Source organism: Calidris pugnax, unplaced genomic scaffold, assembly GCF_001431845.1.
Source record: "Calidris pugnax isolate Ruff unplaced genomic scaffold, ASM143184v1 scaffold54, whole genome shotgun sequence".
NCBI lineage: Eukaryota > Metazoa > Chordata > Aves > Charadriiformes > Scolopacidae > Calidris > Calidris pugnax.
In genome coordinates this window covers 14,334,108-14,406,196 of record NW_015090864.1, presented here as the reverse complement: position 1 = coordinate 14,406,196, position 72,089 = coordinate 14,334,108, and the positions used below count along the sequence as shown (strand labels likewise).

Here is a 72,089-nt window from a genome sequence, read left to right as displayed (position 1 = left end):
AACATGGGCCCCGATGTCCACTCTCCTGTATTTAGCAGCTCACAGTAGCATTATTTCATACGTGAATGATAAAGAAAACTTTCCTATGAGAGCCTTGCAGCTCTGGGGAAGTGGATGATGGTGCCCAGGTGCATACTATAGTTACTTGATTGGAAAACAAAATGTTAAAAAACAGTGAAGTACCTCCTGTCTATTTGCCACACAGGATATCTAGGACTAATGCCAGAACACTTGTGTGCAGAATGATGACTTCTGTGTGGTTAGAAGAAGTACTGGGATGGGAGAATCAGCAGCAAGGCTTTAGTGTCTACTGTTAGTCAACACATTACACAAACTGATGCAATTAGAGACACAGCAATTTTTGTTTAGACATGAGGAAATAATGATGCTGAAGCTTTGCACAAAAATATTAGGTAGCTTCACCAACATTTGTATCTCTTCATATTTGTTGTAAAGTACTAAAGTGAACTATGAACCAAAGTAGTTCATATTGCTTGGAAGTTCTGTATAAATGGCAATACTCTTATGCAAAAACTACTGCACAAGCACTATGAACTCACAACTGAGTTGAACTCAATTATTTTACGCAAGATAGAGCTGAGCTCCCACAATGCTCTTCTTGGCTGCTTTTTATAAAGCTTTAGCATAGACCTTTATTTCAGGTAGACTTAAGACATTTGTCAGACAGGATAGTTATAAATGTTCCTGTCACAATGAAAAAAAGCAGCTTAGCTGGGTTTACTTGCTTTTAGTCTCATTTACTTTTCTGAGCCAAAAGTCCTTCTCCTCACTGTTAACACGTTTTTCTCATTACTTACTGGATATCATTTGATCAATCACTAGTTAACCTACTCACACTTCACTGCATTGCCTCATTTATCAAACAACACAGCAAATAGACTTGGGAGACTATTGAGCCAACAGAAAATCAAATGGACTTTATTACTGCAGTATTAATAGCTTAACATCTTGAAAAGAAATGAAGAAAGGAATGAACATGTAAGTTTTGTAGCAAGAATTCTCCTGGAGTTAAATAAAAAATGGAAGAAAAATCAGATGCTTTAAAAAGTCTGTGAGTAAAGGGTTTGCTTTCTGGAAATCTTAAGAATATTCTTTTTTTATGGGCCTTAAAAGCCATAGTAAAACTGTTAATGCTTCTTTGGAAGTATTAGAAAAGATTAAATATTCTAAAAAAATTATAATTTTCGGTATAGTTTACGATTGGGGCTCTATTGGCTTGTGAATCTGCCTGTAAACTAATTTGTTCCTTCTTCGTAACACTTCAGATAATAATGCGCGACAGTTCATTAACATCTTTATGCTACATACCTGCCTTAGAAGATTTTAGGTAGAGTCCTTTGTATAAGTATAATGTTAGATACTAGCAATACATAAATTATATACTTAGGTAATTAATGAAAGATTAATTATGTTTAAACTAAAAATAATTCATGAATTTTTATACAGTATGCTAATTGTTTGCAATCTCCATACCTTAAGTCAACACGTTTTCAGCTCAAGTTCTTTGCAGCAACAAGTTCAGCCAATAATTAGGAAAATCTAGGACCTGCAGATCAAATTGGCACAAATCTACATCCACTTACGCCTATTTTCTCATTGATAGACTTACTTTTTTGTTGTATTTAGATGTAAAATTCCCAATAATATTTTTTATCTAATGATACAATTTAAAAGAAAAGAAAAAATGAGAAATAAAATTTGTCAGTCCCTTTCCAGTCATCCAGACATGAAGGACCTCATTATTTTCAGATAAACTTGTCAAGAAAATATAAGTCACTTAGTAGTTTTAATGCAGTGTATAAATGTGTTGAAGTATCATTACTAAATGGCTACAAGTAAATGCAAGATTTTTCTTTTCTAAGCTTTTTTGTATGTCTGTGCTTACACCGACCTTCTGTTTTGAAGCTGCTTGATATTTGGACAGCATCTGACATATACATCAAACCATCGATTCATCATTGTACAAGTTACTTGCTAAATGAGCAACAGTATTTGATACTTCAGAATTTCAGAAATGTGTTATTTCAGAAAAACTTCCTTCCCATTCAGACTAATGCCACTTTCAGATATCCCTTGGAGTTAATAGTTTCTTTAAATACTTCTGTGGCCTTTTTCCTTACTCAGCTAATATTGTCTTTTTTTGCTTTACATCAGCTCATCTCCATTATAGTAGGGTGCAGAATTCCTTTCCTTAAAGTTCTCACAGGGCTCTGTAGCGGGTTTCATGGAGAAATGAAGTTTGTACAGTCATGTAATGCTGTCTGTCCCTTGGAATTTTTGAACTTGCTGACCAGTTTCAAGCATATTTGACAGAGGATGAAACTGTGTTTATGTCAGTCTGCTTTTGTACGCATAATTCAAATGTCTAACTACAATTAGAGTTTTGTGAGCTCCTAGAGTGATATGAATGTATATAAATATATTCAACCCCTAGTAATTCAATTAAAACAGAGACACCATATTAATGGCCCCACTGAAGAAAATATTTTAAAAAATAAATGCACAAAGAAGTTATATAGTGGAGATTTCGTTTCTGTCATTCCAATACTTTCAGAATTTTAAGTTTTTATTACTTACATTGTTTTTTTTAGCAAAGTGCTATCAGTTTGGGGGATTATCTTTTTCTGAGCTCCATCACCACATTAACAGTTCATTTGTATGTTTAGGACCACATCCTGAGCTACCAAAGGGTTTGCATAAAATGGGTTCTTCCTCATATGCTCTTCACTCCTCTGTGGAATTGAAGAAATCAGTGAGAAGCCTAGTGGTATTACTTTAAGAAGTAAAATGTATTTTCTGACAAAGCTATTACAACTATTTCAACTAATTAGAATTTTGAATAACATAGAATAATAAATTATAATTTAAACACATATTGGAGAACAAAGTGCCTCCATAAATGGGTAGTTCTGGGTGGTTGGAAAAAGAGTTTTCATCGTACCAGTGAAATATTTTCTTTGGTATGAAAACATAGCAAATATACAATTAGCGGAAAGTGAAAAAAGCCCAGGAATCTAGGCCACATGCAGATCAGTGAATGCTTTCACTTGTTTATCTGGCATAGGCTTGCTGTGCTAATATCGCTTAGTAATGTAAGAAAGTGAGAACAGGCAGAGTGAAATGAAATGTCAGGCTGCTGCTGGTAACGACAGCAGATACCTCGGGAGGATCACAGGAAACGGGTCCAGTCTGGAGTGATCCCTGCATTGGTACACGTGCTGAGGTGTGAGTTAGGGATTTCTTGGGTTTGCACCTGGTTCACAGTGCTCATTAGCTACCAATGACCCACACTGCATGAGGCAGATACCTCGGGAGGATCACAGGAAACGGGTCCAGTCTGGAGTGATCCCTGCATTGGTACACGTGCTGAGGTGTGAGTTAGGGATTTCTTGGGTTTGCACCTGGTTCACAGTCCTCATTAGCTACCAATGACCCACACTTGTGCTGTATTATTAGAAGCCATTAATACTTTTAGTTTCTGTAACATAAATTATTTGCAGTTTGACTTAATTTATAAATGGCTGATTGATTTTCTAACACAGTGCCCTGTTTCTTGCATTTTAGAAATGACAAATAATAATTTCCAACTCACATTCTCCAATCACTCCTAATTCTATACATTTATTGTATATGTTGGATAAGAAGAATTCTGTTGTATTTTGGGGAAAACAACAAGGAAGTTCTTGACTTGAAGTGAAAGTTCAATGCCTGTTATCTTTGACACCTTTCTTTGCATCTTTTCTACTTTTTTATTCTTACTGAGGTAGGACTGACAGAGGTAGATGTAGTAGTCAAGGTGTGGGCATACCATCCACGCATACAGCTGGACAATGATGTTTTCTGCTGAATTTTAGTTTTCTTCGCTTATTATCCTCTCCTTATTTTTTTATTTGCATATTCCAATAGTTTTTAACATTCTTTTCTTAGTACTAACTAAAAATTAGTTCTCTTTGGAGAACTAACCACAATAACCTCAACTTTTGGGGGCAGAGGAGGGAGAAATCAATAGCAACTTAGAATCCATTTATATATGTATATATATGTAATTGCATTTTATTTTCCCAATGTGCATTATTTTATACTTACAGAAATGATGGTGACTCCTCCATAGGTATACCATATTTATCCATCTGTCCTTCAGTATTATAATAGTTTTTATCAGTTTTCCCAATATGGAGGTCAGTCTTAGTGGTTTAGCATTCCCAGGATCCTCTTAGGAGCCCTTATGAAAAGATCTTGTTTCTCACATTTATTTTCCCTGAGATTTTAGAGCTACCAGGTCTAGCATTGCCACATTTTGGAGCAGGGACTTGGAATTTGGCAGCAGATTTTCTCTGATATTAGTGATGTGAATTTGCTATTTTTATGACTGCCATCAAATTTTTGCCAAAAAAGCCCCAGAAAAACAATTTCCATCTGTTCAGTAAATACTAATGGATTTCTCTTACCTATAAACTATCCGGTTTCATTTGGTTTACATCTACATGCAAATCTTGTATGGTTTATATTTTTTAGAAAGATTGTATCTATATGTAGACTTCTCTATTGCCATATAGCTCCTATATGTTAATTAAACTCTTAACTCTGCTGCATCTTGTAGGTAGTGCAGTCATAGTTGTTGCTACAGCTCTGCCTCCCTGCTGGCTGACCAAGAGGCAGCCAAGTCTGAAGACTCCAGAGCTCAGCAGAAGATCTTCCATTTCTGTTATAGTACTGAAAGTTACTGTGGTGCTAAAATGAAGACTGTGGGCAATCTTTGAGATTTTCCTTGTTCAATCACTAATGAGTGGAGAGCTTGCAGATGCAGGCTGACTGGAATACAAGTCTGCTGGGCAGCTGCACATTAAAGAAGACAAAGAGAACTTGATCAGGAGGAGAAAACAAAAATACAATTGCTAAACTCCTCTGATAGCCTGGAATTAGTCCATAATGTGTGCATCTGCCATCATCAAATAGCACTGAAAACAACACAGAGGTACATGACCTCTCTTCTGATTTCCCTATGTAGAAGGCAGCAACAAGTTACCAGAGTTACTGGTCAGTTGTCCTTCTGCCAATCTGAATTGTTGTATCTGAACAGTGTTGTTAGATTCACAGTGATGACCTGCATTGTAAAGAAAAAGGAAAAAGCCATAAGGAAATAATAACTCATTTCCAAAGCACAATTTGAAAGTTGCATAATGTATACAGATATTTTGAAAAGAATGACATTATTAATAACTAGCAGTTTAGGGATTCCCACCTTGTAAAATGAAGACATTTCAGGTAGTAACGTATTAGTTTTTCCATGAGACCTAGAGATGTATGAAGCACAGAGAGACAGCAATTAAAGTTATATGTGCAAACGTGGTTTTGGAATTTCTTAACCTGCAAGTGCTTGACCACGCAATGATAAATATGTAAATACAGTTTATATGGAATTTCAATATTTACAGTCTAATCTAGTAATCTGCTCAGGATTATGCTTCTTATTGTATTAATTATGAAATATGAATACATAGTTCATGTGTTTTTACAAGCTGTTAACAACTACCTTTTTTAAAGTGACTCATCACATTCGTCTACTTTTCTAGTTGCATTTCTGTCTTAGAAAGATAATGAAGAGGGATATAATAAACATGCAGTTACAGAGTTTACTTATTTTTGTATTTTAAAATCATTAGCTACTCTTATTTGCTCTTTTTTCTCCCAATTTATTGTGTAAATGTTACTCTGTTTTATTGTGGACATTATGACAGGGATGGAGTTTCTGTTTGTTTATTCAGGGACGATTTCTCTCTTAGGGGCTGGGCGTTCTGAATGAAAATGACATGTGCGTGTCAAGGAGTGCTATTTAAATTTTCAGTTAATAAATTTATTGTACTATATTTTTGTGTCTTAAGCTTCGCCTTGAATTTATATTTAAGTAGGTTGCTTGTAATTGGAGAATTTTCTATTAAAATAAAGTTATGTTGTGCACTTTTTCTCCTCCACATTTTAAATCAGAAATCTCTTCGGGGCATTACATATTTATTAAGTCCAAGTGTTAAAGAAACACCCCTTTTCTCACAGGGTGAGAAGGAGATTTCCCTTTCCCCTGTCCGAGAGGACCGCTTCTGGTTCTTGGCTGTATGCAACGTTAACACACCACCTGTTGCCTGTGCGAAAACCGATAGTACTGACATTAGAAGCAACATACAGTTGCACTTTGATCATGGATTATTTTAATTAAAGCTTGAAGCTCCAGTAACAATATGGACTTTAAATTATTAACTTTTTGACATCCTATGTTTTTCATTTCTTAACTGCGTGACCCCAGCTGGGGTTGTCTGAAGCACCCACAGCCCTGCTGCCGAGTGGCTGTTTGCACACACACATGGTGCTAACGAGGACCACACCGCAATGCCTGGGTGTCCTGCAGATTCTGACACTACACATCAACAGGCAGTTCAACACACACTGTCAGTATGTGCCCTTGTGGCCAAGAAAGCCAATGATCTGCTGGGGAGCATTAAAAAGAGAGTGGCCAGCAGGCCCTCTACTCTGCCCTGCTGAGGCCACATCTGGAGTGCTGTGTCCCCAATCCAAGGACAGGGAACTACTGGACAGAGCCCAGCACAGGGCTACGAAGATGATCAAGGGACTGGAGCACCTCTCTTGTAAGGAAAGGCTGAGACCTGGGTCTGTTTAGCCTGGAGAAGACTGAGAGCATCAATCCTTATCAATATTTAAAAGGTGGGTGCCGAGAGGATGGGGCCAGTCTCTTCACAATGGTGCCTGGTGACAGTACAAGGAGCAATGGACACAAGCTAGAACACAGGAAATTCCACCCCAGCATAAGGAAGAACTGCTTTCCTTTGAGGGTGGCAGAGCACTGGAACAGGCTGCCCAGAGAGGCTGTGCAGTCTCCTCTGCAGATATTCAAAACCCGCCTGGATGTGTTCCTGTCCAACCAGCTCTAAGTGACGCCGCTTTGCCAGGGAACCCCCTGGATTGGACACAATGATCTCTGAAGGTCCCTTCCAACGCCGACCATCCTGTGACTATTTTACCTTTGTTAAAAGCTGTTTTGTTGCACTAAATAAACAGGCAAATCCTCCGGGAAGAAAACCCCCTTTCCCAGGTCGGCTCCCCACACGCCCCGGGGCCCGGTCTGAGGCGCCGGCCCCGCCCGCCATTGCCAGCCCGCCGAGGGGCGGCGCCCGTTGCCGAGGGGCGGTGCCGCGCGCCAGTTTCAACGGCCGTGGCGGGGCTGTGAGGGAGGGCCGCGCGCCGCCCCCCCCAGAGCCGCCATGACAGCGATAGGTGTGGGGGTCTCTGGCCGGGAGAGTCCGGGGAGGAAACTGTTGAAAGGCGGGTGGCTGTTCCAACGGCCGCTGTGTCATCCTTGCCCCGGACCTCTCCCCTGTCAGGTTATCCCAGACAAAAAGCATTGTGCAGATTTGCGTTTCAGGCTGCCCAGGGAGTGGAGTCCTGGGCAGTGGAGTCCCCTTCTCTGCAGCTTTTCAAGACCCACCTGGATGTAGTCCTGAGTACTGTGCCCTAAGCAATCCTGCTTTGGCAGGAGAGTAGGACTAGATGATCTCTAGAAGGTCCCTTCCAACTCCAACAATTCTGTGATTCCACGATTCTGTGATTCTTGGCTTTTTGAGCCTGGATCAGATACCGCTTAAGAAGCCACTGAAATGCTCTGGAAATTTCCCTGCTGTGGGTGCTGCACTGAGAGGGAGCAGGAACCTCTCTGACTCCTGACCTGTCCCTTGAAATGGGTAAGTTGGGAGAGATGTTGTTAATCCCCCAGGGAATATACTTCTCTGGTTGGGTCTCAGGTCTGGAACCTGCTTTGTGAAAGACCAGAAAATAGCACGTTTTTATCAAAAGAGGCCTTCTCAAGTGAGGACGACATCAATATTGTTTTTACTGACTTCTGATTGTGTTAATAATACCTGTTAAAAACAGTTGAAGTTGTCCTGGTTTAACTCCAGCTGGCAGCTGAGCACCGTGCAGCCCCTCCCTCGCTGCCCCTGGTGGGATGGGGGGGAGATCAGAAAGGTAAACGTAAGAAAACTCGTGGGTTGAGGTAAAGAGAGTTTAATAGGTAGAGCAAAAGCTGCATGTGCAAGCAACAGAAAATACCTCATCAGCAGGCAGGGATTTAGAGCCGTCTCCAGGAAAGCAGTGCTCCATCATGCGTAATCGTTATGTGGGAAGACAAAGGCCATCACTGAACATTCCCCCCTTTCCTCCTCCTTCCCCCAGCTTTTATTGCTGAGTATGATGTCATTTGGTATGGAATATCCATCTGGTCAGTTGGGGTCAGCTGTCCTGGCTGTGTCCCCTCCCAATTTGTTGTGCCCCCCCCAACCTGCTCCCTGGCGGGGCTGGGTGAGGAGCAGAAGAGGCCGTGGCACTGCGTAACCACTGCCCAGCCATAATGAAAACATCCCTGTGTAATGAGCAGCGTTTTCAGCATAAATCCCAAACGTAGCACCATACGAGCTACTATGGAGAAAATTAACTCTATCCCAGTCAAAACCAGCACAGAAGTGAAGTGAGGTAATTTTTACAGTGGTGTGGTTGTCACAAAAATACATTTAAATTGCATAAGGGAGTTTAGGCAGGCTGCAAATAGTTAGATATTGATTTATTTAAGTTCACTATTAACTTTATTTATTAAAACTGAAATGTATTAAAACTGAAATATACTACATGTATATTTCAGGTTTGGGTGGGTTTTTTTAAGGTAGGAAAGAATTTCCATCTGCTGAGAAACAGGAAAGTCTTAGAATATTTGTTAGGGTTTTTTTTTAGTAGGTATTTGTTGTAATGTCAAAGCATCTTTAACTTTCCATAAATAGAATCATATTTTAAAATTCATGAATGCTTGCAACTATAGGGAGGTTTTCTGCAAGCACAGAAATGGTGAATGCCTTGATTCATGCTGATACAATATAAATGGATTATGACCAACCCCTTCTTTCCTATCGTATTCCTGTTTTCTTTAAGCTAAATTATGATTTTTAGTTTAAAAATCAATATATACGTAAAATTAGAAAACAAAATAAGAATAAATTTAAGTAGAAAATAAAAATCTGATCTACTTAAGAAAAATAATAGGTATAGAAAACATAAATGCTCTCTGATTTGCTTTCTGAGCACAAGAGACAGAAGCCCAAAGATGTTTTTACGCTGTTTTTTATGGTGCTCAGAGGCAGCTGAAGCCAGTGTTGTCCAACTGAATTAGCAAAGCCTCAGAGCACTTCCAGTTTTACCACTTCAGGAAATGTCATCATCCTGCATCATTGTGGAAATGTGTATTGGGTTCTAATTTTTGACTTGACTGTGGAGAGGATTTGTATAGATCCTGAAATTTACCAAACAGGTTTTATTGTTGCCATATTATTACTTTTTAATGTAGTTCTGTAGAAGATTTTGCTTTTCAACACGCTAAAAGTTATTTTGAACCTACATAAAAGCACATTATATTCTGTATTCTATGCTTTTTAAAATATGTATAAAATGTTTTATATTTTATTTTGTCTTTTGTATTGTTATTGAAGACATATTGTTACTACAAAACCAATACGTATTCTTAAAAACAAACACTACATTTCTGTGCTTATCTGTTTTCTTTGTATTTTTGTGTGGTTTAAAAATAATACCACAGTATCACACTGCTCACAATGATTTGATTTCTTTAATATTGTATCAGAGAGCTGGGTTTAACTTGTCAGCAGTATAAATCTGACCAGGTAGTGGTGGGCAGGATGAAAGAGACACATCAGTTTGTGTTGTGTACATAATGAAATATCCTTTCATTAGATTTTCCCCGTTTAATCTCTTTAAAGTTCCCTTACAATTCAGAATAATTTTTTTGCCCAGCTAAACTGTCAGGATATGTATCAAACATTCCATTAATTTTATAGGGAGCCTTGAAAGGTAATTCATAGGACTAAACGTCGGCTTCTTTTCTAGTGGAGGCTGACTTCTGTGCACTGACGGAGTTTCTGTTGGCTGGAAAGGAAGCCCACTGTCACTAGCTCAGGTGTAGACACTCACTGTGTGGACACCCACACTTCGTCAGCCTCGTTTAGCTGTTAATGTGGGGTATCAGTAGCTAGATGGGGTTGCACCTGTTGAAGGACAGGTCTATGAGTTGCTCTTCAACATGGTGGTCTTGGTATAATTTTTTGTTTAGGTTTGCTAGGAGGTGAAGATATGAGTCAGAATAAATTCTACAGGTACCAGTTTTCTGTTCTTCCTCGGTTGGTTGCTGCTAACCATTATTGAAGACCTAACATAGCAGTGATTATGTACACTATGGCAGTCGCAATCTCATTTTGGCCGGCTCAATTGATTTGAAATCTATTTAGGTTGGCTCTAACCTCTTCAGTTTCTGTTCTCATCTAAATTCCTACCCTATTTTTACTGATATTTTTTGTATTAGGCATTTGTTGTCTGGGTAAATCGTATATAAGAAGCAGTTTTAAAGGTAATGGTGTATGGCTTTTCACAGGTTGTTTTATTCTAGTGAGAAACTACATAGCGGGCATAATGGTGTCCTCTGTCTTAGCCAGCCAGGAAAAGTTTTGGAAAATGCAGTAAGTTATTTTGGCTGGCTTCCTCACACTGGAAGTGACCTGGAAGGGAAAGGGAGATACCAGCTGGTTCTGCATTGTTTAGGGAAGCCTAATACAAGAGAAGAACATGCTGAGAGTTGCTAAGAAAAATGGGCTTGGAAGAATTTGGGTTTCGTACATGCATTTACCCCAAAATAATTTTCAGTGTCTAAGCACTACTTTTGTATTGGACTAGTGTACTGACATTAATTACGACTACTCACCCAGTCTCATGCTGTTGTTACTCATGTTTGTTACCAGAAATAGCCAATATCACATTGACACTTTGGGGGAATAAGAGAATTTACATAATTAGCTGCTCTCTCAGCCTTAGTAGTGTGTGCAGAGATGAAAGTTTTGTAAGTTTTCCATAGCTCTCAGGCACATCTGAGAATATATACCTCCTTGGATGGGTGTGAATGAAAGCAAAATAAAAATAAAGATATTTGTCTGTGACCAAACTGACAAAACCTACAGTTTACCCTAATGGCGTGGATTAGAAATAGTTTTGTTACATTTTCCTGTGTGACTTTAGTGCTGTGTTAAGCATTTCAGGCAGTTGCAGAACTCTGCCCTTACACACTTGTGGTGTGCCCTGGCGATGGTGGGGAACAGCTGCTGTTACTGGAGGAAACGTGGCTGTAGTCACACCTTTCCTTCCCTGGTTCTCCTTCTCTTTCTACATAGTTTTCATTAATGGGTGTGAGGTTTTGTTTGTTTGTTTGTTTTAAACATCTGCTTTGGGCAATTCTTGACAGCACTGAATGAAAATGTTACTGGCTGTGTGAGTCTGCTTTACCAAAGCACTTTTGGCTTCCAGTACTCTGCCAGGAGCTGCTTATACATTGAAAATGCTAAGAAAATTATTGTCCTTATTGTATCCTTAGCTTTCCTCAGATCTTTCTGTCTTTATACAAATCAATACTACTGAGTTATAATTTCATTGTAATCTTGTTTGTTTACAGGTATAGGTACTCCCATCTCCCTAAATATAACAGAAACACACTTCTTTGTTCACTTACACTAGTGGGCTTTGTCTTTTGCTTCCTATCTGACTTTTTGCCTGCAACACAGACTCTAAAATAACTACCCTACTCCTTGCATTTCCAGTGAAGGAAAACAAACCTTTTCCAGGTAGGTTAATTAACTCGTCTGAATCCTGACCATGTGTTTTTTATTGCTCCAGTGATAGCTGACAACTGTCTAAAGTTGTTCCAGGATATAGAGGCCTAATTATTTCATGCCTTGAACCAGCAAGAGTGTAGTTGGCACATCAGTAATTTAAACTAAATCTGTTGTAGTTGTCTTGGATCAAAGGCAGCTGACAATGGATATTGACTACTTTCAGGGTAATACTTCACTTTCCAATAATGAAATTCACATATTTTTGAAGTGGTTTTTCTTCCTTCATTGTAAATAGCAGAACACTGTACAATCATACAATAATAATACCAATTAAAGAATGTATGTCTTTAAATTATATTGGAAAAACAAAAAAAATGAATTTGATTAAACAACGAACATTTTAGACTTGAGGAAATTTCCTGAAGTTCAGAATAAATTCAGGAGTCTGTCTGTTGACCCAATTAAAATATCATGACCCAGACCACACAAGCCTTTGTTTAGTAATAAGTTTTGATGAGTGTTTTGTCAGAACAATTTATCATAATTGCTCTGAAAGCAATTGTTGTATGTTGTTCAATGTATCACTTTTAGAATTCTTCACTTACAGCTTAAGGTTCTTGTCCTTGTGGCTTTTTACTAGAACAGCAAATGATATAGTAGAGTGTAATTATATGCTTATTGCTAGATCAACAATCAGATATGTTGAATGTCATGTGCAAATTAGTTTTTACTGTAAATTATGTATTTGCCTTTAAGCAGAAGAATATTTATTAATAACTATTAATCAGTTGAATCTTAATTAGTAATTATATGTGTTTTCTGTGATGATTCTGTTCTTTAACTTGTAGGGTCACATCAAGCCTCTGTCATCTTGTTTTCAGAGGCACCACAAACTCCTTTGATTTGGCTCAGCTTTGGCCTGCAGTGGGTCTGCATGGCTTTGACTGTGCAAAAGTTGTGGCAAAAACAGATGTCATGGTCTGCAGAAGTGTGATATGACTTGCACTTTGGCAAGGTGCAAGTGTGGTAATGGTAGTAAACTGTCCACATTAATTTATTTTTCCCATTGTCAATATTCATTATTGACACAGAACTTCTAGCTGTGCTACATGTGTCTGGGGAAGGCCATGTTAATGAAATCTGCAGTGACAACATTACTTGCTACTTGCTGGCCAGTAGCACTTCTAGAGTTATTCTTTTAGAGCTTATCCTACGGCTGTGAGAGCTGAAAATGGTAGTAGTCACTAACTAAATTGTTTAGTTGTCTGTCGTTGGCTTAAGCTAATGGGCAACAGAAGTAACAATTACATATCATCAGCTTGTAAGTGATCACTGTGATTCTGTTCTCAGTACACTTCTGCCACCTTTGAAAAAGTCTTGTAACTTCTCTCAGGAAGTAAGGGCTAACCTCAGCACAAATTTATGGCAGTTTCTTATCTTGGCATTGTCCTTTCGTTGTTAATTCTGTCATATCTGAAATATGACCTTCTGCACCTAGTTTTTACTTGTCACAGACCATTTGTCAGTCCCTGTGGTCTTTTTTTTGTAAAAAAAGGTGTAAAAAACCCCCTGGATAAACCTAAGGAATTAACTCTTATAACTGAAAAGACTCTAAGACTTGCAACTATCCCTCTGAACATGAAAACATGCAGTATTCTTCTGAACATACTGATGAGGAGCCAACATCATTGTTATCTGGTAAAACCCAGCAAAGGGCAACAGCAGCGAGAGCAAACAGAAAATCAGAGGTTTTGTGTGTTCCTTTTTGGTTACATTTATGCTCATCTTTTTTTTTTTTAAAGACAGGATGAAATGATAGCAAATCCAACTTTGTTTACAGTTAATTTTATTTTTTTTTTTCAAGAATGATCATTATAAATTGCCCTATCAATATTAAGCATTATCCTTGGAGACCTGTTGGACAGAACTAGTCCCGAACTGGAGGAGGAGCAGAGGAGACATTATGCTCTTATCTGTTTGTGCAGAAGCCTGGGGTGCTTGTAATAACAGCAGTACTGGACTGTGCACAGAGAGCCTGTTCTGAAAGTGTTGGTTCACATTCTCCTGTATGAGGTGAGGCACACTGAGGTGTTTCACACTTGTATCCTGTTTACTTCTGTTTATGCTTGGTGATACTCCTACTTGTCTGCAGTTAATTAAATTCCAGCTCAGTCTTGACCCTGAGGAAACTCGAGATCTAAATGAACCGTGAGCAAGGTTCTCAGTGGGAGGTGTGAATCAGACTTTAAGGAGGTATGAATCTGACTGTCTCTCTGCACTTGAGCCAAGTCTCACTGACAAGTGGCCTATGCCAACTAACTAGTGCTAATGAATGCTGATTAGGACATTCTAATGGTTTGGGAAATCACCAGCTAGCCCACAGCAGCCTTGCCCCAGTAAGTTGCCTACTGGTGAAAGTCAGGGAGTGTGGAAGCTCCATGGGATTTTCCTTCTCTGTGTGTAAGTGTTCTCCTGTCCAAATTACACTTGCTGCTGAGTCATTTGAGATAGAGCATGCTGTAATGTTGGCAAGGAGGTACTGTTCTGCTGGGACTGAAAGCTTTGCCTGAACAGAAGGAAGCTTAGCATAGCGTTCCTGACTCAGCCTGATGCCAGAAACTCAAGGTGCTGGAACATGCCACTGATAAGTATCTCTTCCTATTCCTGTAGTTTTAGTAGCACTAGTTCTTCCAGGGACACCCTTCTTCCAGGGTGTCCTGACTGTCCACATACTGATGGCTTAGGTGGCCATTTCTGGAGGATTAGCCCAGCCCACAGGCAGAGGGTGATGAACTAGGATGTACTCACTAGTGAGCAAGAGTCACTGAGGATGTGTCATGCACAATCCCCTTTTATTAAGAATACTGGCACGTTCATGTGTTGTGCATTAGGCAAATGAATGGTGAAAGTGGTACATATTTATGGGGAGGGGAAGGGGACAGGATGCATTTGCTTTCCTAGGAAATATGAACACAGCCTGTGTGCTGTGAAGGGTTCTAGGCTTAAATGGATTCATCTCAGTTGGCTCAGGGTCCACAGTTTGTTCCTCACTGTAAATGATAAAGATATTACCAAAATACTTTAAATTCCTATGGCCGTGGTCGTATTGACTCTTGCATTAGCAGTGTAGCTTTGTTTTTAAACTACTCTAGTTTAAAAATATTATTCTTTCCAAACTTCAGTAATGCTAAAACCAGTTATACTGAAAGTAGACCTGATTTCTTTTTTCTCAGCTTTGTCACATTTCTCCTTAAAACATCAAGAAAAAGTATTACCCAAGTTTTTAATATACAAAACTCAGAAAGACAAGAGAAAACTGCTGCATCTGAACTCCAGTTCTTTGGCTTTTACAGGACTCATTAATACAATAATTTTAATTGCAGGTTATTAAAAATATTTATAAAGATTGATAAACATAATTGTCTAGTTGTTGCAGATAAAATCTATGATACAAGGAGGTAATGATTTTGCCAGGATCTCATAGGTGGTACTGTAGGTTCTGTCATGAAAGTACATTATGTCAGTATAATTTACAGCATCTCTAATGATTATTCTGAGGTATGTCAGCATTCAGTAGCTTTTTTATTTCTTTCCTCTCCGTCTGAATAGAAATCCTTGTATTTCAGTCATGTAAACTCTAAATCCAGTCTGCTTTCAGGCAGGTTTCCTTCATATTCTTATGAAAAATAGTGCTTTTGAAGGAGGATGAGATGAGATACTTGTTCTTGTCATTTTCCAAAGAAGAGTCATACATTTTTAAGACTCCCTTTTTTTTGGGGGGCTAATACAGTATCAAGGATCACTGATGATAACTCCCTTTGTTTTACAGTAAATAGATAGCTCAGTAGAGGAAAACCAGATCAAATTACTTAGTTCAATCCAGCTATTGGAAGAAGGATGCATTTTTTCTGGTGTTCTTTAGTTTGAAGGAGCTAGATGCTAGGATTTTTCAGTGTGCCTGGGAGACTAGTCAGAGTTCAGTGTAGTAGTAGAAAAACAGAACCAGCAAACTTTTTTTTTTTTAAATATAGGTCATTTCAGACTGCAGCCTTACAAATCATTGCAGTAATACTACAGCACAACTGTAGTGGGCTGGAGGGAATACTGGCTGGGAGTGTGGTATGGTAGAAACTTTTAAAATCAGTTTGATGCCAAATAAAATGTGCCATTGAACCTCAGTCCAAATAACAATCGGTGATTTGTGGAAGACATAAGTTAATTTTTTAAAATAGTTTCCAAAATGTTAGTCACCATAGTCCCTGCAAATTATATGACATTTTCTCTGTTCCAATCTTCAGGTCTGTTTTGTGAACTTAATATAGTAATAAAATATTTGAGAAGAAACAGAGGCAAATAAGGACAGAGTTTATTCAATTCTCTTGTACACTGGACAGGTGAATTTAATAATTTTTATTACTACAGTATTGCTGTGTCAGTGCTCTGTATGTGTTAGCAATTAACACTTAGCACAGCCTCATTCAATGAGAAAACTGCCTTGAGTGTAACCTGAACTGCAGCTGTTCAAGCTTGGAGAAGTCGATTGCAGTAGAAAATATTTTCATGCAAAATCCTTTCTATCTTGGATTTCATCAGTTCTTCCACATGACAGAAGTAGCACAGAGACTGTAGTGGAATGTATTTGAGTGTTATATTATGCTTACATTACAGTATTTTAATTTGACAGCAGCCTACAAGAACCTCATGAGGAAAGGAGGTGAAAACATAAGATTATCCTGTAAAAGTGTTAAAATATAAATATAATAAATAACATTTTTCAGTAAAATACCTTAATGGTTGCTAGCCATATGGAAATGATGAACGTGATTCTAAAGGATTTTATAGCAACAGTGGTAATCTACAGTAAACCTCTAGCATCTCTGTTTTTCTTTGTACATTGGAATATGACACAGTCTCTCCAGCACTGCTCTGTGAGTCCGGCACTGTTCTCATAGTTTGGCAGTTCAAAATACATACCTTCTAAGGCCCCCCCGAAAGATATTATATATGCTGTAATTTTCCATATATTGAATAATTTATTTTAAATCATCAACTGCTGGCATTTCATTGGTTTGATTCTTGAAAAAGTTGATGGAAGCAAGTGAAGATGGAACTACATTTCTGTATAAGGTTCTGTAAATTTGATGAGTAAATCAAAATGTGAAAAAAGGGGAAATATTGCACTTATCTGTTTAGAAATCAGTTTTAGTAAATTAACTAGTTAGTTCTGAGTTTTTAAAGGTAATTCATTAATTTATTATATATATAATTAGTTTGAATGAGTTTATTCAGGACTTGGATATGTTAAAATAAGAATATTCATCAGTTGACTACTGTTGTAATGATAGCAAACAATATAACATAATACTATTATTTTTCATTATAAAATGTAACTTTGAAGACCATCTTACCTGAAGAAGCAAATCTTCCATATACTTTAAAAAGAAGTAACAGAACTTACAGATAAACCTTACCTTTTCTTTTGAAGGAAGAGTGTCTGACTTTAACTAGTGCCATTATCCCGAAGACTGCCAGAGACCTTGGAACGTGCTTCCCAAATCCAGTATTTTAACAGTGCTGAGAAGCATTTCTCTCTAATACATTGGGAATTTGTAATACTGAGAGACATATTTCTGACTGTGTTGATTGTATATAAAACACATTATATATAAAACATGGTCCAAAAGGATTATAGCATTAACTATAGAACATAGTTTTAAAGTGAAATATGTTATTCTGTTTCTGTGTCGTAGATTAAGACCTATGTCCTAAAGCAACTTTTTGCTTTTATCACATTCTCAATGAGATAGAACTTCTATTAAATGATGAAAGACTTTAATAAATCGAGTGAGTCAAATGCAACAAGCATCAACACTTTCACCAAAAGAATCTGGCCTAAAAACTGTTAAGTGGAAAGACGATATATATTCCGTCATTTTCTCAATATTGATGAATTTCTTTTAAATACTCATGTAGGGACCAGATAAGAGAATGTTAAACATTTCCTGAAGATGTTGACAGTTTGTGCTCGGGGAAGTGCTTTTTTTCCCCCTTGTTGTTTTGTTTGTTTTGTTATTAAAACTTGACCAACTCCATAAAATCTTAAATTTGTGCCAGTTCCTCATCTATCTGTATAAAATAGCTAATAAAGATGATATAATAAAGGATGAGGTAAAGGTACTCTACAGCAAAATCTAAAATCTTCATGCGGGGAGAAAACTACCTACGTCTATGCTACTCGTGCTTTTCAAAATGGGACAAAATGCCAGTATCTGGCCTGATACATACATTGTCTTCATTGGTGAATGAAAATTCATGGAACGCATGTGTCTGTAGCAAGAAATGCGACAAAGTCTAATTCCTAGCAATTGTTATAGCAAGTTGACTTCACTCTTTTTAGAAAATACTGTGTGCCAGTTTCTAGAGGAAAACCATTAGACACTGTTTAGATGTTTTGTCTATTGAACATCTTTCTGAGTAGCTTTTATCTTCAGGTAGGGAAGAAAACAGTTGAGCTTTTGCACAGTGTGCTTGCTAAGCTGTCATCAGGTACAGAAGATCTGAAGATAAAGAAGCTTTTGAAGACAGTGAAACAGACAGAAATACTGGTAAATGCAGAGTAAGTGTAGATATCTGTATTCTATTATTTAGGTCCTTGTTTAAATCACTCTAACACCTCACATGCACTTATTCAAGAAGTGTTACTGCTCCGGCAACTCCCAGTCCCAAGCTGAAGAAACAGATAGTAGTGAAAGTTACTGAAGACACCATGAAAAATAGCATTATTTTAAGAGTAACTTGAATACAAATAGGTGAAAAGACTTTACATTATTTGATATATAGGTGACAGACTGTCAAATAAATTAAACAAGACTGGTAATACTGGCAGAATGTACAAAATGTAAATTAGCATAAAGTTTAATGAGAGAATGTGTTGTGAGTTAACAAGAAGAATATTTATCCACAAATGCATAAAGTTGTGCATGAGTAGTATATCCTGCCAAGAAGCTCAGTACCACTGTTGCTTGTGGTATTTCATTAGTGCTAAATAATTTCTGTCAATCCCTGGCTAATTTTAAACTAGCACAGATGTTTCTTCAACTTGGTACCTAGGAGTATTTTACCTAATGCAGGGGTTAATTTACTATTTTTTTAAAGATGTAGATTTATCTGTTACATGGGCACTTAAAAGCAATACTGAAAAATGTAAATTTGATGTCAAAGAAAACTGGGAGCTGGTGGAAGAATTCAGATGGGACAGTGTTGAGGCAAGGATATTACATGAACAAATTGAAAGGGTCTTTATAAGGGTTATCATAACATTTTATAAGGGCTGAAATGAGGCCTCTTCTGTTGGGACAAGTAGGGAAAGGGGATGTTGAGTAGAGCAGGATCCCAAAGTGGCATATGGGTTATTTTTTTTATTAACACCAGTGTGAGGGAAAACTTTGAAAATATCCTGAGATTGTGCACCTGAGTACTCAGAAAGTTAGTTTTGGAAATAAAGATATTAACTCTTTTTCACAAGTTTAGTTAAATCTGATAAAACCTTGAAATGACATCATTTGAGAGAAGGACAGATGGAGAATATTACTAGAACAATTAATGATGCTGAGCTTGATTTGTTAGTCATCAGCATGGAGATGATAACTGAAGATGTGTCAGCTGATGAGATTGCTTGGAGAGAGAACATAATGTAAGATGAGCAAAAGGCTATAGACACTGCCCTGGGGAGTCATGAGAGAGTAGGGAAAGAGTAAAAAGGCTTAGCAAAAGATGAACTGGAAGAACAGTATTAAAAAGAACTGGAGCAAAAAAAAAAAATTATCTTCAAGCCTAGTGGGCATAAAATGCCAGGAAGGCAAGGATGATCAAGAGCATCAAAAATAGGAAGAAGGCAAGAGAGAAAGAAAAGATGGGAGATGAAGGACAGCGAGAATAGGCTGCTCCACAAGGGAAGACCATCTGGGAAATGACAATGGCAGCAAGACAGGGGCAGTATCTTCACTGACAAGGGCACAATCCCACGGTAGCTGGGCAAGGCAAGCAGAGTTGGTCCAGTTATGTTAATTAGGATCACCTAACAGTCCAGATCAGGCAAGGGCCTGAAACCTCCCACAGCTCCCAAGCCAGGGAGAAGAGCCCCTCCTCTCACAACTGATTGTCACACAGTTCTTTTCACAGCACTTGTCTCCCCAGGTCACCAGGCTTCATCATGCCAGAGCTGAGCCCCTGGGAGGGGCAGACAGGTTGCACTCAGGACCCAGGTGATTCATACTTAAATGACTTATGGTGGACTTCACTGCAGCTGATGAGAATTTTGTGATTGGTTTAATTAGGGTCAGGAACTCATCCCCAGTCCTATGTCTGACCATAATTCCTTCTTACTGTTGTAATGTGTAAGATGGGAAAATAAGATATTGTGAACCAGAGGCTAGATGAAAGTTACAGTTACATTGTGATACAAACAAAAAGAAAATCTTTGTTTTGTGGGGCTTAAATCTAAAATATAACACATTCAGGAGGACAAGGTTAACAAGATAATAAAAGTGCCGTTTTTTTCATTCTTTATGTACTTTTTAATTTTGGTATTGCTTAAATATAAACAAATTACAATGTTTTCTTTACAAGGCTCAGAAATTTCTTTTAAACATTACTCAAAGTATACACTAACAATTTAGTGTATCCTGTATGTTATTTCCAATATAAAGTAAATTTTAAGTTCAAGATCCATCTGATAGACTTCAATTTTTAAATGCAATATGTAAATGTAATTTTCTAACCAGTGACTGATATCTTGGACCTACTGCAGATAATGAGTAAATGAGCTACCAAACCAGAGAAGGCTTCTTGCAATTTTGGAATCAAATCTGCAGGACCTGGAGAGACCACTGGCTCTGGCGGTTAGCCAAACAGGCAGCAGGAATGGTAAGTACACAACTGAACTTTGATACCATATTATTTATTCACTGACAGTTTTGTGTGGCCGTAGAGTAGAATCACTGAGACATTCATATGTTCATATGTAAAAGTACAGGACTGGCTTTTTATAAACCTAGAAATTATTTTAGCAGATCTTAATTTTTAGAATTCTTTTGCTTGAGAGCTAATGTAAAATAAGAAGTTGAAGGGAATATCCATTTTCACATAAGTGAAAACGGTCATTGACTAAAGTTCTGACACTGGGGTGTGATATTTTAGGTTGATTGAATGCTACAACTTCTAAAGAAAATACTTTTTTAAATGACTGATAACTTAGGAGCGTAATAGTTGAATATGCATAAAAATGTCCTTCTGATCTATCTATGCAATATGAGATTGTCACTATACTTGGAAAATGCTATCAAAGCTGTAAGTTCCAGCAGGCAGGAGTTACTTGCTTTTATTCTTTACGCTGTACAGAGAGAGTGTTGCATACCTGCATTATACCTTGTGTCATATTCCATAACAGTTTATAGAATGGTTTAATTCTTCAATTTAAATATTAAAAAAACCTTTTGAGTAATTACTGCATGGAATATTTAGTATACCTTATTTACTGTGAGATTGCAAAGGCAACTTCTCAACAATAAACACTGTAGCTTAAAATCTTCTATTACTAGGTCTTGTAAAACTTTAAATTGAATAATATACCTGTCATTTGCTGTAGAGAGGAGAGGATATGAGCTCAAAAGGATTTTAGCTGCAAGTATAGAAACAAAATTGAAAGACTTGCAGAAAGTGGAGGCCTGTGTAGCAGCAGATCAGCTGCGGCATATGTGGGTCTGAGGCCGAGACCCTATATGTACATTCATCTATATGTACAGTCAGTAAAAATTATGGCTTTGGTAGACAGTCCTAGGGTGGATGCTTAAATATCTAATTTTGTAGTGAAAATATCTATTATTATCATTTGTGTCTGATTGGAATATGTTAGATGATTATATTTCTTAGTCATAGAAGAAATGTGAACAAATACTCTCAACTGATCTATACACTATAAATGATAATTAGCCTTAAGAGTCTTCTGCCCTGTCAAGATAGGCGAACAAATCAGAAGACTGTAAATTCTTATTTGATAGATCCCTCAATCTTTTTCTGCCCAAGTCTGTACATAATTAATAGAACTGAAAAATATAGCTAATGTTCCAAATATATATTTATGTAATTTTAACATTAATAAAATTCGCCTTAAAGTTCTCAGTAAGTTTTAAAATATGGTTTTGTGATGTTGCAGCCAAGTTTCTTGAAGGCCTGTGTTCTAAAGCACAGAAGGGAGAGCTAATTTATACAGACTTTTTCTTTTGAATGTTTGCTTTGTGTCCTTTATGCTGTAGCTATTAGTGTCTTACGCTCTTGTGGTTCTACAGAAGCTGCAGAGTGCTTCTCACAGGCTGAATTCACCTTCTCTATTCTGCTGCAGTATCTTGTTTTTACAAGCTTCTGAAAAACAGTATTATGGTTTAAGGTGTCAACTGCAACATGTTTTATATCTAAGTACAAATCTTAATTTAATAACTATCTGCCATTTTTAAGGAGCTAGTGAAATTTTAATATATAAGCTTAATATGAAAATTTAAGAACATAACGTTGCAGTTACAAGAAACCATTTTGGTATAAAATTGTAGATAGTGAGACTTTAAATTCTGAGGATATCTTTGGAAATTTTTTAAACTTTGAAAGGTTTTCTAAGAGCAGGAAAAACTTAGTTCAGAAAAGTTTTTTTGACTAATTTGTGTCAGATTATCAGGTTTTATTAAACTCTAGTGGAACCAATGGGGTATTTCAGAAAATGTACTATATAAGGGAAATAAATATAAAGCTTTTTAGGCTGAAAATTTTGTACTACAGGGGCATAGGCAGTGTTCCAGTCTGCTGATTACATAGCTGATTACATCTTTGTGAGCTGAAGACTGTCTCATAAATGTACTGAATAAATGAGCTGATCAAGGAGCTGTCTGGACAGTTAATATTAATTTATAGTAATTCCTGAAACACTGGTAAATTTCCAGAAAGCTGTAACAGAGCTACTGGTGTGCTAGTGTTCTAAAAGGCTATATAGGACAATATCAGCTTGACATTGGACTTGGATGGAATAATTTAGCAGGACTATATAAACAGAAAACTAAGGGAAGGAAACACACCTGCTCTCACTCAGTCTTGTTTTATGAAAGATACCATGCAAACCCACTTAATTGTTTGGGGGTTTTTTGAGCAGTGTTTAGTTAAGCTATTAATTAACAGCAGTTATAATGTTAGCGTAGCTGAGATCTACAAGTCACTAAAGTTTTGCAGAAATAATTTTTTATTATGAAATTAGATGAATATGAAATTAACTGTCCTGTCAAATGTATTCCAGCTGCATACTTGTCAGCTTTGTGATGTGTTCCTTACCAATGGAAAATGAAAATGGGGTGTTATTTTAATTTTTTATCTCAAAAGGGATTAATTCAGAAAATCTGATGACTGGTGTTATCCAGGAGATTGACTTCAGTGCAAAAGTCAGCCCTTACTTACTGTAGCACTTCAGATAAGGTGTTTCATGAATTAAATTATTAGCATTGGCTCTTCGCAGTTTGCTGCTATTCCTTTAGTTGATTTATCTCTAAAATATTTTGTTGACACTTCAATTTGAATAATATCTCTGGTATTTGCGCCAGGATGGGGAATTTTAGGTTGATTATCTCATAAAACTCCTCCACAGTAAATATAGAAGCAAAGAATGAGTTTACATATTCTGTTATTTCTCTATTCCAACTGTCCTTGTATCTCAGTGTCAGGTTTCATGTTCCAGTGTATTTATTAGTTTATTTTGCCTTCTGTGAGGCACTAAATCATCTTTAGCATACTTCTAATGTTTAACTTTCTGGGTTTTTTATTTTCTGCATTTAAATGCAATTCAGTTTTTTCAAGGACATCTTCTTACTTTAATCAGCTTATTTTACTGGCTGTTTAATCTGGCCTTCTGTTTGTGTGATCTTTCTAAAGTCTGTCTTGAACAGGTTCTGTGGTGCCCAAGAATAACTTGGTGTCCCCCTCCAAACATGTTTAGCTACTCCTTTATTTTTTATATTTTCACTTTTTGAAATCAGGCATTACTGTAGTAGATGGTTTGACTTTTACCAATCTTGCAATTATAATACCATATCAATTATCACCCTTTCAGAATTTCTGATACACCAATTATGCTATGTCAGTACCTTCATTAAAGGCCAGGAGTTCTACCCCTTACCCCATCTCACTACTTAGACTACCGCTTGTTCAGAAGAATGGATGCATTTGAACTGACTTACAGATTTTTGTGCCTTTTTTTATATGGGACTCTGAAGCAGGCCTTGGCCCCGAGTCTGTACTCCTTACGCAGAGAAAAGCCATGACTGTGGGACTGATTATTCTTAGGGCTGTGCTTTGGTTAGGAAATATTTCCAGAGTAAAATCTATGACACTTCAGACACCCACTTATTTTTCATGTTTTTGACTTGTCTTTGCCCTATGCTAACATAAAAGGTAAATAAAATAATAGATAAGAAAAAAATAATATTTCATTCATTTTCAGGGTTTTTTTACAGCACATAATTACTTTACCTAATGAAATGCAATGGGTTGATTAATCTATATTGCCTGTTCTATATTGCTGTGATAGTGTTGGTGAGGAAATGCAAACATTTCTTTTCCATATTCTGTATGTCAGTTTTCATTTTATAGAGCTGTTCTGTAAATTTTTTCTGAGACGTACATCAAAATTCATCTATTTTCTATAGGGGAAGTCATGATGAACTCATCAGGAAAGGAGAAATTTTGATTACTGAAATAGAAGAAAATCTGAAGAGCTTGCAGAAAGTTGAGAATGTGGTAACAAGCCATGGAATCACAGAGGGATTCATTGGTAATTACAAAGCAAATAACTCAGTAAAAGGGTATGAAAGCAAACACGTAGATGGAGGAGCGTGGGTGGCTTCAGGAAAACGGGTGGATTTCCCTTTCTTTCAGTGTGCTGGCTGCTCCTTCCTCTACCTACCCTTCCTCCCTGCGGGCTGCTCCCCTGCATCGGGCATTCTCCTGCTCACTCGCCTTCATTCCTCTAAAACTTGGCCCCTCGACACTCACCCCGATACAAGCACTGGCCAACACACCTTGCTGCCAGCAGGGCCGTGTCCTAGTGCTGTCCCCTCCTTTGGTACAGCCTGTACTTGGGAAGCAGAGAGCAAAGGGAAAAAGCAGGTTGTGCTCAGTAGATGTATTAGAGGCTGATCCACAATACCTACTGTATGTGAACAATAATCTCTGCTGTCATCTGCAGTGCTGGCTTGTTCTTCACAGTGAAGTATCTTTAGCTGGTAATGAGCATCTTGATAACAAGCTGCAGTTTGGAACTTTCAAATAGCAAGGAAAAAAATATCACATATGTAAAAGAATATTCAATAGTTTGCAGTGCAAGACGTTGGTAACAGAATTCTTTTTCTTTAAAGCACTTACCAGTGAGATAAAATTTTAAGTGTTGTATTAATGTCTGCTTTGGCAATCCTAATTGTGTATGTAAAACTAGGCATGGAACCAAGGTATAGCAGAGAATCTGCTATATAGTACTTTGAAATCTTGTGTAGATAAAAATACCTGGTTTATGTTTTGTGTAATGCAGAGTTAAAGCAAGGTGTGACAGTTCATATAACTATCCTGTGAAGAATAAACAAATACAGTATTTCTGATCCTTTTCTATTGACAGAGTATTTGAGATTTACTTTATTTCTTTGTATTTTAGAAGCTATTTCTTACATTGATCTGTATGAAACTCTTTGGTTTATTGTCAACATGTTATTTTTAAAAAACTTGCCTTCAAAATTAATTTAAAGTTAATACTTAATCCAAGTATTCTCAAGTTATTTAAAATTATGCCCTATAGTGTTTTGTTTTTTTCTGAGTGCAATTTATCCATTTTAATGAATTGGGATTAATGTATTTACTATCATTAATGAACATTCACTTGAATTATTTCGCAGCACTCTGTGTTCTGGTACTTGTATTCACAGTTGCTTATAAGTGTTTTCTTTCTGCTAGATAACTGTTCTGGCAGCAATTCTCATTTTTTAAATAAGAAAACCAGAAATGCTTGGACAACACCCTCTGAACAGTAGAACTCTGCAGCTAGAGCATACCCTGTCACTGCTTCTACTTGATCAATGCCAAAGCTTTAGTAAATAAGAGTTTACCTTTAAAAAGTAGCAGATTGCGGGGTTTTTTTCTACTTGCGTTCTGTGCTCCTCTGAGAATGAATTTGTATTTCTTATGGAAAAGAAAAAATAGTCATATTGTAGAGCGGTGCAATTGTGCAGAGAAAGAAAGAAAACCAGCAGAATCCCAAAGGCAGTCTGTATTTCTCAGTCTCGATTTCTTCCCGTGTGGGTGCTCAGGACTGCACCATGAGGCTGTTTCAGTTCATGTTCTGTCCTTGTCTTCAAGCAGCACAGAGGGAGTTTAAGGCAAGAGCCTCAACGTACTGTGGCAAAGTTAATTCATGGATGTTACTTAATGAACTATGTGACTACAGAGAATTATTTTATTTAGCTGCCTTGTATTTTTGCTGTTTCAATCCAGGATCAGAGACTTTGTTTTTATTAAGAACAGCCATAAAGCAATTCTGGCTTAACTTTGGTTACTGGACAAGAGTTGAGGAAATTGATGGATCAATGATAGCTAGACAATGGTTATACTAACTGTAATTCTTTTAAACAGATATACTGCCAGGATCTTACATCTGGCTTGTGGGATAAGAGTTTTCTGAGTCTATGCATCTGTTGGTAGTTTAGCAAGACTTCACTGCTTCACCAACTTGCAGAATTCAGGGTAAGTAGCTGAGGTTGGTCTTTATAAGCCAGGAAGGATTCACAACTACTTCTGTTTCCCAGCACTGAAATGTTACCATATTTGAAGTACAGTATTTCTCTTAGCTAGAACATCTAATCCTGCTTTACAGCAAATCATACATTCTGAGACACTTAAAGTATCTTGAATGTGATAGTGTGGGATGGCAGCTGTTCTCTCTCATTTCAGCAACTGTTCACTTGGAGATATTAAGCAGCTCCCATCTGGCTGGAAGTGGCTACTAGAAACCCAGTTTAAACAAGGATTTAAAAAAAGCTCTCCTTAACAGGCCACTTGAATGCAAAGCCTTCAGGAGCTTTTCTCTGGGAAAAAGTCATCTACCAACCCACTAAAGCATTACGAAACAAGACTTGTTAAGGAAATGGCAGAACATGTAACATAGATGAGTGGACAGAACTAGGTTAATGTGCGCATAATTAAAAATTGATTAATTTAAAAGTAACTGGTAACGCTGTATAGGAATCAGGGTTCCTAAAGGTCAGCATTCCACTGCCCCTATGACAATAATGCCTGTTTGCTCAGGATGCCAGAGCTCTGTGCAGTCTGGGAAAGACTGAGGGGTAAAAAGACAGATCTGAAAGGGACTTTGATATAGTCTGAAACAGAAACGATCCTTTCTTTTTAACCTGCCTTTTGTCCAACGAAGACATTTTTCACAGACAAGTAATACACAATGTGTTTAGAAGAAATTTCTGCAGCTCTTCTTATGGAGCTATTGAAAATCCTCAGTATTGTTGGGGAAGTGACCAAAGCAGTAGGAAGGGAGGTAAGTACTCAAATGTCCAAACCAAAATCTCATCCATTGTGGCCACAGTTAAGTCATAATTCTGTGAAGTCAGTATCAAGGAGGAACCAACAACACAAGCTGCACGTACAGGTGCAGCTCCACCGGTTTCTTATCTCATCTTGTGCTCAGGTGGGATGGCACTCTCAGGCTGGTTTGGTTCCCTTACTTGGAAAGGCAACACAAGAAAGAGCATTCACAGTGGAAGAATGAATCCAGAGGGCAGTGCTGCAGGCTTTGTTATTTGCACCAACCAGCAGAAAGTGTACTTGTTGCCAAATCTGAGCCCAAGCACATATTCCCAGTAAGCACATGCACGCACAGAACATACACACATGTATACACAGGTGCATGCATACATGGAGCATCACAGAAAGCAGCACTCACTGAAATACAAACAGCCTCATCCCCTTCGTCTCCCCGGCTGCTGAGAATGGAGGCCCCTTAGTGGGAAATACAGACACACCTCCAGTGCCCATCCCTCCCCTGGCTGGGTTTAGGCTCAGTCCATCTGGCAGCTGCCCCTGCACCTCTGCTCTCCCCTGCTGCTGCCACCCACGCCTGCCCTGCTCCAGCTGCAAACCTCCCCTTGCACCCACCACCATCCACCCACCCTACCATGGATCCCTCCAGTAACCGGCCTCACACACCCCAGTCTACCTCACCCTTGGCCCCCGGATCCTCCTGCCTCCCGTTGCTCCCCTCATGGAGAGATGGAGATGGACACAAACACAGCCCAACCTCTCTGCTGCTGCCACTTGACAGAAACCAGGCTCCTTCTGCCCTGAGGTGGAGGGTGAAGGTGAGCTACATCCCCGTACCTCCCGGGGTAACCTGAAGTAGCAGCAGTTAAAAACCAGAATCATACAGATTCTGTGAATTTGCTTTAGGGATGTATTTAATTACAAAGTGGTTTTGATAATCTATCTAGAACATTATACCCTTAAAAAATTTGGAAGACTTTCTTTTACTACAAAATGCAGTAAACTTTTGACATTTGTCATGTGTTGTGAAACAATACTAACCAGATAGTCCATTTGCTGGTACAGGTATTAAACTGCAGAACTTTGTTAGCACACGTGCTTTATATCAGTTGCCACCGTATAGAACATGAGTGCTGTGCTGCCCCCTGGCATTTGGGCATTTCATACCCCAGCAGTGTCTGTTACCCCAGCTCACTTCTGCTCAACTTGTCTCAGATTTGCTCTAACTGATGTATTTGGTATTATTACAACACCTGTTACCTCTTACCCAAACAGACACACTTACCGGGTTTTTTTTTAATACTATCAACTTCTACAAGAAAAAGAGACGAGAGTCAAGTATTTTAAGGTACTTTTATTTAATAAATAACTTCAGTAATAGCACTGTAAAAAGTGAACATCTGTTAAAATAAAAAGGCACTTAAAACAAGAATATGACTATGATGCAGTTTGAATGGTCGAAGGCAAATATACATGGCACATGTCAAGAATGATGTGTGACTCGCGTCACATGACAAACTACGCAATCTTAGCTACAGGGTAAAGGCAAATGTACAGCTAAGACTGCCCCTAAAGAGAGGGAAAAAAAAAAAGAAAAAGCTTGTGTCGATACAAAAATATTACAAAAATAATTGCAACCAAATACGTTAAAAAGATTAGAAGGGTGACAAAGCACCAGGCTTTAAACCAAGGAAACATTACAGAATAAAGACACAGTATGAAGTAAGGCCCTTATGTGTTTTGAGGATGTCTTGGTAAGGTTCTTCATGATACTGCCACCCAGGGCTTGAATTTACAAAGAAAACTACGCAAGTTACCGGTCAGCAACTTCTTCAGTAATGGCACATGTTTTAAAGCTATTTTTTCCCTCTTTACATTCTTCTCAAACTCTTTCATTTTAACCACAACCTGGCAATAAGCAATTTAAAAAATTAAAAATAAGTATTCACACACTTTTCAGTCTTTTACGCTGCTCCCATCCAACTTACTCAACTTACCATATACTTAATCATATGTCTAGCAAGTAGAAGACCAATCAGCCAGCAGCTCCATGCTACATGAGTTTAATTGTATCTGCAAACTCAAGCCCTGATTTCCCTGTAAAGCTAAAAAAGTTTAATAATACTAAATGGCTAGGCAGAGCCCTCATGCTGATTGCTTTAACCCTTTCCCTCCCAGTCATGCCAGAGCAGTATCGCACCCTGCAGAAGACCTGGATTCACAGCACGGGAGTGGGAAAAGGTCAAAAAGGCACCATGTGACCTTAGCTGAGTAGGCTACACAGTCTCAAGTTTTTTATCAGACCCCTGGCACTGATTACTTTTATTTGCAAAAACAAAATAAAAATTTAAAAAAAAAAAATTACATATGGTACATTTTCAAAACCTGCACAGGAAAACAAACCTATATGTAATGAATTAGTAAAATCACTGCAGTTTGCACTAAATCTATCTTACTGTGACTACAAAAATTGCTATGCTGCATACAGTGTTGTGAAGTTACACAAGCAGTGTTCATTTTCCCTCGTATTTAGGATTGACCACAGTTGTCACCGCACTCTTGTAAATAGGATTTTCACCCTAGAAAAAGAAAAACATTTATATTAACATTTAAAGAGATGAACAAAGCATTGTGGTTGCGAGAAGTGTAAAAATTAGCCCAAGAAATTAGCTTAAGAAATTATCCATTAATGTTTGGTTGGTACACACAAAGAGCTTAAGTCACACTAGTTTTCCCTCTAGCAACTGGGACAGAGGCATGCTCAGCTCCAACGCAAAGGGTTAGGGCACAGCCCGCTGCAGTTCACACCACAGAGCTCCTTCCCAACGCCGAACCTCACGGGGTCACCCCAGGGCTGAGCCGCCAGCTCGGGAGGCTGCAGCCCATGATGGTTTTTTGGAAGAACAGAATTGCAAACAAACATCATCTGAAATCACGACTGGCCACCGACCACATTCTATAATAAACATTTAAATAGCTTATCTTGAATTATAATTCTAGAAACAAAGTGGAAAGGCTTGGAATAATTTGATAATACACACTCAATATTTACATAGAACATCCAGTACTTGTCACTGTTGTTTTATTCCTGCAGGTCCCCCCCAACGCCCCTGTGCACAAAATGCATAATTAAAACTAAGAAACTTCTGTGCTGGTGGAAATGCTGTAATAAAAACATTATTTTTACTGATAAGAGAAATGCCTACAGAACACTCTCCCTTGCTGAGATTTGAGAACCTCTAAATTAAGCTTGTTTTCAGCTTCCTTTGTTCCCAGGTTTCCTTTTATCTCAGCGAATCTTCTTCCACTTAGGATTTCCTTGCACACCTAAGATGAACAGCTTGAACTGAATAGATAAATTTTAGTAGGAGAAAGTGCTGCCACTGGGACTCTCCCGATCTCTACTGGCCCTGCAGCTCTGGGCCCTCACCACAGCCTGATCCTCAGCCTCAATAACCGCTGCTCCTGGCAGGGAGCCCTTCTGTGCCCTCACAGCCACAGCGCAGATCCCAGCCCCAGTGCCAGTCTGCCCAGAGCCATCTCTGCCCTTCAGCAGCAGGAAGGGAACCTCTCTCCCTTTTGAAGTTCCCCCCAACCTGACATGGCCTATATAGCCATATTAATTAAATTCTACTCTATTAAATTACATAGCATTGTAAATATTTCTGGTTAAAACAACTTTTCCTACAGTCAATTAAAGGATATCCTCCCCCTAGACACACAAACACCAGGTGTGTCTGTTTTATCAGTCATAAACCTGGGAAATCAGCTGGGAACACCACAGGATGTGCCAGGAGGTGACACGGCGAGCAAGGAACCCACTTGGTGTGAAGCTTTTGTATCACAATTCCTGGAAGTTTGTTGCCTTCTGTTTGCAAGGCCTGGTACGGGGCGAGTAGCTGGTCTACCCACTGCTAAGGAAGACCATGTAGCTGGGTGTCCTGCCTTTTGTCCTGGCTCCTCTCAGAGAAAAAGGGTGTCTTCTCCTGAAAGCTGGCTCCTCTGCAAGCAAAGAGCAATGAGGCACATCCAATCCCCCCTACACCTGAGAGACTCCAGCCCAGGCTCTCCCAAGTCCAGCCAGAACTGGGATTGCTGGACAGTGGAAGTCAAGGTTCTCTGTTCCGTCTTCTCAAGATCTGAGTCGCTGTCATCTGACTCAAGGTGAAGGAGGAACCAGGTGTCTAGTGCTGACTACACCTCATAAATTCACCGTGACAGCAGAAGACCCTTTGAGCAGTTCCCAGGCCAGCTGTGTCTTGATCAAAGGTGTATCAGCTACTCGTTTGGAAAGGGATGGGGAGTTAATGTGGGGTTTTTTATTTAATCATGGAAATACAGTGTTGTATTCAACACGTATGTAGTTCTCAGCCAGACTCAATGAAAAACTACCCCCTTTCCCAATGTTTTTAACGGAAAAGCCTTGCAATAGTAAGATGGAAATTCATCTGGAAAAACAGCCAGGGAAGAGGGATCTAAACTGTAACTGAAGTATCTCATTATGTCGGGTTCTTACAGCCTCAAAGTTCTTGGCAACGTACGTTGTTTGTTTCCTTGACAAGCTCTAATGGAGAGTTCTTACAAGTACAAATCAGTGGAGGTTATGATGAAAATCTGTAAGCTTCAGAGGCTGGATCACGTGCAGACTAGAGGATACTGGGCACCTTTTCAGTGGCAAGACATTGTATAATACTTCTTACACTGTGCTTTTAACCTTCCACATTTTGCAGAAGAGCCTACCCCAGCACAAACAGGGAAGTGTGTGTTTACATTTTCTGGTTTGTAAGAGAGAGATAACTTCTATCAGATAGTGTAGGAATCTGTCTAAAGGTTAGGATTAAAACTTGGAAATTTCCAGAGTGCTCTTCAAACAATGGGTCTGAATTCGGAATCAGGTTTAAAATGCAATTTGCATAATAAGGTTGTAAATTTTTTACTATAATCCTTTTTCAAGAGAAATCAGAATTTGACATTTACATGCTCTCTATTTAGCATAAGCCCTATTTACACAGGAACTGAAACACTCTACTGTCTGCCCTTGTACTTGCACTTTATGTTTCCAGGAACTCTGAGGACTGTGAGAAGCACACAGCAGGATTCAGGTCACTGAGTAAGGCCCTGAAATAGGTGTCTGCCCGAGTCAGGTGAGAGTCTCAGTTCCCATTACAAATAACAGAGATTTAATCAACAGAGAGAACTATTCATCTTAACCCAACCTTGCGTTTGAGCAGCTCAATGGCTCTCGAGGCTCTACTGCCTACAAGCACAGAGGCCCAATGGATGGTCAGTTCCTCTGCTGCTGTCTCCTGAGGGACAGGCTGCAGCAGCTCCCAGCCACGCTCCGACGAGGGCTGCTACACACACCTTATCGTTAAAACTAACATGGAAGTGGTAAATAAATGTCCACTAGTCCAACACGACTCTGGTCCCCTTGGGGCCCCTCACAGCCGGCACACGGTGTGTGCTTTCAGAGACAGCAGACCTGGCCCCTGAAACGCGGTGTTCCAAACCTGCCATCTTAGGCAGATACTACTGCTCTTCAATAAACCCCTTTGCTTTATGCCACTGCAGAGAACACACTGGTTGAAGCATGCAAAGTTAGGGATCACACGTTTGCCACATGCCCCTATAAATGAAACTACCATGCACACTTAAACCAAAATAAAACTCAAACAACAATAACTACATACAAGATCGAGTGAAATACATAAAGATAAAAAAAACCCACATACAAGATCGAGTGAAATACATAAAGATTAAAAAAAAAATAGCTCTTTATTCTCTGCTGAAGGTATGTTCTTACAACAGTACTCTCATTTTCAACTAGACTGGGCTGTTCAGAAAATAACACTTCAGTCTACTGTTGCCTAAAGATGAACCTATGATATAGGATGTTTGATTAACCTTCTTATTCCTTTTTTTCTCCATGGACTTACTGTTTCAACAGACACTTAAGCTATCTTTACAGTTGGTTTAAGCCCTAAGTTACTGCAAGAAACTACACTCTAAAATACTTAAACTCATCCCCATACACTGTTCAAGAGCTGGTTCTTACTATTTTAATCTCTCAATATCCATCATTATTTTACACTAATATAAAACAAGTCATCTGTCAACCCACAAATGTGGCAGTTGCTTCAGAGGATGAAGCAATGGCCAAGGTTAAAAGCAACACGGACAACAGAGGGCACCATCTACCAGGAGTGGAGGAGCAGAGGAAAGCAGCCCACCTGCTGTGCAGTAAATCATTTCCTAATGGCACAAACGTCAACCAGGAGGACAGCAAGGCCCGAGAGCGGTGCAAGGACCCCCAGACAGCAGCACCTTGGCTGCAGGCCGAGGACCAAGGGACCTGGGTTCATCCCCGCTGCCCTGAGGAGGGATACTGTGGCGACAAGTCCCTCACAACGGCACGGACCAGGACTGGTGGAGTATTTGGGCACCTGGTCCATGTCCAGCTTTGTGGTGCCGCAGTTTACCCCCTGCAGGAACCAAGGGCCCGTGTGCGTGCCCGCTGTGGAAGGTGACACACACACCGCAGGCCGTTTGTGTCACTGCACAGGGCACACCTGGGGGGAACCCACTGCAGCGTAGCTCTCTTGTAAGGGCATTGCAGATGACCTTCTTGCCTTGGCAATACAAGACAACTCTTTCCTCACCTACATGAAAGGTCCCTCCAACAATCTAAAGACTCTCCTGAAAATCTTAGTTATAGGGGAAAGGAGGATTTTCTTTTACTTCTTAGAGGTCATCTATTCTGCCAATACTGATCTCCTTTTTGGTGGCCAATCAAGCTAAACCCACCTCCCTCTCTCCCCAAAGTTTGGATATTTCTATGAATAGCAAAAATGATAGCCATGTTTAAAAAACCCACACTCTTTCATACATTTAATCTTTGCAGTGCATGAAACAAGAAGGCAGAAGTCAATCCCTCCATTTACACAAGAGGAAACCTTTCTGCAAGAAGAACATTGTGAGGAGGAAGGGCAGCACTGAGGACATCAGCCCCCAAGAGAGTCATGGGGTAGAGAAGGAGAGCACAGAATGGAAGTTACACACCGTACAGTTTGTTAGACGCTTGTCCTGCATGCAGCACAACGGGCACAAGTGAATAGCAGAGGAGAAGGTAACAGAGATGTAACCAAAGGATTATGTGAAATGTTAGAAAGGAACTAGAACTCCCATTTCCTCCCCAGAATAATCAACTCTGAGAAGAAAAATGGGAAGGAGGTGAATGTGGTCGGTGTGGCAAGCAAAATGAACGTTTTCACAATCAATTTTGGACACACTGGAAAGTGAAACAATTGCAAAGAGAAAAGGAAAGTCTATTTCATCAAGGAAGGGCTCAGAACGCTAGACAATATTTGAAAATGTTGTCACAGTGAGGACAGGTAAAAGCCTAAATACCCTTAATTCCTGCTTTCTCCACTGGTTTCTCCTTTACAAGAATCTTTTGAGTGCAGCACTGAGAAAGGGAGGCAGCAGAGTAACATTGGAGATACAGATCCTTCCCTTCCACTGGCTCCTGGAAAAAGCCCCTTGGATATTTCAAGGGATGTGCTGCCTTCCCGGCTTCTTCATTCCCCTCCCTCTGATCTGATCTCTCTATTTAACTCACTCTTCTGACATCCATTCCCCACCTCATCCTGCCTTTTTCACTCCTTCCCCAGCAGCTGAGGATCCCAGGGAAGGAGACCACCACCTAAAACATTCAAAAAAGTGCAACCTCAAAGTCTACAGAAGATGCCAATCGCTTGTGGTTTACTGACTCACTCTTCTGGACACGGCTGTTTCTGAACTCAGCATTTCCAAACAGAAGCAAGGTGTCCAGGCAGAGTTTAGGAGAGACTAAGAAACTGGGGAAAAATGCTTCTGGAGGAGACAAGAACATTTCCTCCTCTCTTAGTAATGTTTTTTCCTATGGAGACCTCCCCTGGGCTACAAGGACTGTGATATTCCCAGTTCCAATAGAAATAGGGATGAAAAAAAATAATCAAGATGCATATTTAATTATCAAATCAGGAGAAATATGCATTTCACACTTTAAAAATGAGCTTGTTCTATACTAGGTTAACAAGCCAAAGCAGTTAAAAAAAACCATCTGTAAGGCTACTCTGAATGTTGCCAGTTATTCTAACAAAAACAGTGGTATTTATAGGCTGGGAATATCTGAGGAATATCTAAACTAGCTTTGCAAACATATCAACTTTAAGCAAACTGACTGCTGATTTGAGGAAACAGAAGACAAACCTTCCCCTAAACAATGTCTCTCTCCATGATCCAAAGAGCTTTTTCAGTCCTAACAGCTGTTCTAGTCTATATCCACACGCTTACCCTCCCCTGGCCTAAAATAAAGAATTTAAAAAAAAATAAATTAAAAAAATCACTTGTTGACTAGTTGAAGCCAGTACCGGTGGTATTAGTAAGCAAGCAATCTTGATGTCAGAACAAGTTAAACATTTTCAAGCTGCATTCTTTAAAACCCCAGAACCAAAGCCGCACTAGATGAACTAGGCAAGACTCAAACTGTGATTAACTGACTGTGACACACAAGTGAGTCTGAAGTGACATGCAAAGGAAAACAGCAAAGGGAGAAAATGAAAGAAGATACAAACTGAGACTTAGAGACCAGCTTTACGTCCATAGTTTGGATTCTTGAAATTGTTAATAGGGCTCTTGTATATTGGATTTTCTTGCTGAAGTAAAAGAAACGGTCAATGGCGAATAGTTCAACAGGAATAAAAAAAAGAAGAGTAACATTCTCAACTATCACTGAAAAAAATCATGCTATATGTAAAGGAAAGTGTTAGTAGTATTTTTTCCAGCATATAATTAATTAATTTTCTTAAATAAAACTAAAGACTTCTTACAATATTTTTACAAAATTATTCTCTTATCAAGCATAGGTGGGTGCTGACTTCTACAGAAGTGTAGCGCAGGGTTTGGATTAGCAGACCCTACCATTCCCCAGAGGCAGTGACCCTGCAGCCCACCAAAGCCTGTGGACACAGGCTTGTTTTCTTGCGCCTTTCCGGTGACAAGGGGTTGGGAAGATTTCAACAAACCAGAACCAGCCATGATTCTGTGACCAGTTATTGAAATCTCCCAACTAAACCAGTATGAGTAGTTACAAGATCTCTTTCATAAATTTAAATTTTCTTCTTCATTTTATACAAGTGACTCTCATCTTCTATGAAACATTTCATAAGGTGGTGTAAAGCATGGCAGAACCGCAAAGGTGAACTATTCTGTCACCACCACATTTTCTCTCTGAAATTGTATTTTAGCTGAAGTTACCAGCTGTTCTAACCCAAGAGCTGGGTTTTTTGGTTGTTTTTCTTTTTGTTTCTTTGGGGTTTTTTGCCAGTGGTGACACATAACGTGCTTTAAAGTCAGCTTAAAATAAGGATAATTCTGTTCCTCTCTGTAGACCAAAAAGCAGTATTAAAAATCTGAAATATTAAAGACACGTGAACAAAAATCTTCTATTCTTCCTCACTTACTGTAGCTTCTATGTGAGTAAAAGCCTCTTGACTTACCGTATCCCACTTGGCATTCATCTTCTCCTTTTCAAATTTAGCAAATTCTCTTCTGTCATGAATGATCATTAGTAGTTTCCAAATCAATAATAATGCAAGTCCAATAAGAACGATTCCAGCAACCACACCAGCTACAATGGGAATGATGTCAGGGCCGCTGGGGCATTCTAGGGAACAAAGCAAGGGAAGCAGGATTTTACAGAACGCTAAAGGGAATGCAGATCCAGATGCTTTTAAAATTTTATTTTGTACTAAAGCCAGCATTTTGAATATCGGAGATATGCCAATACTATTTTCCCCTCAAATAATGGAAGTTTTGGAATGTGTACATCCTGTAACATTCCATCTTATTTTTATCCTCCTAATTTGCATTTATTCTTAGCAGTAGAACAATTCATGTTCTGATGATAAAGTCTACACACTGTTAACCCCCCTTAAGCTATTCACTTGGAGTTCTGGAGTAAAATAACCAGCAATTGTACTTTGAACATGCAAGAGCTCCAAGTGAGCGTGGTGCTGGAGGGATAAACCAGCCAGAGAGCACCAGAACAGTCCCCACGTACTCCATCGACAGCGTAACAGAAAAAGGGTGTCCCTCACTTTACCTCAGATGGCTGTTACTGTTAGTAGCTAATATATAGAGATATGTAACAATAGATATATGTAATAATATATAGAGATATGTAACAAAAAATGTTTAACTCTTCTATTAATTTAAAATTCTGAATAAACACAAACTGAACAAGGGCTTTTGCAAAGCTCAACGCACAAGATGACAGATTCAGAAGCAAATGCAGCTCCTGTGCTGTCAACAGAACACTGCTTCCCCCCAAATGCAGACCCCTCAGCTTGGCAGCTGCCTCTGCAGGAGCGAGGGAGGTGGGAAGGGACACAACAGGAATTCCTTGGGAACTGGTGTCTGCTGCACCGAGCACAGCTCTGCTGAACAGGGCTCGTTCCTACGGCACAACACTTAAGGTGCCTCCTGGTGCGTGGAGGCTTGATTCAGCTCTTAACTAGGGCAACAGAAGATCATCATGAAGAGAAGGTCAGAGCCCCAAAAGTGTCAGGCATGTGTTAACCTGTCCAAAAAGAAGATGGGGCTCAAGGTCCTCCCTCTATACTTTGGACCACATTTTTAGAGAATTTAAAGCATTCTGAATGGAAGTAATATTTATTTCTAAGAGCCACTAAGCACTGACTTGTATTAAGTGATGACCAGCCAAATGACCAATTCTGAAAGTTCCCTGAGTAGATACTGCACTAAACCTTTCAACACACAAAATACATACCTTACTTTTCTCAGGCTTATATAAACCAGGAGATCACACACTGCTAAATGTACAAAACCAGAATGTTAAATGCAACCGGACCTACTTTGCTGTACACCACAACTGCACGAATTAACCAGACAGACAAAGGGAGAGTAAGCAACATCGTGTTCGTACCTGGGGTCTCTACCACGTGGACATTGGCTTCGCCGTTGGAGTTGACAGAATAGGTGAAGTAGAACCAGCAGTCGTCAACGTCCTTCTCTTTGCAGTGGGACAGCGGGTCCGGCTGCCCCGGCTGCGGCAGCTTGTCTCGGCTTTCCACCCGCGTCATGTTGAAGTGCATACACTCCTGGGAACACGTCTCCTTCTTCTCACCCTTATCGAAAGCTCTGCACTGAACGCAGTCCCTGGGGAGGTACACATGGGGAGCAATGCTTTCTAGTATGTTCATAAAAGAGTTCTAGTATTTAATCGAAAAGAAACATGAAAATGTGGAAAAAAACTCCAACAAAACCAATACTTTTGCCATAAAGGCCAGGAAAAAATAAAGCAAGACACAGCTTTTTACCAGTCAGAACATTTATGTACTTGCAATTAACAAAAGCCCCCTTCAATAAATTCCTTTTTTCCCCTGGATGACCCAAAAGGTTCAAGGACAGAAACAAACAAACCAACCAGCCCAACCTAAATCTCCAAAAGGAAATAAGCCTAAAACAACTTTTTCAACACCTCCACCTGGAAGACAAACGCTCTCAGAGAAGGCAGTGTAGGAAAAGAATGTTTATAGTGAAACAGCACATGAGATACAGAGGTTAAAAAGAACAAACTGAGTGACAAGCTTTATGGTGTATCACTCTGAATAAATCACTGAAAAAAGCAGACTGAGCAGGATTTTTATACTAAAAAGACTGTGCTGAGAGAAAACCTTCAAGTCAGCTGCACAGAGCCAGGAATCAGCCCCACACTAATCATATACTTATTTCAACGTTTCCGTGCAGAAAAGGCAGGGATAAAAATTTCATTGGCCCACACAAATCTAGGTTTAGTTTTCCACTGTCAGGAGAGTTTGGCTTTTTCAACACTGTTTCAGATAAAAATTTTAAGCAAAAAGCTTAGCTGAAGTTTTAGCTATTCTGGAGATGGCACAGTATCTTTAAGTCTTTTGTCACATGGATTTCAAAAGGGCAAGATGATGGGACTTTACCGCCCGTCGCATTATAGACAGAGCAACGTTCCCTGCAGCTTTGCAGAAGGTTGGCTGTCAATCATACACAAAACAGGGGAAAGCTATAACCTGCCCACGCCAATCTGAATGGCTAAAAGTGATTTAACATAATGTATGCATTTCTATGCCCAAGAGAAATTGGGAGGGAAAGAATTTAAGAAATAATAAACCTACCATTCAAAACACTGCATTGCTATTTTGTTTGTAATTACTGATTCTCACCCAACAACTTTTACTGTTATGTACCATCTAAAGGGATGATATCATACGATGCCCCTACCTTTCAGGGTAGAATAAAGCACAGCATCAGAAGCCTAATTTTAAAAATTCTTCACACGTAAATACCACAAACTCAAATACACAGAATCTGGGACTGGGTTTTCCAGGTACGTACTTGTGCTCTGCACAGACGCCAAGGCAGGTCTGACACATCTCACACGTGGGGCCTTGGAACTTGGGGTCTGTGCAATTGCAGGTCCCGCACTCGCAGGTTCCCCTCCCGTTGCAGATCTGCCCGTTGGAGGCCATGCAGGGCAGCGTGTCCAGGGAGCAGTCGCACGCGCTGCCCGTGAAGTTGGGGAAACACTCACACACTCGGCATTTGCAGATCCCGTTTCCTGGGCATTGAAAGGATATTGCAGTGAAATGATGGCTAATGCAAAACATAACATTTGCAGCAGTAAGAAGGAAGTGTTCACCATCTCAGGATAAATACAGGGAAAAAAACCCCTGGTGGTGAGATAATGAAAACACTGATAAGAGCTACAAAGTAAATCTTAGCTCCTTGAAATACTACTTACAGGCGTTTCTCCCCTTTCCCCATTCTCCCAGATTTGGATTTCCTTTCATAAACAAAATAACAAAACTAGGGAAAGCTGATCAAGCGCAGTGTAACATGATGGCCATCTCTGCTGGGTGGAGAGCATTACAGCAATGCTCTGGTTCACAATTTTCTGTGTATACAGATGCATTAATCACTACGGTCTTCATATCTATCACTATGTAAATTTATAAAGCAAGACCTAAAAAGATGAGGAATGTACTATCTTAGACTTCACCACTCAGAATAACAAAACACCTTTGGCTCCCTACGACATTCAGCTGCTGTACTTCTGACCTCACCCAGCCAAGCTTCATGCTCCTTAGGCTCCCTGTGCGGGAAACAAGATGCCTGTACCTCCAGAAGGGTGATCCAGATGAAATGGAAAGATCCTTGGCAACACTCCTCCTTCTCCATTGAGAATAAAGTGTTTAGGTCAATACTTCTGTCACCATATATTTTGGAACACCACCACCGTTGCTCCTATCCTTTGTGGAGCAGGTGAGCAATCGTGTACTCTGAGCAGATCAGATGAGGTGTTCTCATAATTTAGGTTAAGCTTAGGGGCTTCTCCGTTTCATTTTTGTATCACAGTCAAAATTGAGGTAGTGGTTACACTCCTACCAGGTATCTCCACGTGCAAATCAGCATAGGGAAGTTACAGGGCAAAACCAGATGCAGCAAAATAATTTAGATGCTGGCTGATGGAGGAGTTTCTAAATTACTTTTGATTTCAGGAATTTACTGCCATCAGAGTCTTGTTTCAAGCATTTAAGGTGTTTTTCTGGATCCTGGATATTCTGATCTTCACTTCCCTTTCAGAATAGCCTCATGATAACATCTCACTGGTATCTTGCCACGCACCGAGTCAAGCACTCACTATTACAAGTGAGCTGAGGTCATCATCTCTTTTTATTGACGCAGTGGTTACACTGAGCCAGTATAAATCACAGTCTCAGGCCAAGCTGTCTCAGCACTCACTGCTGTAACACCTGGGGGTAACTCCATAATAAACAGCAGGAGTCAAGTTCACTTCACATCCTTCTTGCAGCTGAGACTCAAGGAAGGTGTAATGTGTATTAACACTATATCTATGTTCATGGTAGAGAGAGCTGTTTTATTAATAGACATTTTTCAATCACTAATTTTGTGGTTATTCTCATCCCTTAGCAAGTAGCTGTGATCTGTAAGCCAAGTATCACTGCTCTACAGGGGAGAGTTGACGGGCTTGTGAACTGCTGGCTGGTTCTGCCTGCAGAAAGCTCTGCCGTGGTTTCTCACCTCCACAAATCAAACCATTCGATCGATCGCAGTTGAAGTTGTCACATTCACAGTATTTGCCAGAATACACTTCATTGGTGTTTTCTCTTTTCTTGCACACACATTGTCCACAAATGCACTCTCCATTGTTACTGCAGATTTCCGTGCTGTTCTCCCTCCGGCAGTAAGCATCCATATCCTCACTGTTCACCTCATCTGTGCTACATTCACAGAGTCTTCCAATACGTCCTTCGTTACATCTGCAAGGGAAAAATACAACTGAAAATACAGACTTGAAAGTCATACAATAAAAAGATCACAAAAATAGCACAAAGAGCATAAGTAAAAGTGACTATTCTGTCAAGGAATATTCCCAGTTAAACTTCAAATGAGATTTCCAGCTGACATCTACGTAGCCGTTTCTTGAAGCCACTGGAGCAAACTGGACTAAGTTGTTCCTATTCCAGTTACTCATTCCAGGTGAGAAACTGTCACCACCTCTAACTAAATTGCCACATAACCACTATTAATCCCTCTCTCATATGACAGAACAATAATTATTTTTAAGTGACAGTGACTGTTCACTGTAGCTGCTGTCATCTTTGAATGAAAAGATTTTCCACGAACAGCAATTAGGCAGGAGAGTAGCTGATCTTCAGAGCTGCTGAGCCGAAATCTTTGGGGATCAGCACTTCTCATGTATCGATGAACAAATGGAGGTTGTTCTTGTTCCCAGCAATGACTGACAAACGCTGTGGGGCATCACTCAGAGGCAACGGTTCCATCAGGAAACTGCTATTGTTGCAAAAACCAAGGACTGTTCTTCTCCACATGAAATCATCAGGTCACCAGTGACAGCGATATCAAATAAGAAGTCTTTCTACACAAAAGGTGGGAAAATCTGTTCTCCTAATTTAAAGGGAACATCAAAAACTGACTGCAAAATGCAGCAATGGACCATAAATACTGGATCCAGAGTGGCTTATTCCTCAACTTCCAGAATACCGAGCAGTTAGGGGGCCATACCTCAGTCTTTCAAACACCGCATTACCCACCACCAACATCACGAGGCAGATGTTAGTCCACCCTACCCCCAAAGTCCTCTAAGAGTGAAGTCATTAAAAATAAAGCAAAAGATACTGAGTCACGTGTCAAACCACAAGGAATGAGAATTCTACATTGTATTTCAGTTCACTGAGAGGGAACCAATATTGTTTTCCAAAGTCCTGGACCTTGTTTTCCTAGAGAAGATCCTAACTCCTCTGCTCTCGCCACTCTTGTCTCAAGGGTTTCCAAGAGGAAATGGTTTTCATTTTTGCTGTAGGTTTCTTGAACCTTGACTTACTAGACTGATCTTCAACCAGACTCCACTGACACTGAGATTTTGTTCTGTGTTCACTGTGTATAATTTCAGAAAGTCCAGTATCATTTTGCTTAACTTTCAAATGTGTAGTAAGGAATTCACGTCATCTAATCCCTGCGATGTGCAGGAACGGATGTTTCGAAGGCGTAAGTACACAAAAAGTTATATATACTCTGAAAGATTTATAGGTTAGAAGAAACAGTTTAACAAGACCTAAGAAGGTTAGAAATAAAGCAGGAAGAAGGGACTAGGATGACATCCAAAATAAAAGGTGGTTCTTTTCCGACTTTTTACTCTTTCCTGCAATGAAACAGTTGGTGCCAATCTGGGTAGCAGCTCCTACCAAAACACTAGGAAGCCTTTCATTTTCTCTAAATCAACAGACCTCACGTTAGAAGGATACAGTTAGATCAGTATGAATACTTGCAAAAACTTCACAAAGTAATACAATTAATTTTGTCCATAAAGCCATAGTTTTGCCATATTACATGGACCTCAAAATTAAATAACAGAACAGAAAAAGCAGTAAGACCTATACCCTTTAAAGGACTGACTCAAGGCCAAATCTGAACTCTGACTTGTATGATAGTGCCAATCTAATGATCAATAATGTGAATTCCAGCATAGGGAGCATTTGCAGAGATAAGGCAGTATGTAAAAATATCATAAAAGAAATACGTCTGTAACAGCAATTCTTGTCCTTTCACTGAAAAAATAGTAAACCTAATTAAGGAAATAAAAGTCTTGATCACATTTCTCTTTTGCAAAAATAAACAAAATGTCTTTTTACTTACCTGCATGCCCCACATTCAAATGTTCCGTTTCCTTCGTGGCAGGCTGGGCTATTGGGTTCTCCTTCACTTTGACACTGACACTCACAGATGAACTGGAGATTAATTTCCACTTCTTCAGTGAATCCCAGTGGTTTAATTTTAATTGTTTCATTTTGTCCTTTCTTTGGGCATTCATTAGCTGTTACATTAATCTCGAATCTAACCTGCAAAGAAAAATAAATGGAGCCCACATTACTAAAAGGAGTTTTGTCTGTATTATTAAAAAAATACAGACGGCTGGACATTTTAAGTGAATTTTAAATTTTATTAGGAGCAGATATATTGTAAGTTACCTCATCTCCGATTGAAATGTTAGAACATTTCCTTCCATCTTCTTGTGTGTCATTCACTCCGTTCTTGCAGAAAGACTTATAACTGATTGTCACTCCTTTTGGTAGCTTAGTGTTTTCCAGGATAACCTCTGAAGAAAGGGACTAAAACAATGGTTGTTAACTAACTTTTGTGTTGCATAAGCATTTCCTGAAGAGAAGACATTATACAACTATGCACAGTCTAAGTGCCAACCCCATGGGCACACGTGTAAGTTCCACTGTGTTGAGAAACACCAGCCCAGGGGTGCCCATAGCCACGCTGTGGTGACCCCTTCTCATGGCTGATCCCTCTTAGGCAGGGCCAGGACAGGTTCTCTACGGACGTTGGAGGCAACTGTTTGCCCCATGTACTTCAAAGGAGAAATGGGGCTCATTTACACAACACAGCTATGATGAAAATATTTTGGGGCCAAACCCAGGAGATGCTGAAGTTGATGGTGACATTTTCTTTGGGGTCAAGAGGTTGCAAAATGGGCCTTTTCCACACAAAAAGAAGTCAAGAACTGAAGGTGCTGAAGAAACAGCAGGGTTTTGGTTGTGGGTCTTATTTTTTTAAAGGGAAGACATGGATGATGCCTTTTCTTTGTAGTTTTGTTTTAAGTGGCTTTACAAGTACATCTTTCTAGTCATCTAACCTCTTATTGCCAGTGTCTATGTCTAATGTGGCTTCACTGCGATGGTGGTGTATTTATAGTTTACTGTACTAACTTCCTATTTTGTAGAAAAAAAATAAAATCCACATTGGAGTATCTGCCTGAAAAACTCAGAAGATCTTAAAAGCAAAAAAAATAAAGAAAACCCAAATAAAATCTGAACTTACATTGTATGCATCAACGATCAACTGAATCACGTTGCTGGAGTTTGAAGACAATGTTCCCACTGCTGACTTGGGTATCAGATTTTTCAGTTCCTTTCAATATTTACAAAAGTAAAAGGAAAATTACAATCTTACTAACAAACAAAGTGTAATTTGTCCTATAAATATCTCTGTGGTGATTTAATGCTTTGGTGGATTAACTAGACAAGATCAAGTACTTCAAAACACATGGGTAAAGTGCTGACAGTGATCTTGATGGTTTTTGAGGTTATAGACAACACTACTAGAATAAACAAATATCCAGCCTTTTCTTTTCCTCTGCATTTTCATGTTAAATTTGGTAATAGAATTCTAAGACCTTCTTTTGCACAAGTTGACCACATACAATGTGTCTTCAAGGTCTTAAAGAAAAACCAGCACACTTCTAGTGCGTTAAAGATAGGCAGATACAAGATGATTTCCAAAGAAAAAGAAAAAAGCTACAATTTGAATATTGCTAAAAAAAGAAAAATATCCTGTTAGGTTAAAACTAGGAAAAATATGCATCTCCTTTACACAGTCATTTCCTATTTCACAATCACATCCAGCAATTCAGTTAATTTTAAACATCAGGAATATAAACAGACCACAAAGGACAAAATATGCTTTCATAACTGTTTCTTGATTCAGTGTCCACACCTCCCTCAGCTATTTGCTGTAAAAGTGTTCATAAAAAGTAGCACTGCAAATATGTCCTCCAGTCCCTCCTACCAATAAAGAGGGGCAAGGAGGAGGGGCACTTGGAATTGGCACTTCCAGTTTCCTTGGAAATTACAGACGCATTCAGTATCCGTTTGAACAAGTGAAAAATGCTTAATAAAAACATGAATAGCAAAATATTACTTCCACGATCACTTACTTCCATATTCATTTTAATTTCAAATCAAGCAATTTTAATGATTTCAGAGCAAATCTGAGTAAGTCTTTGTGTTTGACGGAAAAACGTAGAGAGACCAGAAATACGTGTTATTTATCTTTACCTTATAAACTGCCTGAAACTCTTCAGTAACAGCAAAGATTGTCTGAATATTGTTCTCACTGAGCTTCTGAACCAGATGAGCAATAGAGGGATAATCCTATAAAAATCAAGCATAAAATGGAATTCATATTTGTGACACAAGCTAGAAAACAATCAGAAACACTTGGATATCATAAATACAAATTACCTTTAGAAACATAGCTAAGGCATTTACCTAACCAGCTTATGTCACAGCTCTAAATCAAAACAATCCCTGAAAACAAACACACATTGAAGATTCTGTATATGCCCCATGAAGGTAGGTTGTTTTTTCCACAATAACATTATTGTATTCCCTGCCATTTGAAGTCTCCAAGTTAAATCCCTCATCTCAATCTTCTCGGAAAATTACCTTTGGTAGTTTTCCATATGACTTATCTCAGTGAAAACCACCACTCTGCACTGTTTCATAAAGAAAACATGAAATAAAACTGAATTAATGTTAGGTTTTTATTGAGCAATACTCTATTTTACGAATATATGAACACATAAAATTTGTAAAGCTTATTGTGTTTGCCCCATTCAGTAAATGTTTTTTACCTTTTGTCTGATCTACCTATCAATAAACCATGAAGTCAGTGTTGTTAAACATACTTTTATCATAAATTTTGCATCATAAGGTTTCAAGTTGTATTAAAAACCTGGCAAGGAGCTCTCTAGTTTACATTATTTTTTTTAACAGTAGTAAAATACTTCTGAACACAAAGGCTAGCAAAATGGTAAAATAAGGGGACACAGCCACTACATGCCAGTGCACATGCAGGATTATTAATTATTAAAAAGGTTGAAGTCCAACACCATAAATCATAGTGTGAAAGCCATCATTTCTCAAAATTTTCCAATCAAGACTGGATTAATGCTTGCACATTTGCTTTAGTTAAGCTGAAGTTACTTGATGTAAAACAGAGGTAAATTGGTGACTTTGAAAAGATGTAGCCATCTGAAACTATACCAGATGACCTAATGAGGTTGGTTGGGTTTTTTTGAGCTTAAGCATCACAAAATACTATTTTCTCCAGGTGATGATGTAAAGACTTACGTAATAGTGGCTCATAGTGTACATATTATTTTCCAGGTGACATTTCCCATCATTTGGTAAAACAATTCCACCGAGTTTACCATCTCCTGCAAAGTGAAATCCGGCATCCGTGGAAAACACCAATAGTCTTGTAACGTTTCTCCAGCCAATTTGTTCCTGGGGAAACAAACAAATGGATATTTGGTATTTTGCACCAATTTATCCAATAGCAATGGGACTAACACTTGAGGGATAAATGCAGGAAAAAGTAGACAGACCTAAGCCATACTGCACAGTGTCACCCTAGAAATCATACAATTCACTCAAATGTTAAAAGCACTTGCATTTAATTAAACGTCTGCTCTAAAACCTCTGCTGTAGGACTTTCACCAAAGGCAAGAAACATTCCTTTTGAGATGTTCTTTGGCTGGTTCAGCCCTCATTAGAGTATCTGAAAAGCGATACGGTTTTCAAAATTGAGCATGTCAGTCCAGCTCTTTAATGCTCCCAAGTCCACTTCTATGTCACCACCACGCAGCCTGAGCACAGAGGACAACCTGAGCCTGTGGGACGCTGCTGCAAGATTGAATTTGAAGATTAGGGCATTGCCTTCTGGAAATGCCAGAATCATAGGACTCTGCCAATCTAGTCTGATTTGTCCTCGGCATAGAGCTTGCCAGAGGACTGCCCTTTTTTGCTGTACCATGAGCATCCCAACCCACAACTGCAGGACATAGTTCTGTTATCTCCCCTATCCTTTTTTTTTAGTTCTTCCAGAGCTGAAGGGAAGGGCCATATAAAAAGGTCACATGAATACCAGTTAACACAAAAAATAAAAAACAAACAAAAAACCCTCAGAAGGATTATCTTACACTGTAGTTTTAAACTAAGACTCTAGATTGTTTCTGAAAGTCCTGACTCCATTGATCAACAGGATAATAATACGGTAGCAAACCACTGAACTTGGATATGACTTTTTGGGGAATCCATGTTGTACAAGTGCATAGAATGGTCCATCAGACTATGGAAACATCAAAAAAGAAGGCAGTATCTAGATCAAATCTTCAAAAATATGCAAAAATCAGGTTTCCATCCACTTCCGTTTGAGAAGCTAGCAGAAGTTATAATTCACTGAAACAACAACTAGAAGCAGCATATAAAGCTTCGAAACAATTTGAGAGCAGCTGCTTATTTAGGATTTCATACACCTGTGAGCAGAATTTGACTCTTCTTTTGTAGCAGCCCTTAAAAACATTGTCTTTGGAATGTATCTATCTGTTATGAGCATGACCTTCACACTTCCCAGTTTCATTTGCTCACTAGAGGTCTCTACAAAAGACAAATGCCTGTATCCATGCAGTCTGCCCACTCCAGCCTGTTGTGCTAGCATGAGGTGACACGTTCAAATGTCAGCCACCATGAAACACTAAAGCTTTATTCAAACAATTTCATCGAATAGCAAAGAAAATCAACACACACTCACCCCACAAACCGCAACCTGCATTATTGCATCAAATCCACCTTCAGGAGAATCTAAATTCCCAGAAATGTGCTGTTTACCTACAAGTTCATTGAATTTATTTCCTTCACTGGTAAGGCTGAGCACATTTTTATAGCTAAATGGACTTGTACAGTTCTGGTCACCCGTACAAGGATTTCTGAGTTTGGCTGGTGTTGTACTTATATATGGCATCACAGTTTTCTCCACAAAAGAGCCAAAGCCTAAGACAGAACAATAAAAAACCCGTAAGTTGAAGAACAGAATTCTCTTATTTATATCACAATACAACAGAATACAAATGTATTACAGCTGAATTGACATCAGAAATAGCTCTCATACCTGTTCACATTCCACCTTCTTCATCAACACCAAGTTCCTCAACAGGTTCTATGTATTAGAATATCTGCCATAATACTGCTAGTTTAAATGAATTACTCTTTGTATGTAATCATACGAAAAACATCAAGGAAATTTGGATTTTTTTTCTTTAGAACAGGCAAATCTTTCTTACCAATTCGAAAGTCTGAAGTTATTTTTCCCATTTCCACCATCAGGGCTGTTCCGAGACTTTTCACGTTCTCTAAATCATCTTTCATAGAATAGGAGAGGTCCATGAGATAATAAAGGTCAATGGGGTAGTCTTCAGCTCTCTTAAATTTTAATGAAAATGTTTGGGGTTCCCCTGTTTCAGAGATTAAACAACAAGCAGAATCATTAAAAATTCCACTGCTACACTGACAAGAAAAATGCCTTTTTAAGGAAAGTCTTTGAAATACTGATGGAGGTTTTGAACCAAAGGTGAGTGATCTTTTTCTCTTGTTAAGTGAAATGCTCAACAACAAAGTATGATGAAAAACAATTTCAAGTAGTATTTCTTTCAGATGTCCAACTTCATACTTCCAAGGAATTTTATCTCCCCACTGAAAATACTACTTTGCCAAAATCAAGCCTCTCAGTTTCTGCAATTTTAAATCTTGATATTTGCAATAATTTTAACAAGGTTCCTATAAGATCGAATGGCATAAGTTTTCCATATCTATTTGCACCCAAGATGGCTCCCAAAATTATCAGGGTTTAATTTTTTTTTTTTAAAAAAACCACATTGTTTAAATGGGTTTATAAAGAGAAAATCAGTTCTGAACAGAGTATTTCAAGATACTTTGCATCAAATACAGGCTGACAGCACCGAAAAGGCAGGGAGATAATGGCAAGTTACTATTTATTGCAATTGTAAGCCCAAACCCTGAGTTTTGCCAACAGAAGCATGAAGTCTCACTCAGATGTTGTAGGACACTGCAGAAATATTACCGATTGCATAAAATGGAGAAGTAATCTTTTGCCTATTATATATGAAATAAGGACTAGAATTAGAAGGGTTTTCCCCCATCCCCTTCAGCAATATTGCTGCTGCTTAAGTCTGCTTAATAATTAAAAATAACAAAAAAACCCACCAAAACACTAAAAGCTTTAGGTTTTCCTTAGCTAGTGTTTCAAAGAGCCTGCCCAGAAAGCAAATATTGCCCCCTGCAAGCCCACTGTCCCTTATCAGAGAACTTGTGACCAAAAGAAGTGGTTATAAACAGAGTAATAATCTCCCGGGTAGTTCGGCTCTCTTTGCCCAGGTCCCTCGAATGTTCTGGTGAACAAAATTCTGTGCTGACAGAGGGACAATAATTTGGTTTGAAACTGAAAGGTTCATATTAGAAACAAATAGGGGCAATACCAAAATTGCAAAATAAATTTTCTTTCCTTCCCTCTCCTCACTGTGCTAAGCTTCTTTGGATCATCTTGCATTTATTAAGGCAATCATCACCAAGTAGCTGATTCCCAACCACAGGCTCTTGTTCCAGGTAAATACAAGGTACTGTTGAATGCATCTGCAGTACCTGGGAACTCTCCTTAAGGACAATCTCCATTATCCTCAAGCACGGTATGGGCTGCTGGGCCTGTTTTTTTCTCCTCATTTGAATTAAATAAAATTCTCTTTAGGGGCTGGAAACGGTACACAGCTACTTCATTCTTATTTTTGTAGCCCTGTGTCCACATTTTTAACCCCGGAAACTAAGTGTTTTACAAGCAATCCAAAAACCTTGCCACATAACTACAAAACCACTCAGTTCAGACATGCAGACTTTAGGTGACAGCAGTGCTTCACGGAAAAGGAAACGCTCTAACTTCTTCTGCACGCTCCTCTACTTTCATTCTAAGAAGCCACACTAGAAAAACATCAACTGGAACCAAAACAATTTTACCTTTCTGATATATCCGAGTCCATGCTGTACCTATTTTCTCAGAAGTTATATTGGGAACAAGTGATAAAAATATTGTATCTAACCTTTCCTAAAAATAAAACAGTATTTGAAGTATCTAAACACCTGGGGCAGACCTGAACAGCTCCACTATCATTCAGCCTATCTGAACAATAGGAGTTCCTGGAACAAAATGGTTACACGCTCAAAACAAAAGATGCAGATGGGAAGCCTAGAATGAAACTGTCCTTACCGACTCTTAGTTTCAGTACTAATTTTTGTGGCTGGATCTGTGTAATGGCCTCTGGTTTCAGCTTCTCTGCAGCACCTTTCTTACGATTCGTTACTTCCCTGTTTTCAAGCACCTGTTTGCTACCTCTGGGATTTTCTATATCTTCCATAGGACATCCTTTACTCTTCAGTGCTGCCAAGTCATCACATCGGGCAGATGTTGGTTCTCCTTCTTGCAAAAAGTCCTAGAAAACAGGCAAAAGAGTATCAAGTTTACAGTTCTGCAATTTGTTACACTCTTCCCACAACAGCACTTTTTACAATGACTCCATCTTCTTTTGCTGTTTTGTTTTAAAGTTCACTAATAAAACACACCATCCTGAAATATGTTAAATTGTACTAAATAAATCAATGACCGCTAGTTAGTCCAGGAGTTTGCATCTACTTAACTTATCTGTGTATAAGATGTAAGCAAGATGAAACAAACAAACAAAAAAAATGCCCAATGTCACCTCTGACAGAAGCAGGACACCCTCTTAAATCAGCTACTCTAAAAGTAACAGCAGATGGAAAAAGCTCTCATCTTCATGTTGCTGTCAATAATGTCAACCTATTTGTACAACCTACTTGGCAACCACCTTCCCTTTCTTTTTTCCTCCTCTTTTTTTGTTTGAAAGACTTTAATTAAAGATTATGTAAGTGTCCCCTGGTATTCCACGACAAAATAATGGCAATTTGCTGACAGAGCAGGGGAAGAACCGATGACAACTCTTATTTTGGGGAAATTCAATGCTGAAAGTAAGATCCATAAGCAAAACCAATATGTAACTTTGTTCTCAACAACAACTATTAACTCAAACCTGAAAAAAAACTCTACCTTCAAATGAATAAATAAGGTTTCTAACTGAGAAATTTGGCCATTCTGATACCTGCCTGAAATTATGAATATAAATAAATGTATCTTTAAGCTTATCTGTTCTTGGTAACCAGGATCTACAACGAATCTGAGAGCTCAAGGCCAAATTTTGAAGTTAGTCAGTTTAATTAAATGTTTAAAGTTTATAAGCTAGTTTGGGGGATAGCAAGTAGGTGCTATGTGGAAATAAATACACATTAACATCTTCTAGCAAGAAACAGGAAAATTTCCCAGTTTTCATTAACAAACCAAAGACGAGCTGTAGCATATGCTGGTTAAGTCACACAATTTAAAATCATCTTACATTTTGTATTTCCTGTATTTAATGTTTAATTCCATAAGAAACAACTCTTTATATTTCATACTGAAACAAATCACCCACACAAACCAACCTCCTACACCCCAAGTCTACCAACAACAGAGAACTAAAATTTGAACATCTTTCTTTTATAAAAGAAAACCTTCAATCTCTTCCCCTACTCCACCTAAGTCTAAAATTACTTCTTACTCTAATGTCACTGGAAGAATATAATTAAGCATACCCAGACAGATTCCATGCTGGAATGATTTTAAATAACTATGAGACAGCCTGTAGGGTCTGTATACAGTTAAGATTTAGAAAAGGAGAAGTAAACACATTGTGAAAAGCCATTCTGCTCAAACCAGGACATCAGGAAAATCATAATATCTGAATTTTTAAGTACAAATAAATATTAAACTGAAGAGCTACAGTAAACTCCTATTAATGAAAGCAGACACTTCTACACATTTTAAGTATTTACTAAAATTTGAAACCAAAGGGGAAAAAACAAACCATAAAAGGAATTTTACAACACTTACTGTTTTTTTACACCAACCACAGTTTGGTCCTGCTTGTATACATTCACCACATGATTTTGCATTAGCTTTTATGCAGTCGCTTCCAGCTAGCAAAGAACACAGATCAGTCACTTCATTTATAAAAACGTGCTAACAACAACAGAATTTTAGTTTGTTTCACTCTAGCTTTGTAAACTAACTTCTAACTACAGATTATTAACATGATATAATTGACATATTGCCATTAGTACTCATCTAACAATTAAATATTTATCTACATAAATAACTGCTAAATACATATATAGTCGCAAAGCAACATTAAACTACTGCAATGAAATCAAGTGATTTACCTTGCTGAGCAAATCCATTCCATATCAAGCAAGAGAGGACGCCAGCCCATATGAGCAACTTTAAATTAGTCTGAAATACACAAGCAGAAGACCAGATTATATGATTTATCATAATGAGTAAACAAATAAAAAAGTTGTAGAAAACTGCAGACATCTAACTGTGTTTCAGAGGAGACAAGGAACATGGAGCAGATGCAAATCAAATGATCTTAGCCGTACCAGCCAGAGAGTTTTGCTCAAAGGGCAAACTTCGTGTTTAGAAAATATTGAACAGGGTGCCACCTTCTTACATTATTTTGAAATGTTAGGTAAACCAGCAAGCTATGAGAAATTGGGAAATGCTGCTCAGTTGGGGAGGCGGAGGGGAAGAACCCAAACATTCTGTTAACATCTTATAAAAAAAAATATTTATGCTCTGCAAGTTATCAGAGAGAGACTTCTAAATAAAGATACCGCAGAAATACAATACGGAAATGGAGCTTCTCTATTCAAGTCTCTGTTCAAGTCTCTGTTTTAAGATAAACTGCAAAGCCCTTTCCAAAATACTTTCCTCAGACTCTTCAAAGGGCATTTTACAGTCTAACTTTGCACCTTTTATTCCAAACTAGAAATTTTATCTCACAATACGTAACATAAAGCATCCTTGATATCAACTCAGCCCCTTTTTTTGCTTCTTTAGACAACAGAAAATTAATGGGTACCATTCTTATTAGAGAAAAAAACTGAAAACACTCTACCCTTTGTTCAGTGCTATAAATCTTAATGAAAGCCTGGCAAAAAATAAATACATATGAACTATATAATCTGTATGTTTTATGAGACAAGGTTTGAATGCTTATAAACCACAATTTAGGCTTACTGACTTGTTTTTTACCCTAATTAGTAGTGAGACTTCACTTAGTACTCCGGAGTTAGGATTATATTCTAAAAATAGGTTTCAAATAGACCATTTTCTTCTAAATTTTCTTCTACTCTAACAGCAAGTAGTCAGCCAGAGTCAGTTGTCCTGTCTTTGAAATTTTGATACTATTTTAAATTCCATTTCTCTCTCATTCATTGTAAGAATTCTGAGAACTTGGACCCTGACTGTCAATTTCCTTGGTCACCCTAAAATGTTATTGCTAATTAAAGCCTTTCTAGTCATCCTGGAAACATCAATATTCTTAATATCCTTTTGTTCTAAAAAATACCTTGCAATATAGCCAAGGAAAAGCAAATTTGGCAGAGTCCTAAAACTAACCTGTCATTTTCTAGGGTATGTGCTATTATTCATATAAATCAGCAGCAAATTGAGCAATGCTTAAATTAGCACAGCGCAGTTTTCTTTTTCCCACGCTGATTTAGGGTCATTCATAATTGTTACTTTGAGCATCCAGCCAGACCTAACAAAGGAGGGAGAGATGCTCTAAAATCCGGTGGAGAAGGTTTCAAACAAATTTTGTTAACAAACTGTATCCAACAACAGTACTAGATGGTTCATATTTTTCTGATAAATCATTTTGGCCCACTATTCTCTGCAGTGGAAGCTGTAGCCAGAGGGTGAGGGAAGGGAGTTTAGACATAGGAGAATTAAGAGAATTTGCTGTGGAACGACTTTGCTAGATGTTGGGTATATGCACATCAGAAATTACTGATGGAAAAAAAAAAACCCAAAGAAAAATTGAACTGTGAATTATACCTTAACTTTTGAGCATTACTTATTGCACATATCTTACTCCAATTTTTCCCTCTGTCCATCTCTGCAGAGGTGATCAGTCCTTCATTCGCAAAACCCTCTCTTTTGTGAACACTTTTGCATCAAGTCCCCTCTGCAGGCAAGAAAACCAAACTCACGCCAACCACGAACCTTGATCAGAAGGGAACCATGACCCAACAAGTGCGAGTAGGTGGAAGACAGACAAAGGGACTGAATCAAGGTTAGAGAAAGAGAGTGGTTACATGGCATAGGAGCACACCTTTTGGAGCAGGAGTCTGGAGGGGAAAACCTTACCAGGGTGCTCAAATTTTAGCTTCCTTCTTTTCTGATTTTATGGTAGATGTGTCTGTGTTTAACAAACCTTACTTCCCGCAAACAAAAGGATATTTTGTTCCTCTAGAAGAAGTTTTGCTTTGAGTACAGCCCAGAACGGGGTGGGATTTTCAGTAAGGAAAGAAACTAAGCTGCTGGCATCGGTTTAGTACTGTCTTTTCTGTTAGCTAAAACGAGAAAATTATAAACAGTTCACCTTTTTAGGGCAGACTAGCAGCGGATGCACAGCAAGCCCATGCAGACTATATAAATAAGTCAGCAAAGATGTGACACAGTGCTAAAACTATGACTAAGACCATTTGGAAGAGAAGCGTTCCTGTGGAAATGCATCTGCATGATGAATGTAGTTCTGGGCACCGAGTCTCTGTAAAGTTAACAAGGAAAATGTCCTCTTCCATATAAGGCCGAGGCGATGCCTCTCCCAGAGCCGGCGGCCTGCCCGCCGACACAGCGAGCTCCCTTCCTTTACCTCCACTGCCTAATAGCTTTTCCGTCTGCTCAGTTTTGGAAAAACTCAAAGATTTGCTAATTTGGATGCGATTCCAATTGTTCTTTAACGCAAGCGAAACCCAGTGCACCCTTCACACCCCAAACGGGCTCCCGGCTCCCAGTGGCATCGAATACATCCCCCTGCAACTCACCATGGGCACTGCCCTGATGCAGATTTTGTATTAAGGGAATAAACCAAAACAAACAAGGCCCAACTACACCAGGCAGCCAGGAAACTCCCCCTCTCAGTCTTCAACCACAGGCGACGGGAACAGAAAAGAACTCATTGTTACAAGAAATAAATGAGTTTTTTTGCACAACGTTTACATATTTTCTATTATACTCACTCTCCCCTTCTTAATTAAATCCTTGAAAAATATCCCAGAATCTTTGAAAAAAAAATGGTATTTTTTTCCCCTGTGAAAAAAAAAAAAACCAGCTCAAAGCTTACAAAAGGTAAGCTTGCCAAGTACTGGAATCTCTTTAACAACTATATCACCAGTTGGATCCTTTTTAAAAGGCTGCAAATGGTGTGCTGCTGAAAAACTCATTTCAAAATTATTTCTGCACATTTGTGAACCGTACTCTATTTTTGATAAATATTTTAGGAAGACAAACATGGATATAACCTTCAACATTTGGACTTGTTGCTTTCCAAGTATTTTTGCTAACCGTCTCTACAAACAGGAATGCTTGAATAGAATTTTTTCTTTATAAAATCAGCTTTGATGGAAATCTCTGGAGCTTCTAATTTGAAATGAGAGACTCGCTAAGTGACAACAGGAAAAAGGAAGGATTAATTCTCCAGAGTGAGACTCATTTGAATTTAGCCCTTTTGTAGTCTGCTAATCATCACGATATTTAGAAATTAAAAATCCACAGCACTAAAGGCTTTTGCGGCTTTCTGTATGTATTTATCAGAACAGCAGTAGCATCTGTGCAGAAAATTAACTGGGCAAATGGGATCAAAAGAAGAGGATAAGAGTTATAGAAACACTAATTCCTTTGAAATCAAATACGGATGGCCACGCTGCTCTCCTCTCACTCCTCAGCTCAGCATTTCACCCCACCTGACACAGGCCACAGTTCACACCGATATTAAGGCAATGTTGGCAACAAGCTGTTGGCCTCTGCCGAGCAGCTCCTCATCCTCCTCCACCCCAGTACTCCAGCATCTGCCAAGCCAATGCCAAGCAGAGGAGAGCACTACATGGCATCTGCCCCTGCAGCACGGCTTTCTGCTGACATACACAACCACGCTTCAGACCACAGGGAACCATTTAAATACACGCTAAGAGTTGAGTTGTTGTGCAAAAGCCACCTTTTTTAAGGCAACAACCAGACAGCCTACTTATTCACATCCCCACACACGCCTCTAATTACACTTATAAACCTAGAAATGAATAAGCAATTCACACTTTCAGACTAGTGTTCATGCTCCCCACAGACTGACACCTCTTTGCATCAGCTGTATTTTCATGGGTTCAAAGCTCGATTCAGAAACACTGTATGGAACCCAGCCCTCCTAGAGCTCAGGCGATGTTTACAGCCCCTTTGGTCTAGCATAAAGGATGGAAAAATCACTTAAGAGAGCTGCATCCTCCTTGTTAATCAACCTTTTAGTTGATTATTCTTATTGCTTTGCTTTGTGACCAGTGCTAGCATCAGTGCAGCCACTGAGGAACACTGGAGCAAGGAGAAGACCTGGCTGAAACACTAATCCAACAAAGAAAGTGGCTACTTTCAGCCTCCTGGGTACAAAAACGCTTGTCCTGGCACAGCAGGGGTGATGAGATGGGGATGGAGGAAAAAATAAAATAAAAGAGAACTTGGGGGAAAAGGCAAAAAAAGGCAAAGGATACTGCTTCTCAGGCACAGTCCATGGCCATATGCTGGACTACACTGGTCACACAGTCAGCCCCCACCCCCAGTCATCAAGGCTCTGGTTATAAGAAGGGCAGGAAGAGACATGTTTCTAAAATAAGCAGAATTAAATAGTCCCTGGAGATGCCTGTTTTGGGACTTGATGGCTACCCTGCTAAAAAAGTTCCTTCTTCCCTCACTCCAGAAGGTTTGCTGGCCTTAGCTGAGGGCCACGCTTTTCAGCATGAATTTTATGGATTGGCAAGATGAATTCCATTTGCATTTCTGAAAAAAAAAATATGGGGAAAATATATAAAAAATTAAAAAAGGACACCAGTTTTATTAACTGGAGAAACCAAACAACCCCAGTGACATGGGACAGCAATCACACAGACACTACAGACCTCTAGCAACAACCCCACCTCTGTAAGCACTCCTGACAGCCACAGCTCCCACAACAGATGCCCTTAATCACAAACCCAAATTTGCTGGGACACACGACAGCTCTAAGCATGTCTGCTCGTACATCAACTCACTGCAAAGCAGCAACTCACTGTAAGAAAAAGTGGTAAAATGGTATCTTGCTGCACTGTCTTGAGGGAAATATATTGCTCAAAGGCACAGGTACAGAAATGAAAATGTTTCACACCAAGGAGTTATTTTTAATCAAACCTTCCAAGTTTGTGTGTAGATTTTCCAATGAATCTTAAATAGGTAATTCTTCATTTGTGACCTCAACAGCTATCTCACCTACTTAATCAATGCCAGTATTACCACAATACTGAATGATAGCTGGGATACACTGCTTACACAGTAAATTCCTCCACCACCACCAGATCAAGACACTACTTGATGTATTCTTCTTCATGGAAGTGAGGATTTGGGGTAAACGCAGATGGTTGAAAAGCAAGGAATTTGAATCAAAGAACCAAAACCTGAACTCACCCTGTGAAACTATTTGTTCCCTGAATGTAGACCAGCCCTGTGACGGCTGCCCTTCAGAGAGGTCCAGCTCCTGCTCTTGTACTGTCAGAGATGAGCTTGTGGAGTATCCCCATGTAGGGGAAGTGAACTTGATGGAAACAGTCAAGATGGACAATGAAAGTACAGTCTCTAAAGCAGGGCTTTGCAGCAGCCCAATCCAAATCTCAATGCTAGAAGTAAGCTTGCTCTACACAGCCCATCTAGCCCACCAACAGCATGGCTCATCAAGACCACAATGTTCCTCCTTTCCCTGGCAACTTCACAGATGTTAACGGAGCAGATTTTGAACTGCTTGCAGTAATATGGAAAGAATGGGACATTAATCCAGATTAATGTGCAAAATAAGAAATTCTTTAGCACTGAAACAGTTTTCACACAAACTCATCACATCATGACTGCTTACTCAAATTGTGTCCTGAAAAAAAGCTTTAAGGCATAACCACTTCGGCTACTGTGACACTACAGGATAAAAGAATCAGCAGTACTTCACATGGGGCTTCATTTCTCTCTGTGAGTTATTATCTTTAAGTTAATGGAATAAAATAAGCAGTCACCAAGTACTCATGATAAGCACTTCCATAACCACTCTGTTTTAGTGGGGCATCGTAAGCTAAAATATATAATAAACCAGTTAGGACAAAAACCTGATTTTCTACTTATGTTAGGGAGACTAGTTCCTCCAATGCGGTTATCTGAGATTATCTGCCACAATTAGTGCATGTCACTGGTTAGTTCAGAAGATCCCCCTACACGGGTGGGAGTCCAAAAAAAGATATGAATACATATTACTGCATGCCAGAATGACAGGAAAACATATCACAATTCTGCACGGAAACTTCTATGCCCCCTTCCTATGCTTAGCAAGGGAGACAAACACGGTAACACACTGGTTTGGTAAGACTCTCAGTTACAGTGCATTACTACCCATAGTTTATTCACACTTACCACTCCAAAAAAATTCTCAAGAGATCAAGTCGCTTAAAATTTACCAAAAAATATTGTATTCAATGGGGAAACCAATAAGCATTAGGTTCTAAAATAGACTTGCAGGTCTTAAACTGCTACTGAAAACCCAGCACCTGCACCGTGTGGCCTCTTCAGCAGAACACAGGAAAATGTTCACGTGCAAGTAAGTACCAGCAGGCCGAGGCCACAGCTCATGAGAACAGATCTGGAAGGCTGTTCGTGGTATCGGCCTCTGTCCCCAGAGCACAGGGTGTTTGTTGTTTATACAGCACACAGCTGCTTCAAGACAGAACAGCGAACTTCACAAGCACTCACACTGTCCGGCCATATTATTCCTTTTATATGGAATTTACTGATACTTGTTTCCAGATTTCATGGGAGCCCTCAACTTACTGTTGACAGTTCTAAACAGGGGAACAAACAGCAATTAGCCATTTTTCTGAAAAGTACTTTTTGGTCTTGATTTGAATTACTGAGCGGAATCTACTCGGTAATTTCCATCTGCTTGGGTGGTGCCTGGTGAGGTGCCTGGCTGCCGGGAGGAGGGTGAGGATGGAGATTCTTTTTGACAGAACACGTAAGTTCCCTCTATAATCAGAAAAAAAAGAGGTATTGATTTCAGAACAACTGCAGATGATAAAGTCTTCTGATATTTGACATCCTTCCACCTTGAGAAAATGTGGTAAATTCAGTTGTGATACAGCTCATGTAACAGAGGGTGCCAACGGTTCCCAGATACTTCACGGCACTGAGGCGTAGCCAAGAAGTACGATAACTGGGCTCCAAAGGGTTTGAGTCCACATTTCCTGGGAATGCCCCATCAGCCTACAGGATTATAGTAGTAAGAGCACTCTCCACTGCACTTATTAAAGTAAAGTTGCTATGCAACCAAGAATGAAAGGCACGGAGACAGAAAACAAGCTGATAAAGTTTTAACTCTTGTTTATTTACTGAAGCACTCAGATGGCGAGAGATAGAAGAAAGATGTAAGTGAGGTTCCAGATCCTGTTCCCTATAATATATATATATATATATATATATTTACAGCACATTATTAATGGATAAAAGTAGAGAGTGTCTTAGTACCATGATTTGAAGTATGGGTTTTATCCAAATGCCCTAACCTGCAGGAAAGTGAAAGGAAACAGATGGATGTTCACACTCAGGCACAGAAGAGAGCCTGGACTGCAAACCTCCTGTATCATACACAACTATCTCACTAGTGCACACTCAGCTGAAATCCCTCTCTAATTGCAGAACTGACCAACCTGAACTATGTGGACTTCTCTAAGAACATGAAGAAGTTAAAGTGAATACTTATCCTTTCAACAAACACCTAATGCAGCCAGGGAGCTTCTGGTAAGTTGGAAGAGACCTACTGAATTTAGACTTCTATGGAGCATAGCAAACCTATTTAAGCAGGATAGATTACATACCACAGTTTATGTCATGGCACTGTATTTCTATACATGTTTTCATTAGCAAAATCCATTGGTAACTTCACTTAACAACAAACAAACTACTGCAACCAGCTGCAAACCTCAGTGATACTGATCACAAGCAAAAACAAGCTGTGTAGTAAACTGTAAAGAATACTAATGCTGCTAAAACCTACTGAATTTGCCTTTTCATAACATATTTCTGTTTAAGGAGTCACACAAGTCCAGATTTCATGCTGATGACAGTGACAGAAAGTAAAAGAATGAGAAAAAGATGCTCAGGGACAACGTGAAGATGCTGCCACTGACAGAGACTTCAAGTCAGCAAACCCCAAGTGCACCCTTGATCTCTTCCCTTTGTTCTGATGCCTTTCAGAGCACTGTGGTGTGGGCAGGACTAACTCTGGTTACTCAGCACTACTTTTGAAGTAGGAACCTTTTTTCAAATAGTGTATGTACATACTGCCACGCACAGAAGGTTTGTAATTCATGACCAGAGCTCCTTAGTACTACATACAACCAATAATTATTAAGAACACTTTGCTGTATTAACAATCCCTGTCCCTAGCTTGGTCCTAATGCTGACAAAGAGACTACTTGTATAATGTTTTCTTGACCTGTTGAATCATAATTTGAAGCCAAGATTTCACAGTTTAGGAGTTGCTTTGGAAAGCATCTTGATGCTTGAGTGCTTATACACAGCTCATGTGAACAACCAACCTGTGTGCGATCACCACATATAGGAAACCATTTAAGAGCTAAGTGAAGGGCTCTTTCTCATGAGAATGTTATTTTTCCCACATAGGTTTATTTAGATATTTTTAAAGGCAATTACCACACGACAACTGTATTTTGGAAAACTAGACTAACAAAGAGGTGTATTGTGCTTAACGTTCAATGGTAAATTAGGAGAGAAATACAACTTTGCATATTCTCAAATGGAGCAGGCAGAGGCCTGCAGCTACATCTAATTAAAACACCAGCCACATGCTTTTGCTGTTTATTAACTATGGCTTATACCTAGTTTCAACTAAAACACTGGCTTTTCAGAAAAAGATACAAATTTGTAAATACTTCTTGCTACCCTACACTGCTCAAACTATTATGCTTACTAAAGTACAGACTAAAAAAGAACACCCCACCACCACACACCCGCGCTCTTCTCTTTGGCTAAGGAATCTCATGTCGGTGCATCTTGCCCAGAGAAAGCTGGAATTCCTACGAGGACATTATGAAGCTCCTAGAATTTTAAGCAAGCATAAAATAATAAAACCTATTCACACTCTGCTTATGCCAGCATGCAAGCACACCACATAGTCTGCACCTCTCCAAGGGTAAACAGCTAATACACCAAGCCCACAGGTACTGATACTGTGGTTGAAACCACTATTTTCTGTATCTACAGCAGCTTCTATACGTATGCACCTTGAAAGCTTCCTCTTTAAGGATAAATATATAATGGGGACATGTAAATGTTAAGAATCAAAACATCTGATTTTTTTCCCCTTAAACCACTGTCAAAAATATGTTTTCCATACTCTTGCCAAGAGAAGTTTCCAGTAGTTCAAGTCCATTACAGCCTCAGTGACTCAAAGCACGTTGTCTCCATGCATTTGTAAGAATTCCCACTGTTCCCAATCTCACTGTTATCAGTAGGTATTTTTCCATAACGAAAACCCTGAAATATTTGTTATTACAAGCACCTCTTTAAACAATTATGATCAAAACAGAGAAAAAAAAAAAAATGTTTTAGCACTTTTCAAATGCCTATTAGTCATTTTTGCCACGATAATTTCATTTCTCCTCTTTCTTAAATGTGACACTTTCTTTTTGGTGGGAGAGAGTGCGAATTGAATATTTAGCTTGTTTACACAGGTCTTGCTAGTCTACATGACTTCTTGGCTAAGTTTAGCATTTCCATCTCAGAGAGATTACAATTAGGAACGCCACATAACGATTTAAGCCATTCTAGTAGAAAACACGGGTGCCTGTTCCTTGTGGTAGTATTAAATTCCCACACACTCGGCACCACTTACTACTCCCATAAAGAGACTATTTAATTTTGTGCAACTTAAACCTCACATTCATCCGCACAGGGGGAAACGAAAAGTTTAGTTAAACATATAAATATAGCTCTTTACACAGCTGACTAACTGATGCTTCTGAGGCTGTGCTGCCTTAGGACTGTCCACGACTGTCACAACATCTGGTTAAACTCCCTTTAATCCAAGCTTTTCTTTTAAAGGAAAAGCAGAACAGAGAATCATGTACACCCTTAAGCAAAAAGCTCAAGAATTCCAGTTAATGCAGCGTCTTGCTCATCTATTTTCTTAAGAGAACACAGTTGCAAACGTCGGGCTGGCCACTGCTGCAGGTACTGCAGGAAGCCAGAGGCTGGCACACCGCAAAGGGCAAACTCAGCGGAAACTCCGCCGTTACATGGCAGCGTTCACCCACAAGTAGCTATCATTAACGCCCAGGGTAGTTTCAGCAACCAAAACCAAGATGAAAGCGAACTGCTGCTGAAAGGAACAGCGGTGCTACAGCATCCTCACCCCAAAAAAAGCAACCGCTACCCACTGGTGGACCTGCCCCACCACCATGCCCAGCCATTCCCAGTTGCTGGGCTGGCAGAGCCATAACTTGAGTCACCCCTTTCCCCTCCACATCCAAACCCGCTTCCCCATCCCACATCCAAACAACTTCTGTAAAGCAGGAGGTGGCTGTCAAACTAACTGGCCTCCAAAATTACACCAAGCTCTTTGGGTGCTGCTGAACCAGCCCAAACCCAGGCTGTCAGAGGAGCTCCGTCCTCCTCTGCTGGCCCAGGGCAAATGGCCCGGGCATGTTCTGTAACACACTCACAGCCAGGTTGGCGAGCTATTCAGATTTTACTTTTTTTTTTAATTATTTTTTCCAATAGGTTATTAGAATAAATTGGTTGGACAAAAAAAATTAAAACAAGTGAAAAACAAAAGACTGAAGGTTTGTGGGTTGGTTTTGGTTTGGTTTTTTTGGGGGGAGAGCAGAGAAGGGCTGGTTTGTTGGGGATTTTTTGGGTTTTTTAATTCACAACTTGAATGGCAAACACATAGAATAATGCTTACAGATAGTATCCAAATATTTAATTGCAAGGTTTTTTTAAACATTTCACTACTCTAACACAACTTAGAATGAGATTTCTACTGAAACAACTCTCCTCAACACACTTTCAACACTGTGAAGTGGGCAGGAAAACTAATGAATATGCAGAAATAACTAAAAACCTGCTCATCCCACAGAACTACATACAGCCTTACAAATCCCTATCTAACTATGAGATTGTTTAATATAGATTTAATTCTACATATTTCATATTTATGTGATAAATATGTTTTATATGAAGTGGGCAGGAAAACTAATGAATATGCAGAAATAACTAAAAACCTGCTCATCCCACAGAACTACATACAGCCTTACAAATCCCTATCTAACTATGAGATTGTTTAATATAGATTTAATTCTACATATTTCATATTTATGTGATAAATATATGTTTTATATATATCTCTATGTAACTAATGATGATTATTAATTCAAAGGCAGCGATAACTGGCTAGGTATAAGCACACAGTGAAACAACCAGTGGACTTTATCCAGATTTTAATCCTGAAGTTTGAGCACTTGCAAAAAGCTCACCCATCTCTAGAAAAAAATTACTTCAACCTTAAAATACTTTTTAAAAACAAACAAAAGAACCCCAAAACAACAGAGGTATTATAAAATACCATCACAAGGTATTTTTTAAAAAGCAATACTTGCCTTAACAACCTGCCTATTAATACACTTCTGCTGCTTTCCAAAGTGGGATTTTAAGCCTGGAGTCCCCAGGCTGCTTCTAAAAGGACTGCAAAAGATAATAAAAAAAAAAATGAGGTTTCTCAAAGCAGCCAAGTAGACCTACCAGTTTACCACTACTGTATGGAGACAGTCATCTTCTCCGGGCCCTGAAATTCCCTACTTTGCACCCTTCATTCACAGGTGCCAACTGCGGACAATACTTTCACCTCTTAACTGAGACAGTGGAACAAGCTGAGCAATAACTCCTTGCTGAGTTATTTCTCACCTGATCTAGCAAGCTAAGATGCATTACTCAAGTCAGAAGAGTACTGAAGCAAGCACCAACAGATACCGTGAGGTGCCACAGCAGTTTATGCCAGCTTATCTCTGGACTACCACACTCCTCTCGCTATGAGCTGCACATGTTCCTATTCCTCCCCTTGCTCTGAAGCATGTCACTAGTAACACATGTGCTAACACAGCTGAACATTAATTCTTTTGCCAAGCTATTTTTCAACCAGATCTGCTACTTCAATGACTTACTGTACAGCCCTATGACTTCCACTGCTGATGCAAGGAGGATGGCAAGACTGCACAGCTACAGGTAGAAGGGACAGTTAAGACCTACATTGGTATAAATTGATGCACAGCCACGTTCCTATGAAAATAAAACATATTTTTAGTTGAATTCATGGTTCAAGGGCCATTGGAACATTTTTATGAAACACGAAATCCAGGTACATTTGAAAACCACTTGTCTGCTGTTGAGTTTTGAGTTATCGCTAATGAGTGAGTGTTTTTTTTTTTTTTTTTTAAAACATGCAGAGACCTAGTATTGAAATTGCTTCCAGCTATAAGCAAGTGTTAATAATATTAAATACAGACATTATTCATTTAGGAAGTGAAACTGTATTGTGAATTATGCACCAAAAAGCTGGTATCTATGCAAGATTTATTTTTTTTTTACACTATCTAACCACTCTCTAGATTAGTCAGCTGGCTGCGATAAAAACGCTGGCAGCAAACTTACACGATATAGTTACTCTTCAATGCTAAAGTTGAGTTTTTCACTAAAACTGGTGATATCAGCAACATGGCTATGTAACATTTTAGTTTAGCCTTTGAAAAGCTGTGTAAACAACATCTGTAGCGGAGGGAGGTAACACATACATAGAAAAAAAAATGTTTATCACTGCTTATCAATTCTATGATGCATTTTAAACAACCTATAGCCCATTATGTGTAGTATGTTCTTCCAAAAAAGGAAATTTGCTGTTTCCTTTTTTATGCTCAAGTCCACACCCAGGAAAAATTACACTAAAATTCTTGAACACTAATTTCTCACACAGATTTATATTTGCATAGAAATGACAAAAACAGCACAAAATTTTATTCCCCGTTTTTGAACTGTACAGTAAAAGCAAAGAGAGAATGTTATCTCCTAAAATGTTACACTTACAGATGTTTCGGGAATACGTGTAGGTTAGACAGACTTCTAATCTTTTCTGACACAAAACCAGCAAAGCTGCATTTCAAAAACAGTCCAGCCTTGCATTTTGTGCAGACGGGCTAGAGTACGCATTTCAGCATCGGGACAATCTTTAGGTAACACCAGACAGTGAGCACATTAACATACACTAAATACAACCTTCAAAACATACATAAGGAACCTCGGAGAAGGTAATTTCTGACTTCATCCTATGCCCACCAAAAACGTAAATAAAACTTAAGTGTGATAAGAAAAAAACAACCTTGCTAATCAACCTTGCTTACCCCCGTCAATCTTGTGGATGATGCTACCAAAGATCTCCTCATTTCTCCTTTTTATTACCAGAAGAGGAAGCATTTCACTTGCTGACTGGACAAGCACAATGTCTTCAGCCACTCCGCTGTCACAGGCATAGTAATAATATGAGAAGTCATCCTGATGCAAAATTTAATTCCAATCTAATGATAACCAACTACTAACACATCATCTTCTGATCCCTGGGAGAGTGCTTTTTATTTAACATCAAAAAGCTTATTCCTTTGTATTTATCTCCACTTCAGAAACAGGTTTTCCTTTTAGCTACACTCATTTTCACACAAAACCCTTTTACCTAAGATCTGGAAAACCAGACAACTGAGGGTCTTAGGCAGAGCTTGGATGTTGCCCAATTTAATACTTGAGTGACTGAATCTACAGAGGACGCCGGCCAAGCTACTAAAATGCCAGGTCCTTCAAACGACCTCCTATGGCCCCAAAACGCTCCTGACACTCCGGTTACCCCACAGCTCACGGGGAGAGCACCCTGTGATCTTTTGCTTTACAGCAGCGCAAGGCCACAGATGACTGACTCCCTGTGGTGCCTACAGAGATGGAGAGCAGATGAGGACATCAGAGCAGACCGGCTCCGTGCAGCAGGCAGCCGCACAAGGGGCAGAAACCACCCCTCGGTGCCAAGGCCCGAGGTTAGCACTGCGTTAAAACACACTGAACTACAGTTCCACCAAGGAAAACGAACAAACCCTGCAATGACAGCCTATCCTCCTTGCATCCTTACCTCAATACTTACTTCAAGGTCAAGGTCTGGCTAAACCAGACATCCTGGTCTCAGGTTTGTTTTTCAAAACCATGACCTCAGGGACAAAGTACGAGTTAATATCCAAGATACTACCTTTGACTCACAATATCACCATTTCCTAAGTGAAATATTGACTCTTTCTAAATTAATCTAATACAATTATTTTTTCTTCTTTTTTAAATAACCACAAATCAGTCATCGTTGCATGAAGGTAAGTTCAGTGTTTCAGTTTGGCCCAATGTATAATTATTGTTTTTCATTCTACCACAAAGGACGAAGAAAGAAGAAGAAAGCTTTCACTTTTTCCGTTCAGCTTCCACATCAAAAGTGCGTTTAGTTGAACGGCTCTAAATGTAAAAAAATTATTTGTTAATAGCCATAACAGAAGAATTAACTACATGGGAGTACTTGTATGTAGGATGTACGCTACACAGATATTTATAGCTTAATCTCATAAGAATCCATATAAACAATGGCTCTCCTTCCTGCTTATGTACTAGAATGTGCCACGAGGAGAACTTAAAACTAAGCTAAGTCAAAACTAGTGTAAGCGTTCTTGTGCAAAACATAAATCAGAAATAAATGAACTGCAAATATCGTGTTGATCTTTTTGAGGAAGAAAATACTGGCACTGGATATTGAATATGTTATCATTTATGAGCATTTTGAGAAGAATCTGCATTTAAACATGGCCTTACAAATTAGAAGTTTAGAGAAAACGACTATAAACAGAAAATTAATGTTTTGTTGGCAGAATGTGAGAACTGCATTAATTTATCAAAAATACACAAGACGTTTTTCTGTGGGAGAAAGAAAGGAATGGTGAGAAAACACCAGTAACTTCTTAGCTCTTACGAGCAATAACAAAGTTAAGATTCCAGCCTCAATTTTGTTACCCAAAACTTCCCCCTCTAATAAAAACCACAAGTATACTAATGATATTTTGTTGCTGCTGTTGGAAAAGAAACAAAGCAGATGAAACTGCTTTTAAGAAAGAAAGCATATTTCATAATCCTTTTGCAGAGACTGCAAAGAGAAATTGAGAAAGATATAGACAAAAATATCACTCTAATATATTAAAGAGCCTTTACTCAGTGACATCCTGAAGAGGCTTACCGGTCAGGTAGAAATCCTACAACCTTTCCCAAAAGAAAACATTAATATTATAGTCTCATCAGGCTACTTTCCCTACCATGTGCTTAGTTATGTGCAAATTATGTAATGATGTAGTGACTTTACCACCGCCTTGAACATTTTCAATCTGTCAATAGTAGAATATAATAGCTTGGAAGTCCACTAACCACTCCGATTACTCTAATAAAAAAGTAAAGGAAGGTGGTTACCACACCAGGTTGTTTTAACAACAACAATCTGCTAAAGAGAACACCCTTAGTACTGAAAAAGACAACTGTATTATTTAGTGATAAATAACAAGCTGCCCAGTGTCTCATTTTTCACTCAGAGAAGTTAGAATTTTCATTTTCTCTGTGTGACATTCCCAGTACAAGCTAATCAGCAAGGCTACATAGATCTTAAATCAGGTTAGAAACTCATACAGTCTGTTCTGAACACAACTAAAGCATGACGATTTCTTACAATAAAGCTCTATAACCTTTTTAGTGGTGTTTACACTACTAATCCACATGGTAGGAGAGAATAGTTTAAAGACAGATCCCATCATAAATCTAACCTGACTTATAGTTTTAACAATTTAGGTTACTGGGCCACACCTATGCAGGATAAATTTAAAAAAAAAAAAAAAAAAAAAAGGGTAAATTTTTCCTCCCTCAATATTGGATGCAGATGAGCAAAAATTGCTCAGCAATTTTAGCAACATCCCTAAAAAAAAAAAAAAAAAAAAAAAAAAAGGGTAGAATTTCTCTTCCCATTTGTGGGTAAACACAAAAATGACTTTGTAGGCCACCCCAGAAACTCTATAACCATGACAGCTGACAGACACTGGTCAATATTGTGGTCCACCGCAGTTACTGCGTGGCAAGTAACATCATCCTTCTCAGAAAGCTGGCAACAGAATGCACAACAGAACAGAACACAGAGAGAGGAGGAACTACACAGAAAAAAGGAGTTGCTATCGGCCACCATAAATATCAACATTATTCAGCATTAGAACTAACCAAAGAATTTCAAATTTTTGACACAAAAGGAGCCTTAAATCAGACCGAGAAACTGCCAGTGTCTGTCCAGGAGACAGAGCTGCAAAATTTGTTCATCTCTTCATTTGTTCATGATTCTGTGACACTCCCTCTTGAAAAACAAACATCCTCTTCAGAAATAACAGCTAGCTCTCCCCTACACCAAAAACTCATTTTCCTGTAAAGCCTTGAGATGCATGCGTTTGTATAAAGAACACCCATGCACACACACACCAGAACAGAAGCCTGAAAAAACTCGAGTTGTGTAACCAGGACTGAACATTTGTCCATGATGTGCACATAAAACACAAAAAACTGCTAATGAGAACTCTACTACTAGCAAGTGCCTTCAAACCAAGGCAAGTAGAGCAAGTGGGAACAATTTGTAGAACCGGCAATATAAAGACAGACAGGAGATGAGAGGTAGGAAAACATGGGCTTAACTCCGAGTTTTCTGCTGCTGGGAGACAGAAAATTTTCTACAGGGCACAGAATATAGCAGATGACTTAAAAAAAATCTAGTCACAAGGGAACAGCACACACACTGACAAGTACTTTTTAATGACACTTCCAAAATAAATCTAACTACATATTGCCTTAATTACATTTTTAAGAATTATTTAATCTACGTAATTGCTTTATGAGCTCTACCAGTAGATCCCAAGAAGCTTAAAAAAAGCAAAGAAAAAAAAAAGGCACTCCCAACAAGGATTCCCTCTGAGAGGACTGACTACAGCTCCTAAGAATTAAAAGGATGCCACGGGGACTCACCATCCTAAAAACAAGTTGGGAAAAATAAATCACTTGAAGCTCTAGAAAAGCAAATGAGGACAGAATAGGCTCTGCTACTGCCAAGCCCAAATTCCCTCTTTTCTGGATCTAACCAATTTCTCTTCCAAGAGCCATATGAGGAGGCATGAGCAATCCGAAAGCTAGCTAGCTCACCACAGTTAATACTGATTAAGAAAATCCCTGCCTGTTTTAACTTCAGTTTCACAACATATGACTGATTATAATAGTCTGTCTCACACAGAAGTGGTACAAAGTATATTTGGAAAGGGGTGGGGAGGCAGAGGAGGTCAGGTATACCAAGTGCCAGCAAAGCTCCATCCAGCCTCGAGTCTTTCCCCTGAGAAACCCACTCCCCAAGCCACTAGAAGGAAAAGGAGCGGGGATGGAGCCTATTCCAGAGCTACAACCTTTGATGGTGGCTTACAAGAAAGGGTACCATCAAGAGGAGGTACTTCAACAGCCTGTTTAACAGCAGTTAATTGCAAATCAGAGCCATTTCTGAAGGCTGCACTACCAAGAGCCACAGCCAGCCAGGAATCCCTTAGCAGGCTGATCAGAGGGCTGGGAGAACCACCAGCTAAGTGTGCATCACATCACTCTACTAAATCCAGACTGGGTGGAAAGGTAGGCATGACAACTATTTACAAACAACTGAAGAGCACTCATACCAGTGGCAGCAAGGGAATGATATTCAACATGGCACATGTCCACCCCGTGCTGCATCGCTGTCCCCGAGCTTGTCTTTCTGCTGCCCGAGTTACCTACTTCCTGGGCCGCTTGCTAGAGCAAATGAGCTCTTTTCAAAACTGCACCATAGCAGAGCTCCCCTAAGAGCTATAGGGAAGATGCTTAAGAACAGAGGAATGAAATCATGAATCAGGAAGAGAGAACAGCAGGAAAAGTTTCCGGACAGTTTGTTTTCAGCTGTGGGAATCACTTCCCAAAGGAAGTGGTAGATGATTACCCACTTGAGTCACTTAAGACAAAACACTAAAATTCTGCACTCACATCAGAAATTGATGCATATTCTAGAGAAACTCGCATCCCTCCGAACCAGTCCTTCACAAGGGTGGGCATAACTAGGAATGTGACACAGGAGCAAAAGGAGCTCCCTGGCTGCACATGCAAAGAACACCAGATTTTTAACTGCTGACATTTCATTTTGAAATAAGTCTGGTTCATTAATCACATGGCTGACAAACAGATATAGCATTTACCAGCTCTGACTTTGATTAAAGTAAGATTTCATTCTGCACGCCTGTCAGGTTTGCACCTTTCAGCTGAAACATCTTTGAAAAGGACAAAAGTTGAAGGTGTTCACATCCTAAACTTGCCTCGTCTTGCCTACCTATTGCCAATGGCTCACTGTTTTTGCAACCCTTATAAATATAGCCTTAGGCAGGCTTGCAAAATGCTACTTAATCATTTGCCAGAGGCAAGTGATATTTTTTGTGACAGGAGAATGAATCATCAGTTTCATCACCGGGATGGACATGGACAATGAGTCTCTCCACTACTTTTAAAGCCTTGTTTAATTTAGTCTAATTTACATCTTTCAGGTAGTAAACAATTTTTTTTTTTTAAAAAAAAGCACCTACCAAGTAATCTCATTTCCTAATTAAAAAAAAAAAAATCATTTTTCTCACCCTATCACTATCACCTACTGAGTGATTAATGCACCAGGAGTACAGATTATCTAAATCTGTTTTCACATACATAAAGCCCTGTTTCATTTCAACACTTAAGCACACATGCAGCATCAGTGATGAGTGGTTCTGCTACTACAAATGGAGACCATCCTTACTTCTACAGGTTTGTGTGTCTTGGCATGAACAGGACAATGGCAAATGTACCAGAAAAACCAAGATTTTCACCCAACAGGTTTCTTCACATGTGTTAGCATGAATGAACTGTTGTACTATACCAAGGACAAATGCAGAAAGAACCAAGAACACTGTTCGTCTTTTTTTTCATCAAGAAAAATAGTCACAAAGACTACCTGATGAGTCTAATAGGCAG

General features: G+C 39.0%; 1 protein-coding gene across 1 annotated transcript; it reads right to left on the bottom strand.

Moving 5' to 3' along the window:
- Positions 1–28,715: 28,715 nt before the first annotated feature.
- On the bottom strand, positions 28,716–53,046 carry ITGB1 (integrin beta 1). The gene is made up of 15 exons (XM_014945019.1): positions 52,973–53,046; positions 52,644–52,729; positions 50,910–51,132; positions 48,919–49,089; positions 48,390–48,628; positions 46,928–47,083; positions 45,851–45,946; positions 44,835–44,924; positions 43,976–44,116; positions 43,644–43,846; positions 41,508–41,746; positions 39,801–40,023; positions 38,356–38,588; positions 36,908–37,074; positions 28,716–29,947 (listed from the first exon to the last, which is right to left on the bottom strand). The coding sequence occupies exons 3-15, from the start codon at positions 51,055–51,057 to the stop codon at positions 29,882–29,884; spliced, it is 2,172 nt and encodes a 723-aa protein (XP_014800505.1). The 5' UTR covers positions 51,058–51,132; positions 52,644–52,729; positions 52,973–53,046; the 3' UTR covers positions 28,716–29,881.
- Positions 53,047–72,089: the final 19,043 nt, after the last annotated feature.

What these genes read in the sequence shown, in the direction of transcription:
- ITGB1 (XM_014945019.1), bottom strand. Translation starts at nt 51,057, where the DNA reads ATGGAAGATATAGAAAATCCCAGAGGTAGCAAACAGGTGCTTGAAAAC. An exon ending in TTTGAATGTGGGGCATGCAG is followed by an intron (nt 41,747 to 43,643) that starts GTAAGTAAAAAG and finishes TTTCCCTTGCAG; the next exon opens with ATGTAACGAAGGACGTATTG. An exon ending in GAATGGTTTGATTTGTGGAG is followed by an intron (nt 40,024 to 41,507) that starts GTGAGAAACCAC and finishes TTCAATGCCCAG; the next exon opens with GAAACGGGATCTGCAAATGC.